Source organism: Euphorbia lathyris, chromosome 2 (assembly GCF_963576675.1).
Source record: "Euphorbia lathyris chromosome 2, ddEupLath1.1, whole genome shotgun sequence".
In the NCBI taxonomy this organism is placed as follows: Eukaryota; Viridiplantae; Streptophyta; class Magnoliopsida; order Malpighiales; family Euphorbiaceae; genus Euphorbia; species Euphorbia lathyris.
The window spans coordinates 71441469-71513557 of NC_088911.1; the positions used below are offsets into that span (position 1 = coordinate 71441469).

A 72089-nucleotide genomic window follows, 5' to 3' on the forward strand; every position below is an offset into this window, starting at 1 on the left:
GACCAAGCGGATTGTCCTTTCGGAATAACTCGTCTTTTGTCCTTTCGCGAGACGCATGAATTCGGGTTTTGACTCCCTTTGAGCACATCTCAGTTTTTAGACGTGGTACGAGTTATTCTTCTAGTCCAATCGTTCGTTATTGTCAATGATTCGTTCCCTTTTATTCGCGTGGGTTCGTGTCTCGATTTTTGGATTACAATGGGATCTTTTAGATCTATCGAGAGATGTAACCACGTGTTTATTTAGTGATGGAATCACTTTTGGATTTTATTTTAGGGAACGGACTCATCGCGTAACGCGTTTGTTCTTAGCGTCGAGGATCCGTTTGCTCATTTTGCTACGTGAAAAGACGGCGAGTCTTATTTTGAGCGCACGATAATCTTTCGGCTAATTACAACTCTTTGTTCCTCCCAATCCACGGGATATATCATCTCAGTGTGGTTATAGAAAATCAACGTTTCGTTGAATCGCATGTTTATTCGAGGTGAGGATATTACCGTTCTCTTTCCTTTAGGCACGAATTAAGCAAACACGTACATCGGGCCATATTTCTTACAGTTTTGGTAACGGTCGAAATGATCGAGTCGTTAGTCAAAACCCGCAGTCTCGTCCATATAGCGCAATTATATGGTTTGGCTTAATTCGGCTTCGAGATTTTAAACGGGGTATACACTCGTTCGAGGCACGTATTCAACGGCATTGGTTTATTTTCTTTAACTACTCTCGGGATTGATATATATCGTAGTCTCAGAATGATTTTGGTCGATTAGTTCATTTTTCTTTTCTTTTATTTTCTTAGTCACCTTTGCGGACACATCCATTTCTCTTAAGAACGACACGAGGCATAACGTAAAAGCTCATCTTTTATTCGGAAGGGACGGGCTACTTGTGCGAAACTTTTTACGTTACGACAGGGTCGTTCAAGACAGAAATGTTCTTCGTTTTCGTTTCATCGTGATCTCGTTTTATCCCAATTTATCTAAAGAATGTGAATAATGGCTACTGTTAATATAGTCTTTTGTATCGAAACGTAACTATCCTTAACACCGAACCGATTCATACTAATACGTGCTTACGTCATAACGTATTTCCTGAACACGTGCCTTCGTCGGGACACCGAAAGGGACAAGGCGGGTCGCACATGTTCATACATACGAGATAACTAAGTCGTCTTTAGTTCAAATCGTTTCGATGTTTTAGGGTAATTAGTATGTCGATTCATGAGTATATATTAACGCATCGTCTTATTTTCTTTACATACTTTAGGATTAGACACGTATCATGGCGGTTTGAAAACACGAACTGATTCATTTATCACATCAAAAATAGTAACGGGTGATCCTATGGAAACTTCTAAGGCTACTATATGCTGACACGACTGACCGTGGGACCTCACAGGACCGCACAGATTCGCCCCTAACGAATGGATGGGGACCCTCTGGCGCCTTACTGTAAGGGGAAACTTACGCTAGCCTCTTTCGAGCGACGAATGGACTCTCGTTAGAGGTTTCGCGGAAATTACCCAAAGGGTTTGCAATAATGCACATGAATGCATACGAAAAGAAGTAAAACGATCCGTCCACGTTAAGGGCTTAATACACGCCTTCCGAAATCAAATTTCTCGCTTCCCCAGCAGAGTCGCCACTTGTTAGACGAGGTGCCGCGGCCTAATCTCCCGGGCGGACCGGGGGGTGGACAACCTCATGGCGACGTAAGCGGTGATTGGCGTCGAAAGCAACCAATCGTGGAATCAAGCTGCTCGGTAGGACCGGAGCTCGGAGATATGGAAGAGTCGCCACCCACGAATGGGAAAATGAACACCGATCCCTTGCGGGAGACCGGTGTGGGTTCGGGAAACTTAGGTACGAGCCGAGAAGGCTAGCTCCTTTCCGGAGAAAGGCTACTAGGCACCCCGACATCGCCCGGTTATGAACCACCGGCCTCCTACTCAGCATGTTAGGCGATAACGGACTAATCGTATACTTCTTTAAGTTTAAAATTCATTTGAAACCCTTTTCTTTCTCTTTTTTTGAAACCGTTTTGAGCATATATTATTGAAAAGCCATATTAGTAAAGAATCACCCATTTATGTTATACATACACAGAGAGGGGGGAGAAAGAAGTGGTTTATTTACAACCGTATTTAAAAGTCATGTCGTGTGTTTATTCTACACTAACTTGTTCCCCCAAAACGAGTTTATTTACATGGTTCGCACCTTAATCGCCGTTGGAACGATTTAGGTGCGTTTTAAAAGCCCTGTTTGATGAAGTTTACCCGAATCGCCGTTGGAACGACTCGAGGGTTTGAAAACATTGAGATAAAAACCTTTGATGAGAAAACGTGGTTAAACATACAAGTCAATTTTATTTTGTACAAATCATTTAAGAAAACGATTCAAAACTCTATTATTTACAATGAAAACGATTTTAATTACAAGGCTCGCTTAATCCGTCGTTTGGAACGGACTAAGGTTTTAAAGCGTGATGTTTTAAGAAACGATTTGAAATGTCAAGAAAACACTATTTATTTACATTAAGAATCTCTAAAAAACCTTCTAGTTTAAATAATTAAATTGAAAACTCTTTTTGTGATTTATTTTCCCCCTTTTTCCTTAATGGATTCTCTACTTATTACAATTATAATAATAAACCCCTTTAAACTAATATTCACACTCAAATAATACTTATTTGGAACATGGACCCATGAATGGGCTAAAAGAATAAAGAAAATAATTTAGACATATATATATATACATTTAAATCAAAAAAGAAGATATGAAAGTAAGAGTTAACACAAAAGGAACTATATGTATATGAAAATAATAGGTACAACACATTTATACAAAAAAAAAATGTGAAAATAATAAGTAAATCTTATGAATAAGAAAATGACATTTACCCAAAAGTAATTTCATTCAATAATCAACAAAATAACCCAAATATCCCAACACTATATATATATACATAACTAATATAGTTTTAAATACCAAAAATAACATATACTAATGTCTATCAATTATTTCTCAAAATATCAAATAACTATCATTTAAAACATAGCCTAAATTAATAAAAAGGAAATATATATACATAATTATACTTATATTTAGAAAATAGTATAAAAAATGGTATACAAATATCATCAAATAATTATATATGCTAAAGGTCCAAAATAATTTGAAAAACATATATTACATAATTATACATATATATATTAAAGATTAAAAGCTTAAAAGTTAGAAAAAAGGGACTGAAATGGCATTTTTTACGTTTTGGCAGATTTACCGACGGAAAATCCGTCGGTAAACAGCCTTTAGTGACAGAATAGGTAAATTACAGCAGCACTCCTAAATGTTTCCAGATTTATTCAAAAGCTTTAAATTAAATCTAATTCAATCGTTTTGGATTTCCGAACTACCCAAGATGGATCATAGTCGAAAACGGAAGTTCCTAAACGACGTTTTTTATTTCGAAACATTATTTAGAAATTTCTTTTGAATTAAAAACTTATAATTACAACGTTTTCGATACCCGAACTACCTTTTTATCGGATCACGGTTCGTATTGGGATATCAAAACGAGGTTTTTTATTTTAAAACAAAACCGAATTTTATTCAACACGAGATGAAAATTAAATAAATACGCTAATTAAATAAAATGTGACAACATAAATAAATAACTAAATCAATAAAAACTATAACATAAAAATAAATAGGAGAGGAAGATAAATAAAATAAAATAAAAGAGAGTCTAGTCCTCGGATAATACCTTAAATTCGGTATCTTACAGTCGAAGACGATTGATTCCACGAACCACGATCTTCCGTTTTTAATGAAAATTTAGTAAAAATTGAACTTTAGGAAATTTGGAATTTTTGAGAAAAAAAAATATTTTTCTCAAAAAAATCACTCTCTCTCTAAAAATGTTTAGAGTGAGAAAGCTATCCAAAAAATCCCCTCCCCCTTTTTTTTTGCATGGGGATCCGTGCCTTTTATAGGCAAACGGGTCCCCGGACCAATGGGCGACGCCCAAAGGAAATTGGGCGTCGCCCATTGGGGTTGGGCGGCCGCCCAACCTTGTGTTGGGCTACCGCCCAACAAGAGTTGGGCTACCTCCCAACAATGTTGGGTGGCCGCCCAACATTTGTTGGGCGAGCGCCCAACACAAGGTTGGGCGCCCGCGCCCGACCTTCGTCGGGCGTTCGTCCGACGTGGTTGGGCGCCCGCCCGACGACCCTCGGGGCGTGCGCACCCCGCGGCCGCCGAGCGCGCATTCCGAGCCGCCGGACGCTCACACGTCGCGGCCGCCGAACGCGCGCTTCGCGCTACCGGACGCGTGCGCTCAGCGGCCCACGAGAGTGCGCACCGTGCCACCGGACCCGGGCATTGTTCGGACGTCGAGAGCGTGCCACTCGCGGTGCGTCCGACAGACGCCGAGCGCACGTCCCGTGCCGCCGATTTTCCTTCGCTTATTATCCTTTATATATTTTTTCAAAACTTCTGGAATCAATCGCTTCAACCGTCTTGTTTTCAGGTTTTCATCACAGGTCCTCCGACTCGGTGTCTACAGCAGACTCATCCGTCATGAAGCAGATGTTTGCTGACTTAGTGGCTTCAGCTCCTGATGAGGATGATTCATCGCTATCGCTCCAGGTAGCCACCATTGCCTTTCTACTGCTCTTCTTGTCCTTCCTCAGGGTAGGACAACTTGACTTCATATGGCCAGTTTGATGACATTCAAAGCATGTGATAGGCTTTGAGCTTTCCTTCTTGTATTTGCTGTCGCTTGACTCAGCTTTGTCTTTGTCATTTATCTTGAATGGCTTTCTGCTGTACTTGTCATTCTTGCGAAACAGCTTCTTCATCTTTCTTGTGAACATGGCCATCTCTTCATCATCAGATGAGTCACTGTCAGTAGAGTCAGCTTTCATGACAAGAGACTTTTGCTTCTTGTCCTCAGCTTTCTCTTTCACCTCAAAGTTCTTTATTGAGATCTCGTGGGTCAGCAGAGATCCAATGAGCTCATCATATTTGTAGGTGGTCAGGTCTTGGGCTTCCTCAATGGCTGTCTTCTTTGCTTGCCAGCTTTAGGGAAGACTCCTCAGTATTTTCTTCACTTGCTCTTCCTCAGTGAAGTTCTTGCCGAGCCTCTTGAGTTCATTGATAATGATGGAGCTTCGTGTTGGTCCCGTTTAACGTGACAGTATTAGTTCCAAGGGGGGTTAGGAACTATTTAAAAAATTTCACGTTAGGCTGACTGTTATTTTTAACTTAGACTTTCTCGAAGTCTTTTAGCACTGTGATACTGAGTAAGTTTTAGATACAAGCTTAATCAACATGTGACTAAGTCTGAATCTGTCCTTGAGTCAGGAGATAGCACTTGAGTCTATTCCTGAACTCAGCTTCTCAGTTCACTCAACTCAGCTTATGTTCTTTTTAGCGTTTTAGCTAGGCAGTATTATAGCAAGCAATAAGTTAAGGAGATAAGGGTTAGAAAGATATTAGTCAGCAGACGTATCCTGGTTCGGCCTCTCCGCCTACGTCCAGTCCCCGGAATTCCTTCCGAGCTTTTCAGAATCCTCTACTGAGCTCTTTAAAGGTAGAGCACAAACCTTTTACAATAGAAAGCTGAGTATACAAGAGTACCTTCCTCTATTCCTCTACTTACTCTTATTTCTACCGCGGAGTACTATGATCGAGTACTCAGCTTCTCCTTTCTATACTTCTAGAAATGATAAGTGTTTGTTTGTCCTAAACAACAATTGCTAAGGCACTTTAGATGAATAAGATCACTCTATACTTTTACACAAGATTGGAATTGGTGTAAGATTTGCTTTGCTTTTCTCACAGAACTTCGAATATCAATTTGGTCAGCATTTCGACTTGATTGAAGATCTGCATCGAATGAAGCGTTTGAGTGGCCTATTTATAGTGACACTTGATGCACCGGTAATTTCGAATTTCGAAATAACCGTTGGAGACAAACGGCTTCCTGTCGCTTTCACTCAGTACGTGCTCAGCGTCCTTGGCCAATCAAATTCTTGTATCTCCTGTCTTCGGCAGTGCTCAGTAGCTTTTTAGTCAAACTAGACAGAATGTTTCCACATTTATGGCAAAGTCTTCCAGACAGCTTCCTGTGTCTTCTGAACTTTTTCCAAAGTAGAAACACTTTGTCTTGAAGTTTATTCAGGTCAGCTGCTGACCTGACTTCTTTGTCACACAACTCAGTGGCTTCGTCTTGAAGCTTTTAGACGAAGGCTTCTCGATCCTTCTTCTTGCTGGGCATGCGTTTCATTCAGCTTGAGTTGCGTTTTGATCTGCTTGGGCTGTGTGGCTTTCATTCGTTGACTTGGTCTTGACTTTCTCTTGTAGGCCTTTGGGCCTTACAACTTAATATCTTGTAAATTAAATAACTTAACATTGAACAAACACATTAGTATAAATAAATCAAAGCATTTAAATTTGAGGAAATTGCACAGAATGTTAGGTTTCGTTTTAATATTACAATTAAATTAGTTAGTTTTTTTTTCTTTATCAAATAACCTATAAAATATTTTGAATTTGTCAAACGGTTATGACAATAAAACTCTAAATTAAATATTAGATACGGTTCCCACTTTTCCTTCCATCCTTTTGATTTTCTTCCTCTTTAAGCCTTTACTTATTGTTTTTATCAGTATCTTTTTATTTCTTCTTCTCTCTCTCAATTTCATTCTTCCCCAATTTTTTATTTCTTTCATGCTCTCATTTTTTTTCCATTCTTTTCTCTCCTTATTTTATTGGTTCCTAATTTCCACTTTTTCTCTCCTTCAAATTGTAAAAAATTACAAGTCAAATCCATTTGAACAACCCCAAACCTTCACAAATGGACAAGTGAAGAACACCATAATTTAATTTAGATCTGTTAATTTTGAAAACCATTTATATACTTCTGATGGTATAATATATTTAACAATTAAACTGATATTCATAAAAGTTGAAGATTAGGAATTTCTATTATAAATAAAATTCTCAAATCCATTTGAAGAAAATCTATGACAAGGTTTATGTATTAGTGAATGAATCTGAACCAAGAGATCATGTGGAGAAGAAGAGAAATGTTGCTGGAAGTGTTTTTGATATTTATCTAAAATTTATTAATTGATTTTTCTCATCCCTAATTCGTAGGAACATGATGTTGTATCCTTGACATTTTGAGTATTAAGTTAAGAGTATTTGACAAGACAATGATTAATTTTATTGGTATGAGATAAAGATATTTATTTAAAACTATTGTGAGTTATGTGTAACTAGCCCTTTAAATTTAATGTGTTAGAATATTTTTATCATGGAGATTTAATTCTTGTTTAAATAATTTTGTCAACTCAAAATCATGTGGAAAAGTGTTTCAACACTTCAAATATGAGAGGCGAGCATAGTGGGCTAAAACACTCGTTTTAAGTGAAAATAAACACACACACTATATTCATTCATTGTTTTGCTCACCAGCTACAATTAGTGGTAGTTGCTGGTGCAGATGTTAACCAAATGGTGGGTGATTTTTTTAGCTATCTATCTCTCATTGTGAATGTTGTTGGTTCTTCATGTAAAAAAAGAGAAATTCTCAATCAACTTCAACATGAGAAAGTAGTGCAGTTTGTAGAAAGTGGAGAACTTACTTCAGGAAAAGGCAAAAATCAAGAAACGAGTTTAGCTCGACCAGGTGATACGCGATGGGGTTCTCACTATACTAATGTTTCACGTTTCATTAGTATGTGGAGTTCAGTTAAACAAGTGCTTGAGGTTTTAAATGTTGATTCCACTGATTGTAAGATTAAAAACAGTGTGTGTGGTTTGCTTAGAAGAATGTATAGTTATGAAATTGCCTTCATTACTCATATGATGAAAGACATACTCGGAATGACAAATATTTTATCAAAATGTCTACAAATGAAGAATCAAAATATTGCTAATGCTTTACGAATGATCCATATGACAAAGGACAATTTGAAAGACTACTTAATGAATGGGTGGGATCAGTTATGCAAAGAAGTCAGTGATTTTTGTGTAAATATGGATGATATTATGAATGACCGGGCTAGAAGGTTACTTGATGGTGGACCAAGGACTTATTTTCGTCATTTTAACAAGGATATTTTTGTGGAGGTACTATGTTTTTCTTATTCTTTTTACATATAACATTATAACTTATAGCTATTATTAAATATTTTGTTGACTTTTCAATTTTTACTCAATGCAAGGTTATTGCTCGACTTATTATTGAATTCGATAGTTGCTTTTCTGAATCGAATACAGAACTACTTGTGTGCATATCCTGTCTTGATCCTACAAATTCATTTGAGAATTTTGATTTTCAACGAGTGCTTCGGCTTGCTGAGTTATATTCAACAGATTTTTCCTATTGTGATCTATCTCAGCTCAAAGATGAACTTAAACTGTTCATTATGAAATGAGATCGAATGAAATATTCTCTTGTATGAATGATGTTGGAGTACTTGCAAAGAAGATGGTTGAGCTAAAGTATCACTCTCTTTTTCCCTTCACATACCGGCTTATTGAGTTGATTTTGATCTTACCAGTTGCAACAGCTTCTGTTGAAAGATCTTTCTCTTCAATGAAACTTATTAAGACGTATTTGTGCAACAAGATGAGTGATGACTTTATCGAAGATTGTATGATGTATGTTGAAAAAAGGATTTTTGTTGGTATTGAGAATGAAGGATTGTGCGCAATTTCCAAGCTATGACATTTCGAATGAATAAATTGCCACCTTCTCAGCATTACTTATCTTCTTCGAGTCGGTTGAAGGTCAAGAAACATTAATTTTTTTTACTATAGGTAACGAGAACTATTTATTAGCAATTTATGAAAAATTTGTTTTTTTGAATTTTTTTGAATGTATTTGTTTTTTTTTTCTTGCACACAATTTAGCCCCCCGACTATTGGGTCCTGGCTCCGCCCCTGCATACTCATCTTTCACGCTTTCGTTTTTGGTGATTGAAAAGGCGTCGTTTTGCCGGATATAAGAGGAGAGCCACTTAGCCCGCATGTACTCTGCTCTTCTCCATGGAGGAAAGTGCATACCTTTCTTCTTCAAGCTTCGCTTTGCTCCCTCCGAGACAATTGTAACGATTTGACCTAGCCGGTCCGATTCGCCGATGAAGATGTACGACAGAGATTGCAGGATTGATTTGTATACCAGTCGATCGAGCTATTTCGAATTCCAATCGGAAATCAACTTCGATCAAAATTCTTTCCCCTTCTATGATTACATCCACATATTAAGAAAACCAGAATTTTGCTTTTCATTCTCAAATATTTGACCGGAAAACGAACAAAACTGAGAGATTTTGTATTGAGAAGAAAGAGGACCTACCAGCAGGGTGAGAAGCGGATTTATCCCATTTAGACTTGCAAATGGAAGAACCATAACCGAGAGATGATAATCCATTAGATATGATCTTTCTCAAACCTTCCTTTTGTTTCTGATTTTTGTTCTTCTCTACAACCATCGAAGTATCAGTTAAAATGTTTTGTTAATTCAATTGATTTCAGAGATAGAAATTAATAAATATGAGAGAGAAAAAAATAAAAACGAAAAGAGAGGAGAGAGATAGTGTAATTGTATTTTAATTTTAAGATTTATTTGTGATAATTAGACAATAGAAGGTGTTAATTTATAAAGTCAATAAATATAAGGACCAAATTAACTCTTTTTCCTTTGACTTTTAACACCGTTAGTCAATTTGGTGTGTGTTTGCTAACGGAATGAACCTCAAGGTACTATTTTGTAAACTTTTAAACCACATGGTGCCGATCGAAAACAGGTGTAACCATAAGGTTTATTTTTATACTTTTCCCTAAAAATTATACCATTAAAATGAAAATCTCGATCATTTTATTTGTAAAAAGAAAACCATTTTATTATTTGTAAGTTTCAATTTTCTTTTAAAACCTTGATGAATATAAAACCCTTTTCCTTTCATTTCTTACAAAACCAAAACCATTCATTTTTTTCCTTCTTTTTCATAAAGTGAATTACTATACCCAGCCACTAGTTCCCACCTCTAGCCTCGAGAATAGACCGAACTACCCTTTACCTAAAATTTGAAAAAACACAAAACCTCTTAAACACCCTACACACTCTTCGATCAAATCCAGACTAATTGCTCAACAAAAACATGGTTCGTGGAAGGGGAGGAAGAGACAAAGCACCTATGGTACGGAATCCGCAACTTTTCTGTCGATTTTTAACATCTGTTCGTGATTTGTGGAAAAACCGAATCGGGGGGTGGGGTGTGAGGCTATCACGCCCGCACCTATGGTGCGGCGTATGAACATCACGCCGCACCATAGGTGCGGACGTGATAGCCTCACGCCCGCACCTATGATGCGGCGTGATGTTCATACGCTGCATCATAGGTGCGGGCGTGATAGCCTCACGCCTTCACTAATGTGAGGGCTGATAGGCTCACGCCCGCCCCGATTTCGGGGTTTTTTTTAAAAAAAATATATTTTATTTTTTAAAAATTTTAATAAATGTTATTTGTTTAAATTAATTTGATTTTGTTTAATTTTAGGTAAGTTGTCGTATATTGTATTTTGTTTAATTTAATTTAGTTTAAGTTTTTATGTTGTATATTGTTAATTTTAGGTAATTTTAGTTGTTGTATATTTTAATTTGTTTAATTTAATTTAGTTTTAATTTTTATGTTGTATAATGTTAATTATAGTTAAATTTAGTTGTCGTATACGATCCCACTACTTGTGATGCGGCATACATAGACCGGTACATGCGATATTCACATCCTCATCTCTTTCATGCCCCACAGGATAGACCGGTCCAGCTTGCTCGCGCCAACAACAAATATGTAATTTTATTATTATTATTATTTATTATTATTAGTTTACATATGTTTGTTTTTTAATATTTTTTTTTTTTGCAGTGGGTTAGCTAGTTGTGGCGTATCATTCAGCGATCGGCCGCCGGACGACATGATGAGGAGGCTCTACTTATTAGGAGAGAGATGGATGAGTTTATGGACGCGTGGCGCCGGACGAACTGATATCTATTTTTATTTACTATAACTTATTGTATAGCCTCACATTTTAACACTTTTGAGATTATATGTAATATTTTATGTTTATTAATTAATTTTAGTGTTTATGTTGTTAATTTTTATTTCTAAAAGGTTAATCTGAGTAAAAGCTTATTTGTAAAAGGTTAATTCGAGTAATCCACAACTAACTGTTCGTTCCGTAAAACTTTTTTTCCCCACCCAGCCACGCGGGCATGAGGCTATCACGCTTCACCATGTGGTGAGGCGTGATATACACACGACTCACCACAAGGTGAGGCGTGATTACCTCACGCCCGCGTGCCGGGAGAGGAAAATAGGCTCCATTTCCCACCCCAAAAGCTCTAAGGGTATTTTCATCCTTTCACGAGATTAGGGGTGGGAAATTGAGGCTGTGTTTAACAACACCCTTTCATAAACTAAAGAAAACCAAATTATATCCAAAAGAAGCTAATTTCTATTGCAAGGCTTCCGATTTCCTTCAAGAACATACTGATGTTCCGAACATTAGTCTACGATTCCGAGGCAAAAGTCGTTTACTAACACATTGAATCGTGGCCCTACAAGAGCATGGTGTCCTCCTTCGAGCAGTGTCGTGAAAATTAGTTGTGATTGCGTGTAGGGCATGTTTAATTGTTAGAAATTAGGCTGGTGAGATTATGGCTTCGGTTGGGATCCCTATTGGTGCGTATTCGGCGATGGAGGAGTCGGAACTTCAAACAATTTTAGAGGGCCTTTTACTTGCTCATGACTGCAGCTTCAATGAGATTATAGTGGAGTCAGATGCTCAAATTGTAGTGAAAGCCCTTCCAACTAAAGAGTTTCTCCGGTCTTACCTTTTATTTCTTTATGAAGATGTGTACGCATGGAATTCTATTTTTCGCAGTTGCTCTTTTACTTTTGTGCATAGGGAGGGGAATAGGGTAGCTCACTCCCTAGTGTCTTGGGCACCAGACATGAATGAACCGATGGTCTTCATGAAGGACTGTCCTACCCCGGTTTGGCAACTAGTGTAACTAGGGGTGTTAACGAGCCGAGCCGAGACCGAACCCTGCCAGGCTCGGCTCGGCTCGATTAAATTTTTACTCAAGCTCGGCTCGGCTCGAAACTCGACGACCCTTGAAATTTCAGGCTCGGCTCGAGCTCGAGTCAGATTCGGCTCGAGCTCGAAAGCTCGCGAGCTTGAAATTTTTAGGCTCAAATCGAGCTTCACACATTACGGGTGGGTTTTTGGGTTGGGTTGGGTATTATGTATTTGGGCCCAAAAACTATTATTAGGTACTACTTAAAAAAAGGTTATTTATTACAATTTTTCATATTTATTAATAATAAAATATATAACATATTATAAATTAAATATTAATTAAAATATTCGAGCCGTCTCACGAGCTTTCGAGCCGAACTTCTCTAAGCTTGGTATTGGCTCGTTAATGTCTCGAGCCGGTCGCGAGCTCGAGTCGAGCCCTATCGAGTCGAGCTTTGACCGAGCTTTGACCGAGCCGAGCTCGAATAGTTCGCGAGCCACCCTAGCTCATTAACACCCCTATGTGTAACGATTTGAGAACTATTCTACATTAAATCAATTAAAAAAAACTGTCATTACTAAATCGTAAGAATTATAATTTAGTAATTTATCATGCATGGTCTACTATTCTCTTGAAGAGTATGGTAATTGTTTCACTTCACATCACATCACATCATTCTTTTAAATGGTAATTTGTTGTTTTAGAAACAAGTCAAGCCATGCATTTTGAAGATTGCATACAAACTTATTAAGCAAAGGTTAATGATTATAGACCTCTTTAAATTCCCAACTTACATATGTAAAAATGAAAAGTGTGTACCAGATATCTCATTTTGGCGACCAAGCCTAGAGAATAGATTTTGTCGACTACAAAGTCTTTTCCCTTATTTTGACAAAATCTGTTGCATCTATTGCTTTTGTTTTCCACTCCAGAGCCTTTTTCCCTTATTTTCTTTCAATTATATCCTTCAATCATTTCCTTAATAAGAATCTCTATCTCATCTCGCTTCGCATCAGAATTCACCTCCATATCATTCCCCCACTCTATTGACAATTAGTTTGTTGATCAGCCAAAAAAACAAAGGGCCGCAGATTATAGGCGCGCCATGAATTACTGCTTCCATAGTAGGATTCTATCCACAATGCGTTACGAAAACGCCAACTACTGGATGTGCAATCACTTTTTCTTGTTAAGAACTCTCTCTCACTGATCTCCTAAAAGAAATCCCTCAGGCAACATTGCTGAATCCCCTATTATGATATCCTTTATAATTGTCCATAAAATGGGTATTTGATATTTTCAAGGCCTTGCGCAAATTCTTTCAAATGTTCACTTGTCATAATATCTACACAACCATAATTCACATACACTACAGATCAGATTACCAAGATTTTTTTGATGCCTGAGGCAAAACCAGGTTATGAAGGGGCCTGATTGAAGTCCTTGTTGGCTAGATAAGCAGTAGCCTGTGCAGCAGCAATAGCTTCCTTGGCTGCTTCAGCAGCACATCAAGTGTTTTCGAACTGTATCACTCTTTCATTCGGTGATCTGGAGAGGAGTACAAAATGTGTCTCAAAATAACGAATAAGCAGGATAACTTCTGACTCCGTTACTCTCACAGAGAAGACAAATTAAGTAACTTATTTTATAGTTTATTTATTCATCTCAACTCAACACCACATCATTTGGAATTCGTTTCACGGGAAAACTTGAATAACTGACAAAATTATTTGGTCCCTCCCGATTAAAGTAAAAAAAGAAAGTATCTTTTGCAACTTCAGTTTGCATATAAAGTGAAGGGAAATGCATGCGTTTAACTCACACTTCGCTCCTTTGGAGCCTTGAGATTTTGAACAGCTCCTTTTCAGATTCTGTTGTATCCCAATTTTTTTTGCAATTTCCTTCATGACTTTCAACTTCATTTCACCAGATGGGGTTCTAACAGAAACCTTGTCAATTAACTGCAAACAAAGAAATGATTATCAATCCAACGAACATGAAATGCTTAAATTTGAAGCTTGATTTACACAAGCATTGAGTGTAGATCCCATATTTCTTCTCAAAATATCTTCACAAGTGCGGCTAATTCTGGAATTTCAGCACACCTAGGGGTTGCAATTATTAAACTAGAAATCCTTTCCTTAAGGTCTGTAGGGCATTCTCTAGGTATGTAATCAGGAGTGTAACCAAATCATTACAGAGAATGTGAATTATGAGATTTATGATAATCATCCAAGTCGCTCAACTTACAGAGGTTTTAAGAGAGCAATAACATGTACAACTTAACTTCAGACTTGAAATAAGTATAGTTTGAACATGACAAACAAGACCAAGAAGAAGCCTATTATGAGTTCAAGTTCAAAATTGGAAGTCGCATCAAATACATAAGTGCAGAACTTAGATTAACATATGTGCTGTAGCTTGAAATGTTAACAAAGTGGCACATCAAAACAACATGGAGGAAAGGGGACAAATTCTTATCAAAGCCGCAAATAACATTTCAATTGATAAAGTAAGTGATATAAGAAAGACTAGTTAAATTTGGGAGTTGAAAAATTAACTGTATCAATAAAAAATGGCGTATTGTCCAACAAAATATTGTTGGGGCTATGAAAGCCAAAAGGGAACCGCTACCGATTCTTGCCTACTGCATGAAAAACAGTGACACTAAAAATCATCCTCTAAATAAATAGCTATATAACACTCTGTCATTCAGAAACACAAAGCCCCAAACATGTACAACTAACAATGATGAAATTATAAATGAGACGAACAGTTTCTCAAAAAAAAAAAAAAACTGCTCCCATCTTCCTTTCCAATTTTCTCTTTTTCTACCATTCTTTTCTCATTTTGTGTCCAAATTTCATCTCTGTTAAGTTTCAAATTGTCCTCTTTTGAAGATCTACTTTAAGTAGGAAGAAGGAAGGAAGTTTGTCTTCCTTCTTCCTAGCACACGGGGTTAGATTTTATACGTTTTACTTTATTGTTTTTTTTCTTTTTAGTCAGTTTCCATATTTTATCGAATCTCTTCATCAATTTGAATTGTATCTGCTCTCTATTATTCTTTCATTTATATCATTTTCGAATTTAGCAAGTGCGGAAACGGTTTATCTTATACGTGGATCAATATATCTACGTGGTTGCATCAAAAGAAATGACTCAGATCCGAATGGCCTAAATGCTGAAGACTGGATTGCATCTACTTTTCTGCAGATTTTGATTTACTATAAATATATGTTTTGTTGTTGTTTTGTGTTTTTTTATGCCTTTATGGCCGTTTTTGCTCTCTGTAGCTATTTTAGTCTCTTTGTAGACAGAATTGATTTCTTACTGTTATTTTCTTGTTGTACTAGTTATAAACATTTTAATCAAAAAAAACAATGATGAAATTACAAAGCCATGTAGTTACCTGTTTGCTTGTTTTGATATTTCAATTCTGACCGGTTATGAAATCTGGAAGCACGGCTGGTTTAGTCCATTACTCGACACGGAAGCCCATTCCTGGTTCGTTGAAAATCAAAAAGAGAAGTAGATAATTAGCCAGGGTTCAGATGAAAGAGTTAAATCAAAACCAGCTTTATTTGAATCAAATTGACACCCCTATGATTTTTGTTGATTGCTCATCTCTACCTTTTGGAGTACAGGATGATTCCGGCTAAAACTTGGCTTCGCACACCTCGGCCACTGGTGGCGTGATTGTCAGACCGTCTTCTGGTTCCGACCGGATTCTCAGTGTCCATAAAAATTAGGGGAGAAGGTTGATCCAATTCGAAAGAGAAACAGAAGCTGTAACCGGTAGAAAGGGTAGACAGTCAAATTGAAATGAAGGGATGGGATTTATTGGGTTTTTTTATATCAACGTGCAGATACTTTGTTTTATGGAATTAATATATTTGGTTTCCCAACCTCAAAACTACGTAGTTTTGTGATAATGTATTAATGATACTAGACCTAATATCTTTTTCCTTTCGTCATACTGGGTTCTACTTTTGCCTCTTCACTCGAAGCACCGACTGCTGGAAATCGCTGCCTTCATCAGCTATTGTTTCTTCGGTAGCCATCAGTTTCTTGCCTCGCAGTTGCAACCTGTTTTCTCCACTCTCTACTATCCATCCCTATTGTCTTCCTCTTTCATCCATCACCTCTTACAGCTACATTATTATTTGAAGGTTAGTTGCTCTGTTTTCTTTTATTAGGGTTGTTGCTGATAAAAAATAACATCTTTAATGAACAATGTTTCCCTTCTTTTATTAGGATTGTTGCCGATAAAAAAAATAACATCTTTAATCATGTATTAACATTTGAAATTGGCCCCTAAAACAGTAAGCTATCAAAAATAAAATAAGTTAAGAAAATGCATCACTAGGGACATGTTTTCCCCAAAACAAAACCAAATCCTACGACCTTTTGTTAATTTTGTTTTGAAATTATTTTGTAGACTTATTATTGAATGGATTGCATCATGCAAATTGATTTGTTTGTGTCTCCTATTGGATCTATATTTATCTTTTGACATATAATTAATGTATCTTGTTATAATATTTATTTGGCCTAATAAATTAACAGTGTCTCACAGCTCTCTAAGCTTAGCTTATTTCCTATCTCAAACTATGAATTTTATAAGTGTCTTCCAATACTTCCGTAACAACTAAATACAAAACTTATTAAATCTAAATTCTAAAAATATATCTTCATCAATTTGAGAATAATTTTTTCTCTTCTCCTACCTTTCAACCTATTATAAGGGTTAGTGTTGCAGGTTTGAAAGATCGAATGGATGAGAATTCAGAGTTAGTATTATGTTTTTTATATTAAGTTGTTGCAGAATAAGCAATTTTAGAGAGTTGGTAAGATACTTGTAAAGTTTAGCTAATATATTTTTATGGATAATTTTAGGGAATTAATGATACAAAATAAGCAAGTTTAAGGAACTGACGAGACACGAACAAGTTCAGAGAGCCAATTTACTTTTATGGACAAACTCAGGAAGCAAACGATATATTAGGCCTATTTATTTTATATGAAGTGAAAAAAGTTACTATTAAGTATGTATGTATTGTGTTTGTAAAAATTTACAGATCTAATTTACCATTTTACAAACTTTTAAATCATATGGGTATTGATTGAAAACAAATGTATACACAAGGTTTATTTTTGTATTTTTTCCTTTATTTTTTATCAACAAAATTTATGCAGATATTTATCGGAGTATCCAAATTGAACGGGAACTGAATCTCCAAAATATAGACTTCTTTAAATCTTTAGGGCGATTAAATCTTGGAGATTTCGAATTGAACCGAGCCCTGCCTCTCAGGAAAGTTGAGCACAACTTAGTCCAAACTACAAGCAGAGATATGGCTCAATCCAAAGTGATATCCTCATCTTCCTCACTACCAATTCATGCTTCAAAAGGTGGCTGTATTTCTCTTCTATACTACTACTACTACTGCTCTTCCCTCCCGCTTTCATTTTCCTTGCTTTCTTCTGATTTATTTGTTATTTTTTTCCTATTCAAGATCTGTTTCTGCACAGTCTCAGAGTATCATCTGTGAGGAAGTCAAGAATTTCGTTCGACGAGGTATTTGGGTTTGAAAGATTAGAATGTATGATCTTTCTTTTTCCTTTGTTTTTAACCTTAACCCATTTTTGGTTGTTGGGTTTGTAGTTCGGGGCGAAGCAGAGTCAGCTAAAAGGTGGTGCATTTATGGGTAGTAATCACATTATTCGTCAATACTGTGAATCTAAAGGTTAGATTCTAGATCGATGTTTCAGTATTCAATATTTGTTTTTAATTGGCTGTTATCTTCCTACCATGATTTTATACTATTTTTTTATATTACTTTCCTTCTGTCTAACTCCATTGAATAGATGAGTATGTCTGGTTCTTCTACTTATCCTATTTTCCTTCTGTAGTTCAATACTTTAGTGCAATGTTTAATCGACTATGAATACTGAAACACCCATCTCTCCCCCCCCCCCCCCCCCCCCCTTTTTACAGCCATTCAAGCAGTTTTATCCAGCGATAGAGAAGTGGAAGTTTCTGAAGCTACAAAGAGTAAAGGATTGCGTGGCCAATTAAACAAGGTTGTTTTAGCCTATAGTGGTGGCTTGGACACCTCAGTAATTGTCCCATGGCTAAGGTATGGTAATATGTTAATGATCACTAGATTTTACTTTATCAAAAGAACAAGGACTCAATTTTCAGGTTTTGTGAACTGATCAATTAGATTGGATGATTTAGAATGTGGATGAAAAGCTACATTTTGATATTCCAGTTATCCCAATCTATCATATCAAATTATTTTAGCCGGCCTGTAGATATTTGAATTCTTTGGTGGCTTTTAGAATAGGTAAGAAAGGCCATCCACTATATATAAATGATGATATTTGATAGAGATATCATTCTATTCTAATTTGGCTGTGAAGTTTTCTTGCTTGGTAATGTCTATGTTATTTGGTGCAAGGTATTTTACTTCACACATTCCCTGTTTTCTAGTACCTATCAGCAGTGGTTTTTTCCATTTCATTTTACTTGCTGGACATCTTAAATAATGCTTTTTACATTTTAAGACATCAAAGTTCTAAACTACAAAACATGTAGATATTGCTCTATTAAATATCTGGAATCCCTTGTGATTGAAAATAGTCTGCATCTAGCATAATTTCTAGAGGAATAACTGATCCCATTTTTTCCATTTTTATAATCAAACCAAGTAGTTAGACCTTGCAGAATAAATCAAGAATTATAAAAGAAGAATATAATTTCCTCCTTTTCCTTCCATATGTAAGGTCTAGAACTTGTTACAGTTCATCTTGCTTGATTCTTTCTTGAGATCTGTGTGGAACTATTTACTTATCAAGTGTTTTCATTATTTTTCATTGTTTTCACAGAGAGAACTATGGTTGTGAGGTTGTTTGCTTCACTGCTGATGTTGGTCAGGTATTCTCATGGTTTTAAGTTTTAAGAAGGTTCTCAGCTTCTCATTTGCTTCTCCCCCTTGAACCTCCATCTCAATTGTTTTAATTTATCCCTTTACATGTGAACCTCAAAAGAAGCTCAAAATCTGCAGGGATTAAAAGAGTTGGATGGCTTGGAGGAAAAGGCCAAGGCCAGTGGAGCTTGTCAGTTGGTTGTGAAGGACTTGAAGGAAGAATTTGTGCGAGAGTACATTTTCCCTTGTTTGCGAGCTGGTGCAATCTATGAAAGAAAATACTTGCTGGGGACCTCAATGGCACGTCCCGTTATTGCAAAGGTTGGTGACGTAAAGGTTCTCTTTGACTTTTTTTCTATAACCATTAACATAATTATTAAGCAATCATAATCAGTAATAATATTATCTAAAGCTTCAATAGAATTGAAGTTCTCCTTCTCTGACCTTTCTCTCAGACCCCAATGTGTTTTGATGTTTTTGTTTTTTCTTTCGTCCCTCAGAAAATGGATATGGTTATACCCATTAGTTTTTTTTTCTCATGATGTAAAAAGTAAATAGTTGATGATCTCTGTACGTCTAGTTTTACGCAATATTTCAATCATGTCTTTTTAATTGCTTCACTGTGTAAGCTTTTATTTTCATCCTGTGATTATAGTTTTCAATGTTTATATTAATGTTATGACAGGCCATGGTGGATGTTGCCAAAGAAGTTGGAGCTGATGCAGTTGCACATGGATGCACAGGCAAAGGAAATGATCAGGCACGCTTTGCAGTTGTGGTTTAAATAACATGGGAATTGTTCTGTTTGCTTCTTTTGACACTATCTTGTTTGGCTTATCTATATCCATTCAGGTTCGCTTTGAACTTACTTTCTTTGCACTAAATCCTGAACTAAATGTTGTGGCTCCTTGGCGGGAATGGGACATCGAAGGCAGAGAAGATGCTATTGAATACGCCAAGAAACATAATATACCTGTTCCTGTGACCAAGAAATCCATATACAGTAGAGACAGGAATTTATGGCACTTGAGCCATGAGGTTAGCATCCAACTTCAAAACTGTCTCCTATTCAAAATCATGAATCTATAAATTTATTGTTAAATAAAACTGAATTTGCATGTTCATCACTTGTATAAATTGTCATTTAATATTTCTGTCAAACTATCAGAATTTTTTTTTTTTTTTGTTAAAATTATTATTTGGACAATGGACTATAAGCAACTGGAGATGATAGAAGGTATCAAATTCAACTTCAATCAGATAGCCAAAACTTTGCATACAAATTGAATTGATGGTTCTGATATATACTCAAACCTAACTTTTGAATACCAACATGTAATGAAGTCATATTCTGAATTGTGATTGTGCTTTTCAGTTGTGTGATGTTATACTAAAGTGACTTCTTTGATATGTGTTAAACTGCTGTATTCAATTTTATAATTGTTTTTGTTCTTCATCTCAAGGGTGACATCTTGGAAGATCCTGCCAATGAGCCAAAGAAAGATATGTACATGATGAGTGTGGATCCAGAGGATGCACCTAATCAGCCTGAGTAAGATTCCTATTCATACTTCCAGGTTGGCTAATCTATGTTATTATTTGGACACTAATCGGAATTATTTTGTTATACACGACATTTATAGATATGTAGAAATTGGGATAGAGTCAGGGCTCCCTGTTTCAGTAAATGGGAAGAAGCTTTCCCCAGCTTGTCTTCTCTCAGAGGTGAATGAAATTGGTGGGAGACATGGTATTGGTCGTATTGACATGGTTGAAAACAGACTTGTTGGTATGAAAAGCCGTGGAGTATATGAAACTCCTGGAGGGACAATTATTTTCAGTGCTGTTCGTGAGCTGGAATCCTTAACTCTTGACCGGGAAACAATGCAAGTGAAAGATTCACTTGCTCTCAAGTATGCTGAGCTAGTATATGCTGGCAGGTGGTTTGACCCATTACGGGAGTCGATGGACTCATTCATGGAGAAAATAACGGAGAAAACAAGCGGTTCAGTGACTATGAAGCTTTACAAAGGATCTGTGTCAGTAAGCAGTCGGACAAGCCCTTATAGTCTGTATAGGCAAGATATATCTTCCTTTGAGAGTGGAAAGATATATGATCAGGCAGATGCAGCTGGATTTATAAGGCTGTACGGACTTCCAATGAAGGTGAGGGCGATGCTTGAAAATGGAATATGAAGATTTTGTTTTATGGTTGGATTAGTTTATTTGACTTCTGCATAATAATATCCCCTTAGGATAATAGAGAAAGACAATGTGGTAAATTAATAATATTATGTAGTTGTTGAGCCTCAAAAAGAAATCTAATTTGTTAACGTTAATTCTAAATATCACCATCAAATCAAATGATTGTGTTTTATACTTCACTCACACTTCCATTTTTTTTTTTAATTAGACCATCTGCATGTGGGGTGAATTACTTCCCAAAAGTAATACTTCGTGTATCTTTCCATTGGACTAGAGAGCATTAAGTGAGGTGAGAGAAATTTTGTATCACTTTTGTGATACGGGAAGAGAAGAAATAAGTGATAAAAAGGTGGAGACCGAAAATGAAATTCACGCGTGTATGGGCGGTTGAGATTGCGCCTCAGTTGGCGTGTGTAATACACGCGCGCTGAGGCGCGTCTCAGCCGCAATTGTGGACTTATCCACATTATTATTTTTTTTTTTTTTTTAAAAAACAATTGTGGACTTATCCACATTATTATTATTTTTTTTTTTTAAAAAAACGAAAAGCGGTAGGTGGGTAAAAATACAGAAACTTTGAATATTGGTAATTGTTAACCAACGGATATATTGTGAGCAAAGCCAATTAAAACTCAATATTATATGTGATGAGAGCAACGGCTCTAATTCTGAAAAAAAAAATTTAATTAAATATATATATAACGATAGTATAAAACGGCTAGTTTTTGAAAATTTCAATATAAATACCCAATAAATTTACACAACCAAAAATATACCTACATACTATATCTTTGCATCCTTTACACAACAAATAAATTCACTTAAATCCTTTACTGGTATGGATAAACGTCAAGGCAAGAAAAAATCCTCGGAGAAAAATCGATATTCTGATTCGGAACACCCTAATTCTTTCCAAATGCCAAACCGAAATACTTTGAATATAAAAATATCTCCCATAGGAGATCTCCGCAACCCGGATTTCCTCAAAATTACGGTAATTTTGTGCCGAACCCTCAAAACTTCTACCATCCCGATGTCCATTACGCCAATATGACCCAATATAATGATAGTCAACCGATGAACTATCACCTCCAAAATTCGGGTTATACTGATCCGTATCTTTCATTCAACAGTTCAAGAAGTTCTTTTTCCGGATCACAGTCGCCAAATCTTGACTCGCCAAATCGGGATGATGTCGATCTTGACGATGAAGCCGACGACGAAGAAGAAGAGATTGACGAATCATTTCTCGGTGAACCTGTTGTCGAGCCAAAAAAGAAGCAAAAACAGTATAAATGGACGCATGAATTAGAAGATTTATTATGTAAATGTTTTTTTATCAATTTCTACAGACAATCTTGTTGGTTCGGCTCAGAAGGAAAGACAATTCTGGACTCGAATTAGCAATATGTTCAACGAAGGGAGGCCCAGAAATTCGGAAGCACTCACAGGCGGTAAGGGTAAAAATAAATTTTTACGAATCAGTAGAGAAACCAATAGATTTGTCGGTTCATTTATGAAAGTGCAGAATTTACAATTAAGTGGAAAAGGGGATAATGAACGCGTTGAACATGCTCGATCTCTATACCGAGCGAAGTGGAACACGACATTCAACTATATCCATGGTTGGCGGGTTTTATGCAATGAACCTAAATGGCGGAACTATATTATGTCGAATGGGGGAACCGTTGGAGGTGAAGAGGTTGCCGAAACAAAAGAAAAACGTGAACGACCACCGAGAATTAAGGCGGCGAAGGCGGCGGCTAAAGATAAAGGAAAACAAAAGGTAACATCGTCCGCCATCAGTGATGATCTATCTCGTGTTGAAAAAATGCATGAAGAAAAAATGCTAGCGGCGAAGGAAGTGTCACGGCAAAATGACGTTGTTGCGATGCAGCGAGATTTTGATTTTATCAATAAGGTTCGGACGGAATGAATGAAGAGCAGAAAAATAGATATAAATTATGTGCTCTTACGTCATGAAAAATTACCCAGATTTATTCCCTAAATCATGTTAGTTTGCATTGGATTATTTTTAAATTGTATTTTTTTAACTGTATTTTTTTAATTGTATTTTTAGTTTTGAATGGTAACATCTCTTTACATTGTATTATTAGTTTTTAATACACATTATTTCAATACAACAACACATAAACTAAAAAACACATTATTTCAATACAACAACACAAACTAAAAACCACATTATTTAATACAACAACACATAAACTAAAGTGGTCAATTTTACACAGAGAGTTGATGCATTAGGGATGATGGGATTCACACCCATTCAAAAATGCACCGCAACGTTACATATGCTAGCTTATGGAGAGGCCGCTGATCGTGAAGATGAGTACATCAGGATTGCTGAAACCACAACATTAGAATGTCTATCAAATTCTGTCGGGCCATTATTGAGGTTTTCGGACCAGTATATATGCGTAGGCCAAATGCTGATGACGTTAAACGCTTATTCTCTATGCACATAGATATCCATGGGTTTCCAGGTATGCTTGGGAGTCTTGATTGCATGCACAGGTCTTGGAAGAATTGTCCTGTTGGGTGGCAAAGACAATACACCCGAGGGGATCAAGGCGTGCCTACAATTATGCTTGAAGTTGTTGCTTCGCGGGATCTTTGGATATGGCATGCATTCTTTGGTGTTGCTGGGTCGAACAACGACCTTACTATCCTTAACAGATCACCTTTGTTTCAGGACAAGATAAAAGGTAAATCTCCACCAGAGGATTACATGGTTAATGGTAAGATGTACAACATGGGGTACTACCTCGTTGATGGCATATATCCAGAATGGGCTACATTTGTAAAAAACTTTCCCCATGCTATTAATCTGAAACAAATTCTATTCACGACAATGCATAACTCTGCTAGGAAGGATGTGGAACGGGCTTTCGGTGTCCTTCAGGCTCGTTTTAACATTGTTCATGGACCTGCCAGGCTGTGGGAAGAAAGAAAACTTCATGATATAATGGAAGCTTGCATTATACTACATAATATGATTGTTGAAGACGAGCGAAACACATATTGTAGGGATTATCCTCCTGAAAATTTTGAAGCCGGAGTCATTGAGGGCGTTGCACAAGGAAACCCTCCGATTGTTTTCGAAAACTTAGTTAAACAGGAGTTGGCAATTTCCAATAGAGCGACACATACCGTGCTAACTGATGATCTAGTTAAGCATATATGGCGACGTCATGGAACGAGAGATCTCAATCAAAGACCCATCGGTTCAGTTGCTTAATATGTTACGTCTTCTAATGTCATTGTTTTTTTTATCGTCCATTTTTTCGTGCTTTTAATGTAATTTCCTCGTTTTTAAATCTTGTATTTTATTATGTTTCGTATTCTCGTCTTTTATTTCAATAAAAAAATATCGTTTGTGATATTTTTTATTTTTGCAATTAATTATATTTTTTAATTAACTATTTCGATTCAAATAATTATAGATATAATTGATATTTATTTTTTTTAACCGATTTATAGATTAATGGAATTATTTAGATTGAATGATGAAATAATTAGATTAATGGTTTGGTGGAAAGAAATAATAATTTATTTGAAATATGTAAGAGTTTTATGACAAGTGGGTCCTACATAAAAAGTGATACAAATTGGTTTAATGGAGAGGTAGTTGATGTATTAAATTTTTTAAAAAAAAGTGGGTTCTTTTTGGATATAATACAAAAAAAATTGTATAACCCATTGTGGGTGGTCTTATAATAACATACCACAGTTTTTGAAGTTTCAAACCTAAAACCACAAGGCTTTTTGAAACTTATCACTATATATTTATTTATTTATTGTTAATTTTTCTTAAATTATGTTTAAACTTTCTCTTCGTTTTTGTGTTTTTCATTTTTATTTATGGTTTTGTTTGTATTTATTATTATTATTATTATTATTATTATTATTATTTTGTTTTCTCTTCCTCTTCCATTTCCCGTTTGTAAACTTGTTTTTATTAGAGGATGAGTTTCAAAGATATTTTATATGTAGACATACTTCTATGGAGATATTACATTTAGGGCTCGTTTGGTTCGCGGAATAGATGGGGAATAGAACAGCCTATTCCTAAAGAATAGCTATTCCCACCTTTGGTTGATTTTTTTTTTTTATGGAATAGCTATTCCATGGAATCCCTATTCCTTGATTTCATGGAATAACTATTCTTCAATTTAGATTAGGAATAACATATTCCTAATATTATATTTTTGTAATTTACAAAATTATCCTCCATTAAATCTTCAATCTTCTCTCTAATCACTTTCCCAAATCTTATAAATTTTGGTCAATCCATAATTTATATCATATAAAACGTGAAAAATGGAAAAATGACGAAAACGTTAAAAAATGTAAAAATACGAAAAATATGAAACACGAAAAATGTGAAAATGTTACAAACACGAGAATATGCAAAAAATAAAATACGCGAAAAACATGAAAACGAGAACAAATGCGAAAAAACACGAAGACAAAAAAAAAAGCAAACACACGAAAAACACAAAATAGGAATAGCGCGAAAAAGTGACAAAACATGAAATATTAAAAAACGTGAAAAATAAAAACACGAAAATGCGAAAAAATACGAAAAATGCTAAAACACAAAAACGTGACAATATGTGAAAAACATGAAAATGCGAAAAACGCAAACAAAACACGAAAACGTTAAAAACAAAAAAATATGAAAAAATACGAAAAACATGGAAAACGTGAATAACACGAAAAAGTAACAAAATACAAAAACGCGAAAAAAAAACAAAAAGGGGAAAAACCGAAAAACTAAAACGTGAAAAATCGAAAAAATGCAAAATAAAACACAATAACATGACAAAACGTGAAAAATACGAAAACGTGAACAAACGGAAAAAACAAGAAAACTTGGGAAACACGGAAAAACATAAAAAACGTTACAAACACATTTTTCGTGTTTTTAACACTTTTTCATGTTTTCGTGTTTTTTGATTTTTTCACGTTTTTCTTTTTTTTTCACATTTTCGTGTTTTCCACTTTTTTCATGTTTTTGTGTTTTTTACGGTTTGCACATTTTTTTGTGTTTTTTCATATTTTGCATGTGTGTGTTTTTTTTTTGTGTTAACACGTTTATATGTTTTCGCGTTTTCACCCTTTTCCACTTTTATCTCATTTTTTTCTTTTGTTTTTGTGTTTTTAATGTTTTTTTTTGCGCTTTTACATTTTGTTTTTTTACCTCTCTTTTTTCGTGTTTTTACAATTTTTCCGTTTTCATGTTCTTATTGTTTTTTCGTTTTTAATGTATTTTTCGTGTTTTTTTCGTCTTTCGTGTTTCCCATTTTTCTATTTTTTATATATTTTTTAAAATAATATATATTAAATATTTGAACAGTAAAAAATTAAAATTTTAAAAGAAATAAGAAATTACATTTGAGGATAATATTGTCTTTTTAATAAAAAAATTATCTATTTCATTCTACCTTATTCCACCAACCAAACATAGAAATAGTAATTCCTAAGAATTTCTATTCCATTCTTTGCTATTCTATTCCTTTGGAATAACCATTCTATTCCATTCCATTCTATTCCGCGAACCATATAGTGAGAAATTCTTGAATCGTATTGAGTGAAAGGCCCTTCTCAACTCAGTACTTAATTCTTGTCTACATTTCCAATGGAATAGGCCCACAACATATAGAAGTTGCTGATCGCAAAAAATTGCTTCCCGGAAAAGAAGAAAGCTCCATGCCAACCTCAATAATCATAGGAGTAATGTGATCGACGACTAAGAGAATTTGATTTTATTATAAAAAAATGGGTTTAATCCTCTCAAACTGCTCTCCTCGCCCATACAACACTTAAAACAACTTCAAGAAAGTTCCATGAGTTAGAGATTAGTTTACCAAATGGTAGTTTAAATGGATTCAAATTGTTTTAAATATACAATTTTAAACTCTTCTTCTTTGTCAGTCGACAACTCAATCCATTTATCTGAAATGCATATTTTAGAAAGTGAAATTTAATTTTGAAAAGTTATTATAAATGAATTCAGGAGGTAGAGAATCCATAAAGCATGAAAAGTTGAAAACGGCTTTTTGAATATACTATCTTCTTTTTGTTTAGTTTTCCTCTATTTTGTAAAAAATCATAAGATTAAACTTGTATTGAAATATTATTATTGATGGGTTGGAACTTAATTATCTACTCTTGTGATATGCCTCCATGAATGAAATTGTAATTAGCATATATATATATATATATATATATATATATATATATATATATATATATATATATATATATATATGTGGTGAGAAGTGTAAGGACAAAAATTAATTAAGCATAAGAGTGTGATAATTATACAGCGAAATGCAAATGCAAATGCATACAATTAATACTTGTAACCCTTAACAAACAAGCTTTGAGAGGCCAAGCCACCAGCTCCTCCTCCAGTATACTTTCCAAGAGTTGCATCCGAATTAGACTTGCACCTCTCTAAGAATGTTTGCTGAGCTTTTTCAATGTTGTCTTTCTTTCCTGACCATGTTTTGAGTGTGCTCTGTTGCAGAGCTCGCCCAAAAGAGAAGGATAATGTCCATGGTTTCACCACTTCAAGCTTGTTCATTGCATTCAGGTTCACCGTTGCTTCTTCCTCACTTTGTCCACCTGAAAGAAACACTATCCCTGGAACTGCCGGTGGAACTGTTCGCCTCAGTGCACTTACTGTGTACTCAGCTATCACTTCCGGTGTTACCTGTACCAACAAAAACAACTCAGATAGTGTAGTATAGTATTTGGAAAATGCAAGAAAACAATGTCTTGGTGTAGCTAATACCTTAGGGCTATCAGAACCAGGAGTAACCATGTTAGGCTTGAGGAGAGTGCCTTCAAGAAGAACATGGTGGTCATTGAGTGCCTTATAAACAGCTGCTAGAACTGTTTCAGTAGCAGCAGCACATTTTTTTATGTCATGAGGACCATCAGTTAGGATTTCAGGCTCCACAATTGGCACCAAACCGTTCTCCTGACAAATAATGGCATAACGAGCCAACCCCTGTGCGTTCTGCTGGATTGCCAATTCGGAAGGCTCATTAGGTCCAATCTTAAGGACAGCACGCCATTTGGCAAACCGAGCACCTGCCTTGTAGTACTGCTGGCAACGGACACCTAGGGAGTCGAACCCTTGGGTAGTAGTTTCAGCATTAGTGCCTGATAGTTCCACTGTGCCCTTGTCAACTTTGATTCCAGGAACAACATTGTGTTCCTCAAGGACTTCAACGAATGGTTTCCCATCTGATGTTTTCTGGTAAAGAGTTTCTTCGAATAGAATTACACCTGACAGGTAAGAAAGGGCATTGGGGCTGGTGAAAAGAAGCTCACGGAGGGCTTGGCGATTAGACTCTATATTCTCCACGTTTATACTGGCTAGTCGCTTGCCAATGGTGCCTGTGCTTTCATCTGCTGCCAAAATTCCCTTCCCTGGTGTTGCAATGTACTTGGCTGTCTTGATCAGCTCCTCTGGAGATCAACAATTAATTATTAACAAACACCATACAACTTTTTAACTCTGGGAGTGTCTTCTTCATTTTGTACGATGGCTAAAACTAATGTGTCTTAGCCAATATTAGTATAGTATTATGGGTTTCTAAGGACAGAAACATGGTAGTAGAAAAGTAATAGTTTCATTTGAAGTTGAACTTCAAAAAAAAAGGTTAATACTTTTGACGGGTCCATCACTGAAACTATATTTGAAAGCAAAGCATGTAATGTATGGACCAAAAAAGTAGGGAAGAGAGATTACCTGCGTATTTTCCAACAAAGGCAGACATGGTTTAAGCCAAGCTTGAATCAAGAAAATGCAAGAACAACAAAAATATATAAAGGATTTGATTCTGTGGAATATACCCCCCCAAAAATAAAATAAAATAAAATAATCATTAACACGTGTCAGCATATAACCCTAATCCTCAGATAAAATATTTGAGTGATCAGCAGTCTCTCAGCCAAGTGGCCCTCTATCTCTATCTCCAGTTTATCTCAACCCTATAAATAATGTGTGGAAAAGCCAATCCACCACATCCCTCATCCACATTATACAACAATCAATAATAGCCAAAGGACAACTTTTATATCTCTGTTTTTAACCATTCTAAACAGTCATCTTTAGTTCCCAAAAATTAGATACATTTTATCGCAGTCAAGAGATGAATTAAAACAAACAACTTGGAGATGAATGGTTAAACAAACCCAATGTAACAGAACAGAAAAGCTTCTTCAATAAACAAAATGATTATATGTTCATAAAGTCAAAATTTGGTGAAATAACGCAACTTCAGCTGATTTCAATTGATCAATTTCTTAGGGGTCACCACTGGTTGCTCATCATCATCTGTACCGAAATATCTATCTCCAAATTCTCCCATGCCAGGAACAACACGAAAATCTTCATTCAGACCAATTTCAATCTCAGATGTTACAATCTTTATTCTTGGGAATTTTTTGCAAACCACATGCACTCCTTGAGGTGCCTGATCCACACAAACAGATTAAATAATTAACAAAAATCATTCATTCTAGTTAACAAAAACCTTCAACATGCCATTACTTACAGATATAAGATTAAGAAATATAATGTTGCACTCTGGTACGCCCTTGCTAATTAGTAAAGAGATGGCTTGAACAGCTGAGTTGCCTGTATAAAATTACAAGCTACAATAATCAACATTCCATTAACTTAATTCAGTTTCTTACTACACATTTTATAACCACCACCTCCTATTGATATTCTAACTCGATCACTAGTATAAATAAATATATAAACAATTCCGATAATGACAACAATTAACACTGCAAAAACTATCGACTTCAAATTTCATTAGCTAATTCCAACATTTTGTTTCCATAACTTGAGGTACGTTATATTCTATATTTTATTATTTTGCATAATGTAACAAATCATTATAGTTTCATAACATAATGAACTATAATTTTGACTTCTGAAATTTATGCATGCTAAATAATCAATCTATGACTGCTAAATAAAACAAATACTTTCACTTATTATACTTTATAAAGTACCAAAACATTATGGAAACGTAATTCATTACTTATGAATACTCTAGTACATGTTTAAATGATCTATTTAAATCACAAGTATAGTAATAACAATACACAAGTAGAAATCTACATACAAAATGTCACAAGTATATATTATATTATACAAGGTTTCTGTTTTAACTCTAATAAGTTTTAGACCTGTTAAAATAACCTGTTAGAATATGATACCATTTAACATGGTAAAAAATAATTAATCTGACTACAATCTGTTATTAATGGATGCATAAGTACAATGTGCACTAGTGTCATGCAAAATAGACTGCAAACTTAGAAATAATACGCAACCAACGCATAGCACAAGTGAGCAGAAAAATAGTCTTATGAAGTGCGCGCATCAGGAACATCTCAAGATACGAGCAGCATTCGTGTAAGTTATTAAAGGATCAATCCATAATATGAAGTCCAAACTCTTTAAGACTGCGTTAATACCATTACACGTTCCAAAAAGAAGTGGAAATAACAAGATAACTTGCATTAAGATAATCCAATCTTTGAGATGGAAAGACTCACCAGCTAGTCAATAGTAGCACACCAGAATATCTAACACTAAGGGGTGCAGAAAGGAGGGGAAAAAGAGGGAGTGAGAAGGAGAGAAAGGAAGAAATAAACAGTTCTCATAACCAAAACACACCTGTCCCTAGAATGGGATCCAACAGCAGCACATGTCTCTTAGAGATATCTTGGGGCAACTTTTCATATATTAGCTGTCAAACCATTAAAGAACCAAGATAATGCCGAGAATGAGTTCCATGACACACAAGGGCACAACCCCAAAGACATTTGACAAATGTATGGAGAGAGAAGCTACTACTAACCTGCTTACCATTGTCTCCCTCCCTGTGAATAAGAATCTTCCCAATCTTGATACCTTTACAACAAGCTCGCAAAGCGTTCTCCATACTCTCACCACTGATATCAGATAAGGGCATAGTTATTAAAGGCACAAGGCTCAGGCTTAAGTGACACAAGGCGCACTAAAGAAAAATAATGTATAAAATTATAAACAACAACAATTAACATTTCTAAAATGCAACATTTAGTCAATACTAAATCATATTCAATTATCTATAACTTTTCATAAAATGCATGAAATAAATTTCAAAATAATGTCTAACTCTTCCATGATCATAATTCATAATAAAATTCTAAATCTAGAGAATAAATTTAATTGACTAATAGTATTAATAACTACTTTTCATCAAGACTAAGTCTCCATTTGCTTTATTTCTAAACTCTTCAAAATGAAGCAGCATTTTTTTTTGTTGTTCTTTGCCATGTTTTTGTTGTCCAAATCTTCTTTCCTTTTTCTTTTATTTCTTTCTATTCTAATTTAATTTCAGTTGCAGATCATATAGATAGGAAACGGCTGAGATTAAAACATACTATTTTTAACTTCGAACCCCAAAACAACAGTGTAGCTTAGCTTCTAAATTTGCACCTAGGCTGCCTCCAGCAAGGCGCTAGGGTTAAAAAGGCGGATTCAGGCGCACGCTTCTTGAACAAAGCCCGCCAGTGCCTTTTGAGCTTGAGGCTCGCTTTTCATAACTATGGATAAGGGGCATGTTAACTAGTTGTTTGACGAATTATTACAAAATCGGCAGTAAGAGACGCAGAGAATGTGTTAAATGAAGGTGTTGCATTCAGAAACACTGTCCTAATTTCTTTCTATAGCCGAACTTAAACGACAGATCAACCAAAAGGCTGTCATTTGTTACATTACCAATCATGCAGGCATTACAGAAAAGCTGTAGCCATTGGATTGTTCACATATATTTGTATGATGGCCCATATATGACAAGGCAACAATGCATCACTATCTTATATAAACCAAGATAAAACTGAATGAGTACGCAAAGAAATGGCCAGGGCTGATCTGCTATTTCAAGATGGGAGACCATGCATATACCTCCTGATAATAGAGACACCACATAACCTCTTACAGAAATCCACGCCAGTGTATACAGACCCTGCATTCCACCCAAAAAAAAAGCATAGAAAAAACAAAAAACAAATTTAGAGGTGAGAAAACTAAGTAATTACAGTATCAAAAACCAAGCAAAAAGCACCTAAAAGAGGTAGCAAAACATGAGTAAATATTATAATGTTCTTCAGCTAGAAAATTAAATTCACTAAATTACCAAGAAAAAGAAAACTCCAACTCATGTTCGAGAATCCAAATGAACATATAATAAGAAAAAAAAATATAAGGGTGTAGAAGCATCTTTCAAGAATACAACCTGTTCTAATACCAAAAAAAGAGTTATTTTCAAGTGTAAAAAAAACTAAAGCATAATTTATGCCTTTCATACTGCAACAGTAAAAGGTCCAAGGAGAAGTTCTGCGACCTGGGTAACAACACGAGCATCATTGATGCAGAAGCAGAACAAGAAATAATAATAGTAATAGTAGTAGTAGTAGTAATAATAATAATAACAACAATAATAGCAATAATAATAAGAGGTACAAAGAAACTTTTAACATCCAACTCTGAGTTGATTAAAAGAACATACGAGCGTCACGACTATTAGTGGTTTGAAAGGGAATTAGTTAATCAAGTTCTAAGTATTAGTTTTTATAATTCTGTTTGCTTCCTTCTAGTTATTTCGGTTATTTCCTTAAAGGTTCCTATGAGCTAAAATAGCTAGTTGTTATGAGTTTGTTAGGATTTTGGATTGTAGTGCCAGCTGTCTTATAAGCTGTACCAACTGTTGTGGCCTTCTCTTCTATAAGAGGTCATGCATTGTACTAACAATTCACCCAAGAATTAATGAAGTCACTTTTATCTTTTCTCTCCTAAATTCTTCTCTTCTCTATTCTTCCTAATCTGTGTTCCTTCCTTCTTTCTATTCTGAAATTCTCTCATCAGAACTCAGGTTCTGACAGAGATTGTTTTCCTCCGGCCATTGAAGATTTTGAGCAGAAGTTTGATGAACAATGGGAACTGCTTCGGAAGAAGCAACAAGAAAATTATGAACAAATCTGCAAATCCTTATCAAAATTGACTCAATCAATTCGAGAATATCAAGGAGTTTCAAATCATTCTTCAGTTGCATCCCAAGTGTTTGATGAAAAGCCTGAGTAGAAATTAGAGCTGGCCGAAACATATTTGCCGTGCAAGGCAGAGATGAGCGTAGAGGATCAAGAAACCAGTAGGAGATGTGATAACTCCTGACATGGAGGATCATGCTCCACATTCACTAGCTTCAGGAGATATAAATGGAGAACCTCTAAAGGAGGCTGTTATGCAAGAACAGGATTACAGAGATATCAATTGGAAGACTCAAGAGGAGGAGACTATAGAAAAGGTACACCAAAACATTACGGTTTCTACTGATTCTTATTTCATTAAGGAATGGAACACTGAAATTCAATCTGATTCAAGATCACATCAACTCATATATCCTTATAAACAAGATCTGTTTCAGAACATCCATCTCAAGGATGTGATCGAGGATCCTAAGCCCAATCCTACATTTAGATCTTCCCTGGCTCGACAACAATGGCCCCAAACTAACCATTCCTACACTGAAGCCACTACAGAAGTCAACTCAACACCTGTAACTACTAAAAAACCTAGCCCAGCCTTCAGATCTCCATTAACCCCTGCACCTTGTAACCAGAACAACCCAATCAACCTGCAACTTCTTCTTGAAACCAATCTTCCATAGTTATTAAAGGCGCATGGCGCACTAAGGCGCAAGGGGTCCTGGAGCCATGGCGCATGGCGCGCGCCATAGCGAGACAAGGCGCACTTAAAAAAATAAAAAATGTAAAAATATAAAACTAACATAAAACTAAATCATGAAAATATCTTAAGCATAAATAAATTTTAAAATGCAAAATAAACCCCATATTAGAAAACTTTAAAGTTGAATACTAATTCCTAAGTTCTACTCCTAATCAAAACTCTCCAAATCCATCACTCCTCATTATCACTATCACACTCCTCATCTAAGGCATCATCAAACTATTGATCATCAAACTGTTGAAGTTGAATTCCCTTTGGCTTCTTTGTTTCTGTTGTTTGAATCCGTTTGATGTGTTTTCTTTCTACTAAACTTCTTCCTCTTTTAATGACTCTGTCTCTTACTCTTCAAATGACTCTGTCTCTTCGTCTTCTACTTAGTTTAAAACCTATAATCTCTCTCCTTTTTAATACTTTTTGTTAATATAACATGTATTCCATTCCAGATATATAAAGTAACTACCAAAAAACTGCCCATAACTGCCTCTAACTGCCAAGGCGCGCCTTGGTGCGCCTTTGGCAACTGCCTTTGGCGCAAAATGGCGCACCAGGCGCGCCTCGCCATGGGGCTGCCATGGCGCTAAGGCTTGCGCCTGGTGCGCCATAGGCGCGCCTTTAATAACTATGCAATCTTCTACCTGGAGTCAACCAGAAATCTCCTAATGTGATGCTATATCCTCCAATAGATTGGTTAATGCAATGCTCTATGTTCTCAAATTTCAGTGCAAGCATAATTCAATCAGTAATGAACCAGCTTCCTACAAACAATGTCCGAATCCTTGGAAAGTCAAATAAATTTGTAGGGAAAACTGACATGGTTGAACCATGGTATGGTGCTGCATACAGCTTTGAAAAAATTAGCAGCTCCAAGTTCCAAGAATGGATACCATCTACCCCTAATATTTTCATAGCTTCTAAAGTCATGGACACCTTGAAACTGGAATACAAGGATGGACCAATTGTCTCCTTACACATTGGGAAAACTGGTGTATCAAAGGGAAGCTCACAAAATTTATGAGGCACATCCACTATCAACCATGCGTTGCAGAATTGGTTTTTACTTGGAGGGCCATTTCCCTAGAGTGGACTTGTTTTTTGAATATGTAGTTAATACCTGCTTCTGTTTAATAGGGAACTGTTGCAACTGATCGCACGAAGAGTTGGAATGATTTTCAGCAGGAGATAATTAGAAGATTCCAGAGACAACCAAGTTATGAGGCCATATGGAAATTCGGTAACAAGCTTACAGGTGTTGGTATACAAGCTACTATTGGGTCCAGACATTAAAACTCAGAGAACAACATATAGGCCTTGTCAATTTTCCCAATAGTTTGGTTGTAAAGCATGCTAAGAAAATTCCTCCTTCACATCCACCATTTATTGAGAAACCTGCTTGTGGAGTTAATATAACATTGCACAGCAATCACATCGAGGGACTCAATCAGTGGGTTCCTCAAAATGTGAAGGTGGCTCTTAGAGTGGACAATCAATGGGTCAATGAAGGACAAGTTGGGATTAGCATTGATAGATGGCGTGAAATTGGGAAATTTGCTTATGCTTACTTGCTAGCTGGAAACACCTGCTGTTATTGGGAAGGATCTTGTCGTTGGCTCTGCAGTCCTTGTGTCCTCTGCAATGTTCGGTGCCTTTGTTAGTCGTGCGTCAATTTCAGCAATAGATATGTTCACACCAAAAGTTTTCATTGATTTGATTGTGGGTGCCAAAGGATTCTCTCCATCTTTTGGCCGCTTTAACTGGCATGAATTTGTCAATAAATGGAAGTATTGATGAAAATTCTCTTCCACGGGCATATGACAGATTTGGGCCTTTTGCTAGAGTGAAGATGAAGTGGTCCAAGATAGAAAAAAGGAGATAGCAGCAGAGATATTGTGCAATTTCTGCATTCAATAACAGGCTGCGACAAATGAAATGCAAGGAGAGGTTGTGTATGAAAATGAGTTACTTGTTGCCATTGGAAAGGCAGGAGACCTAAATACCATGAATGCTGGTATGGCTATTAAGGTCCACACTGAGGGTATTGTTGGTGCAGAAATGATTACAGCTATCGATTTTCATGTGCACTTCATAAGTCAAGTGAGGAATTTCAATGGGGACATCATGAGGCCTCAGCAAGCAATTGGATACTGGATCCAATTGGGATGAAAGTTTTGCATCATCACTCTTGAGGGAGTTCAAGGGCGACAAAACTAAGAGTCTTGAGCTTTTAGGAATTGTTGGTCATATTGTTGAGTTCAGTGGAGGGCGAGCCTTGGCGCAACGGTAAATGTTGTTGTCGTGTGACTGAGAGGTCACGGGTTCGAGTCTTAGGAGCGGCCTCTTGCCAAAAATTGGCAAGGGAAGGCTTGCTCCCAGTACATCCTTGTGGTGGGACCCCTCCCCGGACCCTCACTTAAGCGGGGACGCGTAATGCACCGGGCCGCCCTTTATTGTTGAGTTCAGTGGCAGTAGAATCATTCAACAACAACTCTACACAGCCATAATGGCTAAGAAAACCCTAGATTATTTGGAATTTATGCCCTAGCCTCTTTTGATGACTGAAGAGTTTGATACTCATGCAATTCAGCAGTTCTTTGCACATGAACTTTACCAGCGAAGAGAAATAGAGGGCAAGCTAGCTCTTCAATATATGGATGTCGAAGAGATACAGAAGGCCATTCAGGTTGTCGGTTCCAACCTAAAGTAGCTAGTTGTTATGAGTTTGTTAGGATTTTGGATTGCAATGCCAGCTGTCTTATATCACGTTCTGGCCTTCTCTTATATAAGAGGTCAGGCATTGTACTAACAATTCACCCAAGAATTAATGAAGTCACTTTTATCTTTTCTCTCCTAAATTCTTCTCTTCTCTATTCTTCCTAATTTCTGTTCCTTCCTTCATCCTCTAATTCTCTACTTCTTTCCTTCTTTCTATTCTGAAATTCTCTCATTAGAACTCAGGTTCTGACAATGAGTTTATTAAGGGAAAGTGATACTAGATATAACACAGAAATCCTATACCAAGTAGGAAAGAATTTTCTGCCACCTGCATGGAAACTACAGCTCTGCCTTGCAACCAATTATCCGCTATTATCAAATAAAGCGAAAGCACAAAAGCACACTTTCAAGAGAGTTTTTAAAGGAATTGGGTTTTGTACTGATGAGCCACACCTGTTATTACCTGTGTATCAACTGACGTAAACCCAATTGATCAACAAAGCACTTTTTCATGAAAAACACATACATGTGATAATAAACATCAATTACCACTATTTCCTCATCATACACTCAGAAAATCAATAACATGGGAATTACAACAGAATCATGTTTTGGATATTGCATAAGACACATTATGTAGGTGAGAACATCAACTACAGCTTACCAGTGGGGGTGGTCACCTGCTTTTCGGTAAACGGTAGATGTCCAAGGCCATGCTCAACAACCTAGAAACAATAAAAGAAAATTGGTGCACGACAATAACAAACAAAAGAGAGAACTTGTTCAAGGATATCAAGTGGGAAAATATCATTCAAAGAAAATTAATTAATTAATTAAATATACCAAGCGAATCAACCGATCAGCATAGAAAACAAAGTCATGTTTTGTTGTTTGAGAATCACGTATAAGGGTATGCATACCACGTATCTGCAGAAGACAAATCACAGCTATTGGACATCAGGAAGACAACATATTACAACCAAAGAAACATTTCATATGTTTTCTCATTAAAGCTAATAGGCTCCATATAAATAACAGTAATTTTCAGATATAGAAAAGGTAAAAGCGATACCTGAAAAGTTGATTGAATGACATACAAATTGGGGTATATTTTACACAGATCATGCTGACCAAGCTTTGTACGAATATGCTGTACAATCAAATCTACAGCTACATGATTATCTCCTCCACGAGGAATGATGATATCTGCATACTTCTTCGTTGGAAGTATGAAGTCATCAAAAGCTGGCTTCACAAACTTTGAGTACTGCATAAAAGTAATTATCTCAGTTTCTATTCTGATCATATAATATAAGTATCATACCATAACAGAAGAACTACATTTTAAACAAGTAACAGAAAATCTAGTCCCATATATTTACAGTTTTACACCTTCCCATTAATTTTTCAAAGTGCATCCAGAAATAAACATCAGTGTCAGAATCGTTAACATATGAAGAGGAGACAGATATGAGCAACATTTCTCATTAATTTCACAACACTATCCCTAAACTATGGAGAAAGAGAGAGAGAGAGAGAGTTGCTTCAAAAGTGAAGTCACAAAAAGAAAGGTGCAAGACTATATTATCTTTTACTTTCAGACTTGAGTACATTTTTATACTCAGTTATTAAGAGAGAGAGAGAGAGAGATTTGTGGTCAAACAGGTAGTAAAGGAAGTGAAGGCAACAGGAACGAAAATCCTCTCTCCTCATTGAGAGAGATTATGTCTCCTCACATGTTCACAGTGTAGGACACGGAGAAAGAAAGTTTTTATATAGTTTTCTTTGTCTCTCTCCTGATATAAGGAACTGACAATAAAAATGCATGAAAAAAATACAAATCTGAAAGAAATCCAGAAATTATAGTTCCTTGCAACTGCAAGCTGAACAGAGAGACAGTTTAAGAGAGCAGTTCCAACCAACTCTTTTTCAGAAAATAACTTAAAATGATGGAAAAATTAGGTAACCACAAACCCACTAATATTTCACATGGACACTGATGACCAAAATTTGGTCATTCACCATTAGATCTTAGGCTGATTAAAATCCTAGGGTGGAGATTCCAAGCATCCTAAGGCTTAGATTTAATCAGCCTAGATCTAACAGTGAATGACCAAATTCAGTTTGGTCATTAGGGTCCATGTGAACATTTCTGACCAGAAACCATACAGGAAGAATTGCAAACCTGATCAAGAACCGTGCTGATATCTCTACTCTTCTCAACAGTATCACGCCTTATTCTTCTTGCCAGGCGAACATCAGCATCTGCACTGAAACAACAATGTGAAGTGACAGCCCAACTTAGCAACCAAAGCAAGTGAAGTAAATTGCACATATAATATGTAAATTATTTGACTGGGGAGACCAGTTAATGTTCAAACAAAATGGTGGAACCAAATCAATAAATAAATACTTTATGCTTTCCTTATTGGAAAGTTGCAGGAAGTCGATCCAAATTTTTTCAAAGATGCCAATAAATATTCTCTTACAATATTGAAGAAGCTAAGTGTCTCAGATAAAACAAATAAAATGACGGAGGGATGTGAAAGGAAAATACTTCATTCACAAGTTCTGTCACTTCATTGAAACTGGCCCAATATGAAACAGACATTGACCTTACATGAGCAATACCATCTTGCATGCATCATTTCTTACCATATTCACATATAGAGAATAAAGAGGTTGCACTAAAGTATGTCTAGTGGTGATTCAAGTAACACACAAATAGTTTTTTCATTAACAACATCTTGATCTATTTAAATGACCAACAAAGACGTGCATAAGTTAATTTATATTTCAAGGCTATGAAACTTGGTTAATCATTGTACATTTCTACACCCACAAAAGAAACAATAGTATGCAATATGATTAAACTTCACTTCTTTTCCATAAAGCGAAGAAAAAAAAAACAGATTTTAGGGAAAAAATATCAAACGATAAAAAAGTACATGTAGTACAGAAGAACAAAATAAACAACCTGTATCAACAAATATCTTCATGTTCATCAAATCTCGAACACGAGGATCATGGAAAACAAGTATGCCTTCCAATATGATAACATCTGAAGGATTAACCTGCAAAATGTTATACAAATAAAAGTTTACAACAGCCGATGTGGAGTGGTAAAATATAATTGAAATTTCATACATTGGCCCTCTTCAATATGACAAGGTTCAATACAACAACAACAAAGCCTTAGTCCCGAAATGATTCGGGGTCGGCTAACATGAACCATCATATAAAACCGTGAAATCAAGTCGTGTCAGCGACATAAATTCTCTCCCTCCACTCCGTCCTATCCACTACCATATTTTCCTCAATCCCCAATAAACTCATATCACTCTCGATCACCCTCTTCCAAGTTTGCTTAGGTCTTCCCATACCCCTCACCATTACATCCCTTTGCCACTCTTCAGTCCTCCTAACCGGCGCATCAAGCGCTATTCGTCTTACATGGCCAAAGCACCTTACTCACCCGATCCTTTCTCGTATGCCCAGACATCCATCTCAACATACGCATCTCCACCACCGACATCTTATGAATGTGACAGTGTTTCACTGCCCAACACTCCGTACCATATAACAATGCAGGTCTAATTGCCGTGCGGTAGAATTTTCCCTTAAATCTATTAGGCATGCCGGGTAACCCGCGGAAGATGATGATAAAGAATCTGGTGTTTTCAGAGTCTTTCTAGCTATAGATATCCCCAATAGTGTTCAGTACAAACTAAGCAAAAGTTCATATCATATCAAGACTATAAGGAAACTGTACCCTTCTTGGAGGAAAAACATCATTTTTGTAACTCTTGAAGTCATAGTTTGGAACATCTACTGCTTGTCCATGCCTCAACTTCTCCATTGCACTTAATAGTTGTTCAGTATCAAATGCATCTGACATTTTAGAATAAAATAGGCTGAAGATGTGGACAAACATATCATTTGCCAAAAAGAATAATGAAAAATTGAACCAGCACGTTTTTCTTGCTAATGCTTATTTAGGAGCCTTATTAACAAATATGTTAGGACTCGCCAAAGCTACAGAAAGTAACTAGAAACAAATTTACTCACCAGGATGGTCGAAGTTGTATTCATAAACTCGAGTAAGTTCTTCTTTAGTCAGATTGTGATAAAAGGAATCCTGCCACACCATACATACCAAAAATTTATTTATACAAAGTAAGCCAGTTTAAGTGATGTAAGAGACCATAAGGATAGAACAAAATATGTAGAAAATAGCGCCAGACCATGACAAACATAAATGGAATAAAGAATACGAAGTCTGGGGGGGAAGTCACACACTATGACAGAAATAAGTGGAATAAAGAATCTGAAGCCAGTATTATCACGTTTATTCAGAAACTTGGGTACAAATCCTTCCTTGAACTAATGCTTGTAACATAGATAAGAAAGAGATTCCACCCATGAAGAAGTATAAAAAGAGAGATCAAAATTGTGAAGCCAACGCAGCAGTCCGAGTTTACCAATTCTATTTTATCTCAATTATTTCTTCATCCTTATCCTAACAAATTATAGTTTTAAAATAAACAAAATCTCAACCAGGCTTGCAAGGATGTATTTGGAACTGGAAACTATCACCTGATTGACAAGTACTACACGCTGGTCATGGAGTTGCTGAATGATCATATCACAAACTGTAGTCTTGCCAGAGGCTGCTCCTCCAGCGACTCCTGTTCCCAAAAACAAATACTTCTCAAATCAAAAATTCCAAATAAACAGATGTTACTTCGATGTCATGATAAAATCAGAACAACCAATGCACCCAACCATAAAACATACAATTCAAAGCAAAGATAAATGCTCTTCACAAGCTTTCCTATCTGTTTTTTTTGCTATTGTATATCCATGCTTGGATAGTTGGATTAATAGCCAAGAAGCCCCATGATAAATGAAATTGTTTGAACTTTGAACACATAAAATGACATTCCTCAAATGCTCATTTTAGATTACTGGGTGAATTTAAAAAATAAATCTAAAACTATCATTCCAGGGTATAATATTTTTCAAAATTTATACTGATAGCTACGAACTAAAATAGCAACTCATCTCAGAGATTCACATGGCTTGCTTATTTGGGAAAAGCTTAGAAACAAGACGACTTACCAATTACAAAAGGTTGTTTATACATGCTCTCAGTTGAAGAGGTTGTTGGTTGTCCTGTCTCTATATTTCTCGATTCCAAACCATCCATGTGAAACCCAGAAAAATGGACTCCTGAGGAAGCCTCTATCATATCTACCACTGACTTAGAATCCATGAGAAGAGTCCCTACAAAAGCTCAAGTAAATAAATAAACATGAAATGGAAGTGCATATTTATACAAACTATAAATATCCATAAAGAGGGATTCCTCTATATGGGTTATCCTCCATGGAATAAAATTACTACAAAAACAATCACCAAGCATTTTCTGATTCGACGATAGTTTTGTGGTTCCGAAAGATAAGGCAAAACCCCAAATCACTGGAAACAAAAACAATCATTCTCGTAAAAGAAAATGATTCGGGCAGTTCAAGTGTTGTGATGCCAAATAGATAGCATTCCTCGTACCACCGAAAGATCAGTTTTCTAAGATTACGTTGAGCTCCACCAAATCAGACCAAACTGAAAAAGAACCAGTTGGTACTGATCTAAAAAATAAAAGCAAGTAAAAGAAAACAGTGAAGCAATCAAAGACAGCCACATTATATCCAGAAAAAAGCAACATCATCTATAAGCGTAGAAATAAAGCGAAACAAATGAATCAGCAATTGATGGAGAGATCAGTGAATAAGGTGCAAAAAGAGATCAATTAATAAAAGATAATGAGCAAAATACAAAATTTCAGATTCAGTAAACAGTGAATAGCGTGATCCCAGAATGAGAGGAAAAATAATTTGGAAAAGTATAAAAAATTGAAGTAACATGAATAAAAAAAAAATGTGGATTCTCTGAATATACCTGCTGTAAACTGGAGGAAAAGAGATCAATGGAATTGAGAGTGAGGGGGAGATATTTGTTTTTATTGAATTTTATTATTGTTTAAATATATATATATATAGAATAAAATAAGGAATAGAAGGAAAGGGGAGAGGTTAGAATGGCAACTGATTTGAATATTTATAGAGAGGGATGGAGGGAGCAAAAGAAACCCTCCTCCGTACTTTTATGCTTTACTCCATTACATTTAAATTAATTTACTACACTTTTTTTCTAATCTGAAGAAAAACAATTCTCAATTATATTATATAAATTAATTTTAGCTGAAAAAATCAATTAACAGAGAATTCAACTCCTAATAATATCGCTTTTCTTTCTTTAATATTTTAAAATAATATATGTATGGTGGAATCTAGAAAATACAAGTTGGACTACTTAATAATGACGTCACACCAACATGATTTTGAGTTAGATATTTTCTTAAATACAAAAACATACATGAGTGAAGCTGGAAAAGGGTGGATGGATAGGCATACGGTTGTGGCGGCAAGTCATCAAAAAATTACAATTAGGGTAACACGTAAGCGTCCAATCAGATACTGGGGTCCATTTTCAAAAAAATACACTCTACTAATTTCTAGATATTTAACGAAATCACAAGTATTAAATAAAAAATTGATTTATATTAAATTAATAAAAAATTGATATTAAAATAATGTTTATATCTCTTTATTAATGATTCACATTTTATTAATAAGTTTTTTTTATTGTTTTGATTTATGATGTCATTAAGGAATATCGAAACTATATATATATCAATTTGAGTCTGAAAGAAAAGGAAAATAAAAATATTCTGAATATGTGGATTTAAGATGTGTCTGGTTGGTAGATTTCTTTCTGATAAATCTGTGGATTTTCAACCAATGCGAGATACTTTGGTTTTTTTTGTGGAAACCAAAAAAATGAGTATACATATGATTCATTAACCCTAATTTATTTCTCTTTCAATTTTTTCATGAGATTGATGTGAGAAGAGTGTATGATAGTGGTCCATAGATGTTTGACAACAAAGCTAAAATTCCACTTTTTCACATAGATGTTTGGGTTCATATTTACAATCTTCCTCATGGATTCATGTCTGAAAGGGTGGCTGTGATTATTGGAAATCATGTAAGAAAATTTATTATCTTTGATCCTAATAACTCTCAAGGTATTTGGAGAGAGCATATGAGAGTTCGTATCTCTATAAATGTCTAAAAATCGCTTATGAGGAGAATAAGATGACCAGCTAGAGATGAGTTCTGGGCAGAATTTCACTACGAGAGAATCAAAAAAAATTCGTTTTGTGTGTGGTTGTTTAGATCATACAGATTTCTCATGTCCAAAAGTTTATGATTCAATTGATAGAGAAGTTGAAAAGCTCTATGGCTATCATATGTTTGTTCAGACCGGAAGGAAGCAATCCAACAAAGGTGCAAAATGGCTGGTTATTGAGGTCCAGTCAGACATCAGCGGCGATGACCAAGGAGTGGTGGTGGAGCGTGGTGGTAAGATCCAAAAGAAAACTCTCATATTTAGTGGCATTAATGATGGGACTAATGACAACATTAGTAGAATAATTAATATGACAGTTGATTATGAGTGAGGAGTAAATCATGGATCAGTTACTATGGAAAATGTTAAACAAACTCCCATATTTAGTGTCATTAATTGTGAGACTAATGGCAACATTAATGGAACAATTAATAGGGCAGTTAATTATGAAGGAAGCGTAATTCATTGATAAGTTACTGTGGAAAAGACCAAAACGGTAATTCAAGCTCCATATTGCTAACCAGATATTATTATTCATCATAACAGACCTTTGAGGGACAAGCTGATCCGCAATTCTTCTGTACCCCGAACGAACGCTGTATCGACCCTTAGGATCAAAGTGCCATCTTAGACAGTCCGGGGATCGTGGCTGCCCCCCAGGTAGGTTCAGAATTGCCTGTTTATCTGCATCATTGGACAAACTATTAATGATATTTAGGTCCCAAAAGGCCTCCCCCTCCACCCATAACTCATTTACTCGCATTTCTTCTATTCCCGTGGGGGGCACGGACTCAACACAGAAATTATCCCGGTCCAGCCAAGGGTCTTTCCAAATCCGCACAGAGTTACCATCCTCGATGCACCACCGGTAGCCATTGGATAAACTAGAAGCTGTTGTCCATATGCCACGCCAGGTTTGACTGGGATTATGACCCAATCGAGCCGTGAACAGATCCTCATGTGGGTAGTATTTAGCTTTGATAAGTTGACAAACTAAGGCATCTGGATTTTGGATGAGGTTCCAAACGTGCTTACCCAATAGTGCAAGGTTGAAGGATTGAAGATGGAGGAATCCCAGGCCACCCTCTTGTTTTCTCTGACAAAGTCTCTCCCAAGAAGCCCAGTGGATGCGACGTTGGCCATTAGGATTAGATCCCCACCAGAAAGCATTCATGATTTTCTGAACTTCATCACATGGACCGATTGGGACTAGAAAGGCACTCATATAATAGGAAGGGATGGCTTGGATTACAGATTTAATTAGAATCTCCTTGCCTGCATGTGATAAGAACCGGTTGTGCCAGCTCTGCACCTTTTGCCAGACCCTGTCGCAAATGTAGCTTAGCACCGACTTCTTACTTCTTCCAATTAGAGATGGCAAACCAAGGTATCGGCCAGTATTTAGAGGGTTGATGACACCCAAGATGCTACGGATTTCCAATTGAGTCGTTGGGCTGATGTTTGCACTAACCATGAGACCCGACTTCTACAGATTAACACTTTGGCCCGAATCCTGTTCATACTTGTGTAGCAATTGGATGATCTGACTGCACTCGGAAGTATTTGCCTTGAAAAACAGCAGGCTGTCGTCAGCAAATAGGAGATGGGAGATAGTGGGAGCTCCATTGCACACTCTGACACCATGGAGGAGGCCCTGTGATTCAGATTGCTTCAGTAATTGTGATAGGCCTTCAGCACAAAGGATGAAAATGTAGGGGGATAGGGGGCAACCTTGCCTGATTCCCCTCGAGGGTGTGATCGGCCCCACGGGCGTTCCATTGAAAAGGACTGAGTACTGAGGGGATGTAACACACTGCATGATCCAGCCAATCCATACATCAGGGAATCCCATTTTAAGCATAACCGCCTTTAGGTAGGGCCAACGGATACGGTCATAAGCCTTGTGGATGTCTATTTTAAGAGCTACACTTCCCATTTGGCCCCGGCTCTTACATTTCATGTGGTCGATGGTTTCAAAAGCAATTAGCACATTATCCAGAATAAACCGACCATGAACAAAGGCCGACTGTTCAGGTCCGATTAGAGATGGGAGACATTGCTTGAGTCTAGAAGCAAGTACCTTGGCCATAATTTTGTATAGCACGTTGTAGAGCGATATATGCCAGAAGTCTTTGATTGAGGATGGCTGGCTAACCTTTGGGATAAGTGTAATTAGCGTTTCACTGACTTTTGGTGGGAAAAAGCCTTGTCTGAACCATTGTGTGCAGGCTGACATAACCTCCTCGCCAATGACGTGCCAAAATTTCTGAAAATAGAAGGGGTTAAGTCCATCGCTTCCGGGAGCCGTGTCGAGTTTTATGTCGAAAACTGCTTTTTTGAACTCAGCAGCCGTGAAAGGCCTGATTAGTTTGTGTTTCTCTTGATCCGAGATAAGTGTTCTGATGCAGTCAACCCCTGGCTCAATATCTTGGCTCGTGTCCTCAAAGAGGTCAGCAAAGTAGTTTCTGATATGATCATTCATGGCCAGCGGTTCCTCTAACCACTCACCCGATTCTCCCTGAATCTTCGCAATTCTGTTCCGTCGTTTTCTAGAGGTCGCAGCTGTTGGGGTTTAGTGTCCTATAGACAATTGTTCTAGGATATAAACTTAATGTAAATGAAGTGTTCTTTACATCATTTGTTTTAAATAGATATGGTTTCATAAACTATATAAAGGCAACCTCTTTTAAGAACTAAATAAGTCTAATAAAAGGAAATCCCTAAGTTTGTTTAAAGTGATTATAAGTGTTCATACAAGTATGAAGTGAGACGAAACTTTATAATAAACTAATAAACTTAAAACCACCCCCAAGTCAAGTAATATGTTTAGAAATAGGATTGACATATCACTGTTGAGACTTGCATGTAACAATGTCTTCTGTCGAGACAGAGAGCTGATCTCACAAGCTTCAGATATGCAGATATCTGGATAGTTACATGGATCCAATGAAAGGGAGTTCATTAGGATTGGGGACCCGACTTGAGATAACAGGATGGGTAGATTTATACTTGTCACCTGTTCATCTCATTGGTATTAATAGGTATAAGTAATCCTCAGACTCAAAGGAATGTTAATTAGTGATTCTGGATTATGGGATGTGATGCTTTGATCCTGTTGTAACACGATCCATAACAGAGATGACTCTGGGGTGTGAACGGCAGACATTGGGTATCACAAGAAGTAATTGCAGGATAGTTATACATTGGATTGAGCATTTGTCACTCCCGATAAATGGGAGATACGTCCAAGGATCGCTTGTGGAAGACTTGACTCTAAATCCTTGCAAGGTGATAGCTTAAGACTTGAAATGCAGATTTCACTTAACCTATCTAATTGGAGTTAACTCGGCCTATACAAGTAAAACGAACGTCTAGCTATATATGACTTGACATTATCCATAGTCATAAGATTCAGTTCAAGGATGTAGTTGATAAAGGATCGAATTATACTGTAACTAATACGGAAAGGTCAACGACAGAATCAACCTGTCTTCTTATAGCTCTGGGGGAATGTTTCGGATTTGCTAATCACATTTCGCGTACTCATTCCGTTATGCAAAGATTAAATATAATTCTGAGAAAATTAATTTAATAGTTGCATACGGCTAGAAGCAATAAGTACCTAATGGGTCACACATAAGACTTGGAGCCCAAAAGAGAAACAGATGTTAATTGATTGACGGAAGCCCAACTGAGTCCACTAAGGCCTAGTACTTAAGGGAGGCGATTTTATGTATGTAAAATACATAAAGAAATTAATTTGATTTTAAAGCAATCCTAATTAGATTATGATTGTAAATTAAATTAATTAAAGGATAAATAAGTTAGGAGGTTTAATGAGATTAAATTGCTCCTATTATTATCCTAAAAGGTTATTATTATTAGCTTTATATTAAGATATAATTATAGATAATAAATAAGAATTATATTCCGAATTAAATTCTTATTCAGTAACCTAATTCGATCTAACTAGGGTTTAGATACAAGAGAGTATATATACCCCCTTATATGTAAATTTCGGCAAAGCCATTGTCTACCGAAGAGAGAGAATTTCGACCCCCTGTTGAGGATGAGATTATTCACCGCTTCCTTCCGTTTCAATTGATTATTAATCTCTTTCTCTATTTCTTGATCTTGTGTTGATTAATTAGAGGCAATCTATTCTTGATTGCTTTCATACGGTTGAATTCTAACTTGGTTTTGAATTGTGTTTTTGTCTTGTGCTCGGAAACTCGAAGTAAGAGTTGTGGGCACTTCGATTGCAACGGTAGATAGAACATCAAAAGGTATTTCCTTCTATCCCTCTTTATATGAAATAACGATTAACAGATCTTGGGTTAATGGAAAAGGTTAAAATTTTTATATTTCCGCTGCCAAACGTTTGCCTATTTTCCTTTAGTGGTATCAGAGCCTGCGTTAAATCCGTTATTTCATATATGAAAATTAAAAGGTTTTTCAATCAGATTGAATAAATATTTATAGTTAGGTTAATTAACGAAACCGTTTTGATTAATTAATTCTAAAGATAAATAAGTTTTAATTAATTGTTAATTAAAATAGATTATGCATATGTTCCTAATTATTTTGGTTGATAATCATTATAACAAAAACTATTAGTTTTATAGTTAGATTGATAAAAGTTAGTTTTATTAATCCTAAAGATAAAACAGAAAATCTTTGAAAGGTTATCCTATTTTCTGAAAATCGTTTTAAAACCGTTTTAATACTGATATATATATTTATATATATATATATATATATTTATATTTATAAAAAAACGGAACAGTAGTCCGGGTTGCGCCGCGAGGCAGCAACCCGAACTACTGTTCACGGTTGCTGCCTCGCGGCAGCAACTGTTCAGCGACTGGACATCGTTGCCGTAAGGCAGCGGCGGCCAGCAGCGTGTTTTAGGTCTCGGGCCCCCTTTGCGGGCCCGACACGAGAAAATTCCCCACTGCTGCCTCCCGTAGGAGTCTGGGCCGTGTCTCAGTCCCAGTGTGGCTGATCATCCTCTCGGACCAGCTACTGATCATCGGTCGTTTACCAATGTCAGTAGTTGACGATTATACGATTCGAACAATTTTCAATTCAACTAAAAAAAAGTATAAACCACTTTGATTGATTAAAAAGTACAATTATTAAATTAAAAAAACGAAAATTATGTTTTGATCTAAAGTATGGAAGGGGGTTTCTTGGTCAATCCAAATTAAGTTTCGATGCAATTTTCATTAATCAAATAAATAGTTAAAAGCCTATTTTGTTTAAAACCATTTTAAAATAAAATAGTTTTAAATATATTTATATATATAAGTTTCAGAAATTAACAGTTTTCTGTTTTGATTATCGAATGAAAAATTTATTTAAAAGTTTGTTTTACCTATTTGTAAATCAAAAGTATTAAATGAATTAAAATCAAAATAATTGGGATATGCATAAGTAAAGTTTTGTATAGTTGTATTAATCTAATAGGTTAATATAGAAGATACGAAACTGATAGAATTAAAATTGGATGAAAGTTAATTTGATGAGTTAATGTGATTAACCTAAATATTACATAAGTATTTTATGTAATCAACCAATTAAATTTATTTAATTGAATCTATGTATGTTTGGAGTTATGGACATATTTGGACCCTCTATTTAGTCTTTTGGTATTTTTGAAATAGGGCATGCGAGTCCTGCCTATCTACTATCTATTGTAATTTCTCCTCTCATCTAATTCCCTTCAAGTTAATTGAAGTTTTCTTTAGTAGTATAGAAATTAATATGTAATTTCAAGGCGCCATGGAGAAGACGGAGGACCTAAAGAGAAATATGTAATAGTTAGTATTTCCCTAGGTTTGGCCTTTTATTCCGTCTCTGGCTCGACGGAATAATTTAGATAATATGTCCATAACACCAATGTATGTGTCTGATGTATGCTAAAGCAAATCAAGACTAAGTTAGATTATGAGACTTAAAATAAAAATTCCTCACTAATTAAAAGTTAAGCAAATAAGCAAGTTATTAAAATCGGTTGCCCCTCCCTAATATTATAATTCAGCCGGAAGTACTGGGGGCCTTTGGGTTGTTGAGCAAACTCAAGCTCGGGGTCTTATGGTAACACCTGAATTATCGAAAATCGTTCTTTCATGAATATGGGGTAATACTTAAATTAGATTATGATAATTGGATGAGCAAACTCATGTTATCATAAACTAATGGGCAATATGGTTGGGATTAATATGAATAGCATATTAGTTACTAATGTGGTTAGTAACCCAATAACCTAGGAATCACATTAAAGACGTGATTGATTACATGAATCTACCTAACAAATGAGACTAGCTTGTTGAGCAAACTCAAGGTGAAATCTCAGGAGTTAGGATCCTAGCTCACTAATGGATTTGTGAAATTCTTCGAATTAATATGGAGGGCTATTAATTTGGCAAAATAGTTGGAGCAATTTAAAATGAACTAAAAGACCTATAATTTTAGATTGATGTACTTTAAAGCAAATGAATAACATATGTTTACTCTTTCTCACTCTCAGGTTAAATTAAAACACTCTTAAAATCATGACTAAAACCAATCTGCAAAATATACTTACCGATAACAAGTTGAACGGTTCAAACTTCACTGACTGGTTTCGTAACCTCAAAATCGTTTTGAAGTTCGATAAGATAGGGTATGTACTTGATACATCGATACCCCCTATCCCAGCTGATGATGCTCCCATCGAAGAGATCGATCCTTACCAGAAGCATAAGGCTGATGACGATCATGCGAGATGCATCATACTTGCATCGATGACACCGGAATTGCAGAGGCAACATGAGGAAATGGATGCCTATTCCATCATCGTGAACCTGAAAGAGTTGTTTGGGAAACAAACTCGGTGCGAACGCTACGAGATATCAAAATTGCTATATCGTTGCAGGATGCAAGAGGGCACATCTATAATGACACATTGTGTCAAGATGATTGGCTATATTACCAAGCTTTCTAGTATTGGATTCGCGATGGATAACGAACTAAGTGTAGACTTAATTCTTCAATCCCTCCTAGAGAGTTATTCGCAGTTCATCATGAACTACCAAATGAATGACTTGCAAACCTCTCTTGAAGAGCTTGCAAACATGCTCAAGACAGTTGAGCCCAATATGAAGAAAGACAAGGCAATACCGGCTCTTGTCATAGAGGGATCAAAGAAGAGGAAGGGGAATTTTCCCAATCCTAAACATCCCAAGAAAGGCAAGAGGGCCATGCCCACTAGAGCTAAGGGAAAGGAAGTGAAGAAGCCCAAAGGAGAGTGCCACTTATGTGGTAAAGACGGGCATTGGAGAAGGAACTGCAAGGAGTACCTAGCCTCCCTCAAGAAGGGAAAAGACGGTGCTTCAACATCTGGTATGTTTTATATTGAAATAAATACAATTTCACAGTCTGAATCTTGGGTACTTGATACCGGATGTGGATCTCATATTTGTACAAATATGCAGGAACTAAATCGGACTAAGGAATTGAAGAAAGGAAGCATAAACTTACGAGTAAGAAATGGAGCAAGAGTTGTCGCCCTCGCTGTTGGAGATTATGTTTTGAGTTTGGCCTCTGGGCTTGTAATAGAATTAGGGAACTGTTTGTATGTTCCAGAAATGTCCAGAAACATTATTTCTATTAGGAGTCTTGTTGACGACGGTTTTCATATTTCAATAAAAGACAAACATTGCGAGTTTTATAGAGATGAGATTTTCTATTTTTCAGGAATATCACAAAATGGGATTTATGTGCTAGATGACAAAATTTATGTATTCGCAATTGATACCAAAAGACATAAGCTAGATAATTCGACTTACTTGTGGCATTGTCGCTTAGGCCATATAAACAAAAGACGCATGCTTAAGCTACATCAAGATGGGCTTATAGATTCAATTGATTCTGAATCATTGGAAACATGCGAAGCATGTTTAAAAGGTAAAATGACAAAGACACCCTTTAGCAATAAAGGTGAGCGTGTATCAGACACTCTAGGATTAATACATTAAGATGTATGCGGTCCTATGTCAGTCCAAGCAAGAGGAGGATTCAGATACTTCATAAGCTTCATAGACGACCATACCAGATATGGTTATATTTACTTGATGAAGCACAAGTCCGAAGCTTTTGAGAAATTCAAATGCTTCAAGAATGAAGTAGAAAATCAATTAGGAAAGAAAATAAAGATACTTCGATCCGATCGAGGTGGCGAATATCTTTCAGATGATTTTCTGAATTATCTAACTGAATGTGGGATATGCTCACAATGGACACCTCCCTATACACCACAACACAATGGTGTATCCGAAAGGAGGAACCATACCTTACTAGATATGGTACGATCTATGATGAGCATAGCATTACTTCCAAAGACATTCTGGGGCTATGCCTTAGAAACTGCCCTCTTCACCCTAAATCGAGTACCAACTAAATCCGCTAGTTCCACACCATATGAATTGTTCGTTGGTAGGAAACCCACATTCTCATTCATGAGAGTATGGGGTTGTTCAGCATTTGTCAAACGCGTAGCGTCAGACAAGCTAGATTCTAAATCTGATAAATGTTTCTTCATTGGATATCCTAAGGAAACTAAAGGGTATTACTTCTATCATCAAGATGATCAGAAAGTAATAGTATCCAAGCACGCAACCTTCTTGGAGAAAGAGTTTCTCGAAGAAACAGAAAAGGGAAGCATGATTGAACTTGATGAAGTTCAAGAAGAAGAAACACCGACTGAAACAATAGAGGCGGTTGAGGAACCCGAAGAAGTCCCATTGGATGAGACTCAAGTGCCACCCATTTATAGGTCACAAAGAGTTTGTGAACTCCCAATTAGATATGGTTTTCTAGTGGGAGATGATGATGAGGTTCCCGTGTTAGACGACGAACCGGAAAACTATGAAGAGGCTCTTACCAGTCCAGATTCTAAAGCATGGCTCGAGGCCATGGATTCTGAAATGGATTCCATGTACACCAACCAAGTGTGGACTCTAGGCATAGCAGAATAATAAAATTTTTATCTATTTTATCTATTTCCCTTTTCCAAGATCTGTTAATTGTTATTTCATATAAAGAGGGATAGAAAGTAATACCTTTACTGATGAACTATCTACCGTTGCAAACGAAGTGCCCACAACTTGTTATTATCAACTCGTGAACCATGAACGTTTGATTCAACACAAAACAAAAGATAATCAGTGATCAACCTTCAATGAATAGCAATCGCAATGGTTGCCTCTAACAGAAATCGATACGAGATCAAAGAGAGAGTAAGAAATTAAAGTAATTAGCCGAGACGATGACGGAACGATTCCTTGCTCTCCTGAATAGGGTTGGTCGAAATCTGGGGTTAGGGGGTCTATTTATAGACTCCTCAAAACCCTAATCCCAGTTGTGTTAGGAATTTAATTAATTGGAATCTTATTCTAAATAGGATTCCTAATTAGATAATTAAATAAACACTTTAATATTATCTAAACAATAACTAATTATATTTAGATAATTATTATTAATCAAATTAATAATCAATTAATATTAGGGATAATTAATTAGAGTTCCAATCACATAAAAACTTCTAATTAATATTATCTGATAATCTTTTTAGTTTAATCCATAATTATAATCAAATTATAATTATTAATCAAATTAATTTATCCCCTAATATATATATATATAAATTTCGGCCCATATAGTGTGTCTTTACTAATTACATTTTCGTCCTCCGATTCCAAGTCCCATATGCGACCCATTAGGTTCTTTATTGCCACTAGCTGTATATATCCTTTGAAATTATTCATCACGATTGATTCCAATATGTATATAACGGAATACCGTCGCGAGCTGTTACTAGCAGAACCTATGATATTCCCCCAGAGCAATTAAGAAGTCAGGTTGATAACTGACGTTAACCTTTCTGTATTAGGTACAGTATAATACGATCCTTCATCAACTATATCCTGTCGGTCAATTCCTTATAACCATGGAATGTGTCAAGGTTACATATAACGAAGAGTCCAGTTTTACTTGTACATGTTGAATATACTCTAAAAAGATAAGTTAAGTGAAATGTTCATTTCTACTCTTAACTGTATCACCTTGCAAGGATTTTAGTCAATTCACCACAAGCGGCCATTTGGATATATCTTCCACTTATCGGGAGTGACGAATGCTCAATCTGACATTAACCATTCTGCAATCACTTTGCGTGATACCCAACCCTGCTCTCACACACCCTAGGCTCTCACCTATTGGATCGTGCTCGCACAGAATCAAAGTACCAGACTCCATAATCCAGAATTACTAATTAACGAATGTTTGAGTCTGAGGATTAGTTATACCTACTAACACCAATGAGATGAACAGTTGACACATTAGATAAATCAATCCATTCCGTTATCTTAAGTCGGGTCCCAATCCTAATGAACTCCTTTACCAGATCCATGTAATTGTCTAGATATCCAAATATCTAAAGCTTGTGAGATTAGCTTTCTATCTCGATAGAAAACATTGTTAGATGCAAGTCTCAACAGTAATATGCCAACCCTTATAACACATTACTTGACTTGGGTTTACTTTAAGTTTATTGGTCTATTATAAAGTACAGTCTCACTTCATGCTTGTATGAACACTTTATAACTACTTAAATAAACTTAGGGTTACTTTCTTTATGAAAGATTATTGCCGTTATATATAGTTACATTTAATGCTATATATCTGATTAAACAAATGATCAAATAAACAATTTATTCATTAATATTAATATCCCAAAACAATTGTCTTTAGGACACTAAACTCCAACATTCTCCCACTTGGACTAAAGCCAATTGTTTCTGAAACTAATACCAGAAGAACTAAGATGTCTATCGTGAGCTCTTTATGGTAATGGTTTGGTCAACGGATCTGCAACGTTGTCCTCAGTGGGCACCTTTTCTATTCTCACATCTCCTCTGGCTATGATCTCCCTAATGAGATGATATCGCTTGAGATAATGTTTGGATGCATTATGAGACCGTGGTTCCTTTGCTTGTGCAATGGCTCCATTGTTATCATAGTACAGAGTAATGGGATTCACAATGTCAGGCACCACTCCTAGTTCTGTTATGAACTTCCTAATCCAAACAGCCTCCTTTGCCGCTTCTGCAGCTGCGATGTACTTTGATTCTGTTGACGAGAAAGCAATGCTTCCTTGCTTGGAACTCTTCCAACTAACTGAACCTCCATTCAGGATGAACTGGTATCCTGATTGGGATCTATAATCATTTTCATCAGTCAGATGACTAGCATCTGAATATCCTTCAATTTTCAATTCTCCTTGTCCATATATGAGGAACATGTCTTTAGTTCTTCTAAGATACTTAAGAATGTTCTTGACAGCAATCCAGTGATCGAATCCTAGATTCCCTTGATATCGGCTCGTCATACTCAATGCGAACGCCACATCATGTCTAGTGCAAAGCATAGCATACATGATCGAACCAACCGCGCTGGAGTAAGGTATTACAGCCATGCGATTCTTGTCACTGTCCGTTTTAGGACATTGACCATTAGATAACTTGACACCATGGACCATTGGTAAGTTACCTCTTTTCGATTCATGCATGTCGAAACGCTTTAGGACTTTGTCAATATATGTAGACTGGGATAGTCCGAGCAGTCTCTTTGATCTATCCCGATAGATCTTAATCACTAAGATGTAGGCTGCTTCTCCCAAGTCTTTCATGGAGAAATTACTCGATAACCAAACTTTTACTGTTTGCAACATTGCAACATCATTTCCCATAAGTATTATATCATCAATATATAGTACTAAGAAAACGATTGAGCTCCCACTTGTCTTCTTGTAAACACAAGCCTCTTCTGAGTTTTGTTCGAAACCAAATTGTTTTATGGTTTCATCAAAACGTTTGTTCCAGCTTCTAGATGCTTGCTTGAGTCCATAAATGGACCTTTGAAGTTTGCAAACCTTGGTTGCATTCTTCGACGTGAAACCTTCAGGTTGCATCATGTATACATCCTCAAGTAGGTTTCCATTTAGGAAAGCTGTTTTCACATCCATTTGCCAAATCTCATAATCAAAATGAGCGGCAATTGCAAGCAATATTCTGATGGATTTGAACATGGCTACTGGAGAGAAAGTCTCGTCATAGTCAATACCTTGCCTTTGACGATATCCTTTCGCTACTAACCTAGCTTTGTAGGTACTAACCTTTCCATCCATGCCTGTCTTCTTCTTGAAGATCCATCTGCACCCAATGGGTTTTATCCCTTCGGGTGGATCAACCAAGGTCCACACTTGGTTAGTATACATGGTGTCCATTTCAGAATTCATGGCTTCAAGCCATGCTTTAGATTCTAGACTAGTAAGAGCTTCTTCGTAGGTTTCGGGTTCATCGTCTAACACGGGAACCAGTTCGTCATCTCCCACTAGAAAACCATATCTAACTGGGAGTTCACGAATTATTTGAGACCTACGAGTGGGACATGACACTTGTGTTTCATCTAGTGAAACGAGTTCGGGTTCAACTTCTTCCGTGTTTTCAACATGTGATTCCTCTTGAACTTCCTCAAGTTCAATCACGCTTCCATTCTGTGTTTCTTCCAGAAACTCTTTCTCTAGAAACACTGCGTGTTTGGATACTATTACCTTTTGGTCATCTGGATGATAAAAGTAATATCCCATAGTTTCCTTTGGGTATCCAATGAAGAAACACTTGTTAGATTTGGGATCTAATTTATTTGACACAATACGTTTGACGTATGCTGAACATCCCCATATTCTCATGAAAGAGAAGATGGGTTTTCTATCAACGAACAGTTCGAATGGTGTGGAACTGGCGGATTTGGTTGGAACTCAGTTTAAGGTAAATAAGGCAGTTTCTAAGGCATAACCCCAGAATGATTTTGGAAGAGAAGTGGTGCTCATCATGGATCGTACCATATCTAGTAAGGTGCGATTTCTCCTTTCTGATACACCATTGTGTTGTGGTGTATAAGGAGGTATCCATTGTGAGCATATTCCACATTCATTTAGATAACTCATAAATTCTTCAGAAAGATATTCTCCACCTCGATCAGATCGAAGTATTTTGATAGTCTTTCCTGTTTGATTCTCAACTTCATTCTTGAAGCATTTGAATTTCTCAAAAGCTTCTGACTTGTGCTTCATCAAATAGATGTAACCATATCTGGTATGATCATCTATGAAGCTAATGAAGTATCTGAATCCTCCTCTTGCTTGGACTGACATAGGACCACATACATCTGAATGTATTAATCCTAGAGTGTCTGATACACGCTGACCTTTATTGCTAAAGGGTGTCTTTGTCATTTTTCCTTTTAAACATGACTCACACGTTCCCATCGATTCACAATCAATTGAGTCTATAAGCCCATCTTGATGTAGCTTAAGCATGCGTCTCTGGTTTATATGGCCTAAACGACAATGCCACAAGTAAGTTGAGTTATCTAATCTAAGTCTTTTGGTATCAATTGTGAAAGCAGAAACTTTATCATTCAAAACATAAATCCCATTCAATGATATTCCTGAAAAATAGAAAACTTTGTTTCTATAAAATTCGCAATTATTGTTCTTAATTGAAACATGAAAGCCATCTTCTACTAGACAGCTAATAGAAATAATGTTACGAGACATATCCAGAACATACAAACAGTTCCTTAACACCACTACAAGTCCTGATGGTAGATGTAGATCATAGTTTCCAATTGCGAGTGCGGCAACCCTTGCACCATTTCCAACTCGCAAGTTTATGTCTCCTTTCTTCAATTCTCTAGTCTGTTTTAGTTCCTGCATATTCATACAAATATGAGATCCACATCCGGTATCTAATACCCAAGATTCAGACTGTGAAATTGAGTTAATTTCAATATAGAACATACCAGAAGTTGCATCACCGTCCATTCCCTTCTTGAGAGAAGCTAGGTACTCCTTGCAATTTCTCCTCCAATGCCCATCTTCACCACAGAAGTAGCATTCCCCTTTGGGCTTCTTGACTTGCATCCCCTTTGTTTCGGTGGGCATGGCCCCCTCGCCATTATTGGGATAGTTAGGATTGGGAGGATTCCCTTTCCTCTTCTTTGATCCCTCAATAGCAAGGGCCAGTATTTCCTTGTTTTCTTTTATATTGGGCTCGACCGTCTCGAGCATATTCACAAGCTCTTCAAGAGAGGTTTGCAAGCCACTCACTTGGTAGTTCATGATGAACTGTGAATAACTCTCGGGGAGGGATTGAAGAAGTAAGTCTACACTTAGTTCATGATCCATCGCATCTCCAATACTAGAAAACTTGGTAATAAGGCCAATCATCCTGACACAATATGTCATAACAGACTTGCCCTCCTGCATCTTGCATCTATATAGCTGCTTCGTTATTTCGTAGCGCTCGCACCGAATTTGATTCCTAAACAATTCTTTTAGGTACGAGACCATGGAATAGGCATCCATCTCATCATGTTGCCTTTTCAATTCCAGTGGCATAGATGCAAGTACAATGCTTCTTGCGTGATTATCATCAGCCTTATGCTTCAAGTAAGCTTTGATCTTTTCGATGGGTGCATTAAAAGTCAGGATAGAGGGTATCGGTGTATCAAGTACATACCCTACCTTATCGAACTTCAAAACGATTTTGAGGTTGCGATACCAGTCGGTGAAGTTTGAACCATTCAACTTGTTATCGGTAAGGATATTTCTTAGATCGGTTTTCGACATGATTGTTTTCAGAGTAAAATTAACTTAAAAGTGAGAAAAGTGACGGATGTTATTCATTTGTTTAATTCATTTACAATTTAAATACGCTGGACTTTTATGTTTTAAATTGCTCCCACTATTTTACCAAATTAATAACCCTCTATATTAATTCGAAGGATATTCACAATTCCTTTAGTGAGCTAGAATCCTAACTCATGAAATTTCACCTTGAGTTTACTCAACAAGCTAGTTTCATTCATTAGGTAGATTCATGTAATCAATCACATCAAACATGTGATTTCTAGGTTGTTGGGTTACTAACTACATTAGTAACTGATATGTGTCGTCTATCAATCCCAACCATATTGCCCATTAGGTTAGAACAACATGAGTTTACCCATCCAATTATTCTATCCTAATTTAAGCATTACCCCATATTCGTGAAAAGCGATTTTTCAATAATTCAGGTGTTACCATAAGACCCCGAGCTTGAGTTTACTCAACAACCCAAAGGCCCCCAGTACTGCCGGCTGAATTATAATATTAGGGAGGGGCAACCGATTTTAATAACTTGCTTATTTACTTAACTTTTGATTAGTGAGAGATTTTATTTAAGTCTCATAATCTAACTTAGTCTTGATTTGCTTTAGCACATATCAAACATTCATACATTCAACATTGACAATTATGGACATATCTCTAAGTTTATTCTGTTAAGCCAGAAACGGAATAAAGGGCCACCCTAGGGAAATACTAACTATTACATATTTCTCTTTGGGTCCTCCGTCTTCTCCTTGGCGCCTTAAATTACAACAATATTCAATTTCAAAGAAACTTCAATTTACTTGAAGGGATTTGGATGAGAAGAGAAATACAATAGAGAGTAAGAGAAGGCAGGACACACAGGTCCTATTTAAATACCAAAAGACTAAATAACTATTAAAGAGGGTCTAATATGTCCATAATGTCAAACATGCATAGACTCAATTAAATTAAATTTAATTGGTTGATTACACAAACTATTTATGTAATATTTAAGTTAATCAAATTAACAACTTAAATTAATTTTCATCCAATTTCAATTATGCATATCCTAATTAATTCAAATAATTCATTTAATACTTTGAATTACTTATATCAAATATTTAGGTAAAACAAACTTTTAAATAAATTGATTTTGATAATCAAAACAAATTATTATATTCTTAAACATATATATATATATATATATATTTAAAACCCGGGCCTGCTTTTAAAAAACAATTTTTAAAACGGTACCCTTCGGGCCGGGCCGATTTAATCGGCCCGCCCTCCGTTACAGCTGCTGCCTCACGGCAGCAACAAGTCGCAGGGGAACCGCTGCTGTTACAGCAGCGGCGCCCCCACTGTTGGTTGCTGCGCAAGGCAGCAACCAACCCCGACAGCCGCTCGGGGTTGCTGCCTCGCGGCAGCGAATCCGAACGGCTGTTCGTATTTATTTATTTATTTTTATTTTAAATATAAATATATATGTATAATTGTTCGAAAACAGTTTCAAAACAATTTTCAGAATATTAAAACAGTTTTATCTTTTAGATTTAATAAAACAAAACGTTTTAATTATCTAACTATAAAACTTTTAGGTTTTTGTTTAAAAACGATTATCAACCGAAATAATTAGGAACTATGCATAATCAAATTTAATTAACAAGTAATCAAAACTTATTTATCGTTAGGTTAATTGAACTAATCGATTAATTAATTTAACCTAACAATAAATCTATTCAATTTGATTGAAAAACTCTTTTATTTACATATATCAAATAACAGATTAACATAGGCTCTGATACCAATGTAGGAAAATAGACAAGCCTAGGCATAGCGGAATAATAAAATTTTATCTATTTCCCTTTTCCAAGACCTGTTAATTGTTATTTTATATAAAGAGGGATAGAAAGCAATACCTTTACTGATGAACTATCTAACGTTGCAAACGAAGTGCCCACAACTTGTTATTATCAACTCGTGAACCACGAACGTTTGATTCAACACAAAACAAAAGATAATCAGTGATCAACCTTCAATGAATAGCAATCGCAATGATTGCCTCTAACAGAAATCGATACGAGATCAAAGAGAGAGTAAGAAATTAAAGTAATTAGCCGAGACGACGACGGAACGATTCCTTGCTCTCCTGAATAGGGTTGGCCGAAATCTAGGGTTAGAGGGTCTATTTATAGACTCCTCAAAACCCTAATCCCAGTTGTGTTAGGAATTTAATTAATTGGAATCTTATTCTAAATAGGATTCCTAATTAGATAATTAAATAAACACTTTAATATTATCTAAACAATAACTAATTATATTTAGATAATTATTATTAATCAAATTAATAATCAATTAATGTTAGGGATAATTAATTAGAGTTCCAATTACATAAAAACTTCTAATTAATATTATAAAATAATCTTTTTAGTTTAATCCATAATTATAATCAAATTATAATTATTAATCAAATTAATTTATCCCCTTATATATATATAAATTTCGGCCCATATAGTGTGTCTTTACTAATTACATTTTCGTCCTCCGATTCCAAGTCCCATATGCGACCCATTAGGTTCTTTATTGCCACTAGCCGTATATATCCTTTGAAATTATTCATCACGATTAATTCCAACATGTATATAACGGAATACCATCGCGAGCTGTTACTAGCAGAACCTATGATATTCCCCCAGAGCAATTAAGAAGTCAGGTTGATAACTGACGTTAACCTTTCTGTATTAGGTACAGTATAATACGATCCTTCATCAACTATATCCTGTCGGTCAATTCCTTATAACCATGGAATGTGTCAAGGTTACATATAACGAAGAGTCCGGTTTTACTTGTACATGTTGAATATACTCTAAAAAGATAAGTTAAGTGAAATGTTCATTTCTACTCTTAACTGTATCACCTTGCAAGGATTTTAGTCAATTCACCACAAGCGGCCATTTGGATATATCTTCCACTTATCGGGAGTGACGAATGCTCAATCTGACATTAACCATTCTGCAATCACTTTGCGTGATACCCAACCCTGCTCTCACACACCCTAGTCTCTCAACTATTGGATCGTGCTCGCACAGAATCAAAGTACCAGACTCCATAATCCAGAATTACTAATTAACGAATGTTTGAGTCTGAGGATTAGTTATACCTACTAACACCAATAAGATGAACAGTTGACACATTAGATAAATCAATCCATTCTGTTATCTCAAGTCGGGTCCCAATCCTAATTAACTCCTTCACCGGATCCATATAACTGTCTAGATATCCGAATATCTAAAACTTGTGAGATCAGCTTTCTGTCTCGACAGAAAACACTGTTACATGCAAGTCTCAACAGTAATATGCCAACCCTTATAACACATTACTTGACTTGGGTTTACTTTAAGTTTATTGGTCTATTATAAAGTACAGTCTCACTTCATGCTTGTATGAACACTTTATAACTACTTAAATAAACTTAGGGTTACTTTCTTTATGAAAGATTATTGCCGTTATATGTAGTTACATTTTAATGCTATATATCTGATTAAACAAATGATCAAATAAATAATTTATTCATTAAGATTAATATCCCAAAACAATTATCTTTAGGACACTAAACTCCAACCTCTTTTAAGAACTAAATAAGTCTAATAAAAGGAAATCCCTAAGTTTGTTTAAAGTGATTATAAAGTGTTCATACAAGTATGAAGTGAGACGAAACTTTATAATAAACTAATAAACTTAAAACCACCCCAAGTCAAGTAATATGTTTAGAAATAGGATTGACATATCACTGTTGAGACTTGCATGTAACAATGTCTTCTGTCGAGACAGAGAGCTGATCTCACAAGCTTCAGATATGCAGATATCTGGACAGTTACATGGATCCAATGAAAGGGAGTTCATTAGGATTGAGGACCCGACTTGAGATAACAGGATGGGTAGATTTATCCTTGTCACATGTTCATCTCATTGGTATTAATAGGTATAAGTAATCCTCAGACTCAAAGGAATGTTAATTAGTGATTCTGGATTATGGAATGTGATGCTTTGATCCTGTTGTAACACGATCCATAACAGAGATGACTCTGGGGTGTGAACGACAGACATTGGGTATCACATGAAGTAATTGCAGGATAGTTATACATTGGATTGAGCATTTGTCACTCCCGATAAATGGGAGATACGTCCAAGGATCGCTTGTGGAAGACTTAACTCTAAATCCTTACAAGGTGATAGCTTAAGACTTGAAATGCAGATTTCACTTAACCTATCTAATTGGAGTTAACTCGGCCTGTACAAGTAAAACGAACGTCTCGCTATATGTGACTTGACATTATCCATAGTCATAAGATTCAGTTCAAGGATGTAGTTGATAAAGGATCGAATTATACTGTAACTAATACGGAAAGGTCAACGACAGAATCAACCTGTCTTCTTATAGCTCTGGGGGAATGTTTCGAATTTGCTAATCACATTTCGCGTACTCATTCCATTATGCAAAGATTAAATATAATTCTGAGAAAATTAATTTAATAGTTGCATACGGCTAGAAGCAATAAGAACCTAATGGGTCACACATAAGACTTGGAGCCTAAAAGAGAAACAGATGTTAATTGATTGACGGAAGCCCAACTGAGTCCACTAAGGCCCAGTACTTAAGGGAGGCGATTTTATGTATGTAAAATACATAAAGAAATTAATTTGATTTTAAAGTAATCCTAATTAGATTATGATTGTGAATTAAATTAATTAAAGGATAAATAAGTTAGGAGGTTTAATGAGATTAAATTGCTCCTATTATTATCCTAAAAGGTTATTATTATTATCTTTATATTAAGATATAATTATAGATAATAAATAAGAATTATATTCCGAATTAAATTCTTATTCAGTAACCTAATTCGATCTAACTAGGGTTTAGATACAAGAGAGTATATATACCCCCTTATATGTAAATTTCGGCCAAGCCATTGTCTACCGAAGAGAGAGAATTTCGACCCCCTGTTGAGGACGAGATTATTCACCGCTTCCTTCCGTTTCAATTGATTATTAATCTCTTTCTCTATTCCTTGATCTTGTGTTGATTAATTAGAGGCAATCTATTCTTGATTGCTTTCATACGATTGAATTCTAACTTGGTTTTGAATTGTGTTTTTGTCTTGTGCTCGGGAACTCGAAGTAAGAGTTGTGGGCACTTCGATTGCAACGGTAGATAGAACATCAAAAGGTATTTCTTTCTATCCCTCTTTATATGAAATAACGATTAACGGATATTGGGTTAATGGAAAAGGTTAAAATTTTTATATTTCCGCTGCCAAACGTTTGCCTATTTTCCTTCAGCAGCAGCATGGAAAAAGCGAGTGTTTTTGTCACCCCCTCGGAGCCATTGCACCTTAGAACGCTGCTGCCAATATGTTTCTTCTTGGTTGAGTAGGACATCAAGTCTGGCTCGGCATTCACTAACCCAATCAGTTCCCCTAGTACTTGCCTCCTGAACCGCATCAGTAATTTCTCGCTTGCATGTAGGGAGGCCGCATCAGCCTGGATTTTACCTGTTAAAGGTTAATCTGATAGCCCAATCCAATGTTGGGTGATTAATTCCATAAATCCTTCCTCAGCCACCCACGCATTTTCAAATCTGAATTTCCACCCTTTGTAATCATGTATCAGCAATGAAGTCGAGAATCTTAGAGGGTTGTGATCGGATGTGGATAGGGAGGCCGGTGATGGTTGCCTCAGGAAAGACAGCTAACTAGTCAGCAGTTACCATGCATCTATCCAATCGTTCCTCAACAAACTGACCGGTCCCTCTGCCGCGCTCCCAAGTGAACCCGTGCCCCTCCAGGGCGATGTCTGTAAGTGCACAGTCGCTAATTGCCTCTCTGAAACCCCAGAGCAGCCATTCCGGATGCAGATGATGACCCTGTTTTTCATTGGGACTAAGAAGGTCGTTGAAATCGCCAATGACACACCATGGGAGATTAGAAGCACCTTTAAGGGAGCGAAGGAGGTTCCAAGTCACATGGCGGTCTTGGCAGTCAGGGGCACCATAGTAGCCCGTACATCTCTATTGAGGAAAGTCGGAACCAGACAGCGCAACATCAATGTGGTGCTTTGAGTAGCCAAGGATATCCACCTGCAATGGAGATTTCCACAAAAAAGTCAAACCACCACTCCTACCAGAACAATCAATAGTAAAACAGCCATCGTAACCAACATTACATTTTATTTCATTTATTCTACTAGAATGAACAAGCGTTTCAATGAGAAAAATAAAATCTGGCCTATAGCTCTTAATTAGATCCTTAAGAGCTAACATTGTCCGTGGGTTGCCAAGGCGACAACAGTTCCAGCTTAGGCCAATCATAGCATCCGGCGGGGCACCCCTTGGGTCCCGACCGATATCTTTTGTGTTGAAGTTGAAGTGTCTTGGGGAGTTTCAATACCACTAACTGTAGCATCTTCCGTATTTCCCATAGTCACCTTATCTTGGTCAAGTCTCTTCCTCTTCCTTTCCTCAACTAACTCAAGCGTCTCCTCATTTTCACTGGGGATATCCATTGGTTGACTTCCAGTAGCAGGGGAGAAAGGGATCACTTTCGTGTTACAGACACTCATCACAGTATTAACTGATGCATTAGTCAGATTTGGCTCTCCAATTGTTGATTCCCCCCTATCCCCCTCCAAGTTTGTCCGGCCTCCTTGTTTTGCCGAGACACCTACATCGTGGGGGTTTTTAAGCCAACGCTCAGCCCCGCTATCCCCTGTCTGTCTCATGGGCGCACGTAGCCAGGGTCCCATTCCTTTGTAGGAGATACTTTCTCCTGAGCTGTGAACTTTTTGCAAAAGTGTTCTGTGTGGTCCAGACATGCACAAAGGACACAAAAGAGAGAAATCCTCTCGTACTTGTACACTACTACACTTGTCGTACCCGTGTGGACTTTGATTTTCTTCCATCTCTTGAGGGGGGGACTGACGTTGATCCTTATACGAATCCTCATATACTCATTCCAGACCCCAGAGTTATTTGATGCATCATACTCCACAAATTCACCTGCAAAATTCCCCAACAGCTTGCCTACCGCTTCCGCCATGAAGCCCGCAGGGATGTCATATATGAGTACCCAAATCAATACATGAGAGAGGGGAGCTGAGGCAGGTACCATGCCCGCAGTGATCCGCTGGAGGACCAATAACTTGCTGTCAAAAGACCAAGGACCTGTATCATATACTCGTATTAGGTCAGCTTCACAGAAGAATTGGAAAATAAACTTCTGGCCTGCGATTTCCTTGATGCAGACGCCTTGCGCCGGGTGCCAAAGGGTAACCAGTCTCTTCTTCATAACCAGGCTGTTGATTGGGTTCTCAGTCAGAAATCGACCGACGAGGCTCAATTCTACCTGAGCCGATCGGGGGTCCTGGACCAATTCGTCGAGGAGAAACTCCTCCTCTTCGTCATCGTGGAGGGAGAGTTTGGATATTATGGAGTCCATGGGAACACAGTAGAGAGATCAAGGATTGGGAGGTGAAGATCGCGGCTGATCGCTCAACAAGGAGCAGAGAACCCTAATCGCTCAACAAAGGAGCATCTTCAACATATTTTTGTTGTTCTTATTTACATTATTGAATTTTTTTAATCTAACATCTAACAATTAGTTATTTTTAATATTTTAATTATTGAACATATGAAACATGGAAAACAAATTTGGTGTTAGCATTTTGTATGTAATTGTTTACTAAGATAATTATTTTGAATGTATTATTGATTATATAAATTCAATAGTACATAAATTACAAATATCGTATAGAATAAATATTATATAAAAAATATATTCATTTTTTTTTAATTTGAGTTTATTAGTAATATATTAGGTAAATTACACTCATGGCCACTCAATTTTACTTATTTTAATATTATAGTCACTGAATTTCAATTCTTAACGGTATGATTACTGAATTTTACACTTTTTAATACCGGTGACCACTCAATTTTAACTAACTCCTCAAAATGACCGTTAACGACATCAAAATGAAAATATTCAAGAATTAAAATTGTTCAGAACGACATTTACCATGAGACCACATTTTTTATTTTTCAAAATCACATTTTTTTTGGAGTTCCCTCTTTAAAAATTCATTATCTCTCTCATAATAAAACAACGCCTAAATGACCTCAAAACGAAAATTTTAAGAATTAAAGTTCCTTAAAAAATCATTACGCTTTGGATTTTTTATTTTGAGGCCGTCAACGGTCGTTTTGAGGCATTGAGTGGCCACCGGTGTTAAAAAGTGTAAAATTCAGTGGCCATAAGAATTGAAATTCAGTGGCCATAATGTTAAATAGGTAAAGTTTAGTGGTCATAGATGTAATTTACCCGTAATATATGCATTATTATTATTATTCAAATTAAAATAATATATATGATTACTTATTTTTAGTTAAAAATATACTAAATAATAATATAATTATTTATATAAAATTATCTATAATTTATTTTTGAAAAGCGAAATAGCAATCTATATCTATATATATATATATTAAAACAGTAACGATGTAGTTGAGGTGTTGCTCTCTCATTTTTTTACCGATTATCTTTTTTTTTTCGTTTTTGTTATTATCTTTTTCAAAATTTCTTAGCTGAAATTCTACTTCCTATTATTTCTCACAGATTTAACATTAAAAAAAAAAATTAAAACTAAGCAATAAACCTGCGAAAGTGGTGGGGTGGTTCGTGGTTTTCAATTAAAATTGATATTTTTTCCAACTTAAATATTATTTAACATGTAGTTAATAAAACCTGCCAAGTGGTGGTTATCCTTTTCAATTAAAATTCATATATATTTTTTCCAATTTAAATATTATTTTAAATAAAAGAAACATGTAGTTGATAAATATTGTTTTTTTGTTTCTATTTTACTTTTCATATATAACGGAAATCATAATGCGAAAATATATCTATATATCTATATAAATCTATTTATATATTTATATATCTATATAAAATTAATTAATTTGTTGATTTATTATTCTTAATTGATTGAACTTACCCTTTTACGTTTTGTTTCTTATCTTTTTGAACTATAAGAGTTTGTTTTTTTACGTATCTCAAATTCCGATCTTCCTCAATATTAAGATAAGCTTAATCTACTCATTCTATGAATTTATTTGCCTATTAGGCCATTTTCTTTTTTTTTTCTTCTTTGTCCATGGTTTAAATTGGTGTTTTTTTTCCTGTTTATATACTTTCTACACATAAATGCTTCTTATTCTCCTATTGTGTTGGCAGAGGTAATCATTGAAGCTTTTCAAAATCAAATATGAAAGAGGTACTTTGGAAGAATTCTCTATGGTCAGTTGTGGACCCTCTCTTTAACTTTTCAATATATACATCCTTCCGTTCCTTTCTATGTTGTTTTAAATTTTATATATATTAGCGGCATAATGCATCGGCCATTCAATCTAAGCAAGCTGCTTCTCCTCCTATTTGCTTTTTATGGTTCATGATTATAGAATGGTTTCTCAAGGATTCGCCTGGAGTTCAGGTCCGCCATCATCTAAACGTTTCCATGATTTTTTATTTCTGCTTTTTTCCTCTATTGTTTGACTTACATTAGGTTTCCGATCTTTCACAGTTCTAAAAACGAGTTGATTTTTTTTTTATGGAACCTATTTAATTATATTGTTTTCTGATGCTGAAAAAGTAAATGTATAAATGCAGGTTATGAAAATACATTGATGGCATGTTGTGAGTATTGTGGAGCACCATTCAACTATAATAGGAATATAACATGTGGGGGTAAAGGGGGATAATGTGTGTGAGGATTGATCAAAATGTATTTTTACTAGGATAAATAATTTATTAGTCCCCTCCTTTTTACCTAACACACTGTTTAGTCCTCCTATTTTGAAAAACATATTATAAGATCTCTCTCTTTTATTAATATTAATCCGTTGGTCTTTCTGTCTATTTTTTCTAGATTTTTAACTCTTATAGACAAAAAAATAGGTTAAAAATCTAAGATATGTTCGTTTAAAAATCTAAAAAAATTAAACAGAATGACTAAATGGTTAATATCCACAAAGATAGGGATCTTATCATGTGTTTTTCAAAATAGGGAGACTAAACAACGTGTTCGGTCACAAGATTTTTGAATTATTTTTTCTTAATTAAAATTATACTTTGACATGTTAATACGATAATGAGAATTTTTTATTTTATTTTATGTAATTGATGCAATTAAATGAATAGATTAACATATTTAAAAAGAGAGGTTAGAATGCAATTTTTGTACGGTTAAGTTAAGTGCTATATTTTTTTTAGTGGATTTCTAGCAATTTTTTCTTTGTCTTATTATTAATAGATGGAGGGATATGGGGATAGTACCTTTAAAATTATTGGATAACTCATTTTCATTTTTCATATTAACTTTAATTAAAATTAAAAAAAATTAAAAAAACTTTGTAACTAATTGATTTATTTTCGTATTTAATTTGAATTCAACTATCATCAAATCATTTCTTAAAAAAAAAACTATTATCAAATCATGGTTTTCTTCTATTTTATATTATTTGATATTTTATTTTTAATATATAAAATTTGATATTATCTATATAATTTTATTATCAAATATGATCTTGAGTTCACTTATTATTTCATTAAAACGTTGTAATACAGAAAACAAGGTTTTCATTCATAGATTTACTTTAACTCCTTCTAATATCAGATTGCAATTTAAATTTTAAAGAAGACTGTTTAGTTTGTGACGGCAATAAATAAAAATTAAGGACGACTACTTTCACATATTGGTTTATTATATCTCCCCCATCCAGTTTTTCAGTAATGTCGAGATGTATGTTGGAGTATCTAAAATGAAAAGTAAAAGTGGATTGAAGATTTTTATTTAAGACGATGAAGATAGAACATGTAGTCATACTCAAAATATAGTATTCAAATAGATTTTTAATTATTTATAGTGAATTATTATGCTAAAATCTATATTCTATATATAATATAAAACAGTAACGATGGAGCTGAGGTGTCACTTCATTATTTTTTACTGATAAAAAAAGATAATATAATATATAATATATTAATTTTAATTATATCATTATATTTATCTATAAAAAGATTATTTAAATTAAATGTGAAAATAAAATAATAATATTTAATTTATATACTATATCTAAGAGTTCTACATAATTTAAATTAATCCCTAAAATCTCTCTAATTCTCTTCATATCTATATCTAAAAGTTCTACAGAATCTAAATTAATCCCTGAAATCTCTCTAATTCTCTAATTCTCTGCATATCTATATATTATATAATATAAAATAGTAACGATTGAGATGATGTGTCACTTCCTCCTTTTTTACTGATAAAAAATATAATATAATATATTAACTTTAGTTATACCGTATTATTATATTTATTTATAAAAAGATTATTTTATCCGTACTATATCTAAGAGTTCTACAAAATTTAAATTAATCCTTAAAATCTCTCTAATTCTCTGCATATTTATATCTAAAAGTTCTACATAATTTAAATTAATCCCTAAAATCTCGCTAATTCTTTTAATATCTATATCTATATATAATATAAAACAGCAACGATGAAACTAAGGTGTCACTTCATTATTTTTTACTGATAAAAAATATAATATAATATATTAATTTTAATAATATTATTATATTTATCTTTAATTATATCATTAATTGTAATTATTAAATTATATTTTTGTTAATATTTATATATTAAGATGAATCCGTGCATCGCACGGGTCAAAAACTAGTTAGCATAATATATAGAAACACAAAGATTAATTATTTTTCTTTCCCACCCTTGATAAATTTTGATTGAGAAATCTTATGTTTATTAAAAATAAAATCTAAAATTACCAAAAGTTTTTTTAAAAAAAGAAAAGTTTATCGGTAATTTAAATGGCTTTAAATACGGTTACCGTTATATGCGAACCAATTAGCATCAGCATCATGATCATGATCATGATCAGGCTAACAATCCCCTTGGCGTTTGATATAAAAGGAAAGAAGACAGACAGGACGGACGGACATAGTTGAACTTGAAATGGAGGAGAAATGGGTTAAGCACTATTCTTCAAATCATCAAATACTATTAGTTGGGGAAGGCGATTTCTCTTTTTCATCTACCTTGGCTTTCTACTTTGGCTCTGCTTCTAACATCGTTGCAACCTCTCTTGATACTTATGGTAACCTAATCTCTTTCATACTTTCAATTTCGCTTTTTCATTCATTTTAATTGTTCTTGTTGTCAATTAGATATTGTGGTTGGGAAATACAAGAAAGCAAAATGGAATCTGGAAATGTTATTGAATTTAGGAGCATCTACATTACATGGAGTTGATGCCACCAAAATGAGACTTCACTCAGATTTCAAGATGCAAAAGTTCGACAGGATTATCTTCAATTTTCCTCATGCTGGCTTTCACGGAAAGGAAGATGACATCCGTCTCATAGAGTAAGCTTCTTTTTTTTTTTTATGATTAACACATTAGTATGAAACAGAACTCCAAGTGAACTCCAATTTGGTTTATGTAGGAGACATAAGAAACTTGTGCTAGGTTTCTTCGCAAATGCAAGTGGAATGTTACGAGGCGATGGAGAAATACATGTAACCCACAAAACATCATTTCCGTTTAGCCTCTGGAACATTGAGGAACTTGCTTGGAGGAACTGTTTAGGATTAGTTGAGTGTGCTGATTTTAGGATACAAGACTATCCAGGTTATAACAACAAAAGAGGAGATAGCAGAAGATGCCCTTGGGAGAATGCACTAATTTCAAATTCAAATTATTTCCTGTTGGAAATGTAGTCAGGAACTTGAATCAGACGCCTATAAGAAGTGATTCCTATGATTATGAGAGGTCCTTGGTTGAAGCATTTGGAAGACCTCAGCCTAATCCAACTGAATATCAGTATCTGCGAAAACTTGTTCAGATGTATGGATGAAAAAGCTCCTTTTCTAGCCTTAGATTAGATGTATATATTTAGTTGAATTCTCTTCTCTCAATTCAGTACTTCTTCTACTAAACACCTGCTCTGCTCTTGTGCTATGATTCTATATTTATCCCCTTTGTATCACACTTCTAACTGATTTTGAATTATGATGAATGGGTGTTGTTTTAGTCAAAAAAGTTGAAATTTATTTCAAATTTTTAATTGCCTTTTAAGCTTCAAGTACTAAATGCCAATAGCGGGTTGGGATGAATTGAATACTACGTTTTAAACAAAACAAGATTAAGGGATGTTTGGTGATATTA

At 35.6% G+C, this 72089-nt stretch overlaps 4 protein-coding genes and 1 long non-coding RNA gene across 8 annotated transcripts; 2 read left to right on the top strand and 3 right to left on the bottom strand.

Annotated features, from left to right (window-relative positions):
• Nucleotides 1-12797: 12797 nt before the first annotated feature.
• LOC136218571 (uncharacterized) lies at nt 12798-15940 on the bottom strand. 2 transcript variants are annotated; one of them, XR_010683842.1, is made up of 4 exons: nt 15730-15940; nt 15509-15600; nt 13922-14060; nt 12798-13647 (listed from the first exon to the last, which is right to left on the bottom strand). It is a non-coding gene; the product is annotated as an uncharacterized lncRNA (long non-coding RNA). The 2 variants fall into 2 exon arrangements; XR_010683841.1 differs by lacking the exon at nt 12798-13647 and having other exon boundaries at nt 13722-14060.
• Nucleotides 15941-16027: 87 nt separating this feature from the next.
• LOC136218570 (argininosuccinate synthase, chloroplastic-like) lies at nt 16028-21415 on the top strand. 3 transcript variants are annotated; one of them, XM_066005535.1, is made up of 11 exons: nt 16028-16268; nt 17296-17511; nt 17616-17677; nt 17765-17846; nt 18098-18239; nt 18991-19039; nt 19170-19352; nt 19717-19791; nt 19884-20069; nt 20495-20583; nt 20675-21415. In XM_066005535.1, the coding sequence occupies exons 2-11, from the start codon at nt 17454-17456 to the stop codon at nt 21225-21227; spliced, it is 1479 nt and encodes a 492-aa protein (XP_065861607.1). In that variant the 5' UTR covers nt 16028-16268; nt 17296-17453; the 3' UTR covers nt 21228-21415. The 3 variants fall into 3 exon arrangements, with proteins under 3 accessions (XP_065861607.1, XP_065861608.1, XP_065861609.1); XM_066005536.1 differs by having other exon boundaries at nt 17347-17511; XM_066005537.1 differs by having other exon boundaries at nt 17414-17511.
• A 6129-nt stretch (nt 21416-27544) lies between these two features.
• LOC136218573 (fructose-bisphosphate aldolase, cytoplasmic isozyme 1) lies at nt 27545-29173 on the bottom strand. The gene is made up of 3 exons (XM_066005539.1): nt 29026-29173; nt 28060-28742; nt 27545-27978 (listed from the first exon to the last, which is right to left on the bottom strand). The coding sequence occupies exons 1-3, from the start codon at nt 29051-29053 to the stop codon at nt 27616-27618; spliced, it is 1074 nt and encodes a 357-aa protein (XP_065861611.1). The 5' UTR covers nt 29054-29173; the 3' UTR covers nt 27545-27615.
• Nucleotides 29174-29330: 157 nt separating this feature from the next.
• Nucleotides 29331-42688, bottom strand: LOC136218572 (uridine kinase-like protein 3). The gene is made up of 15 exons (XM_066005538.1): nt 42217-42688; nt 41920-42084; nt 41395-41486; nt 40867-40936; nt 40571-40689; nt 39776-39872; nt 38984-39063; nt 37871-38065; nt 37642-37725; nt 37463-37523; nt 32248-32308; nt 31157-31250; nt 30973-31045; nt 29834-29916; nt 29331-29752 (listed from the first exon to the last, which is right to left on the bottom strand). Exons 1-15 carry the CDS (start codon nt 42221-42223, stop codon nt 29567-29569), a joined length of 1467 nt encoding a protein of 488 aa, XP_065861610.1. The 5' UTR covers nt 42224-42688; the 3' UTR covers nt 29331-29566.
• Nucleotides 42689-70870: 28182 nt separating this feature from the next.
• LOC136220893 (heavy metal-associated isoprenylated plant protein 41-like) lies at nt 70871-71914 on the top strand. Its single transcript, XM_066008724.1, has 3 exons — nt 70871-71018; nt 71089-71287; nt 71368-71914. The coding sequence occupies exons 1-3, from the start codon at nt 70877-70879 to the stop codon at nt 71639-71641; spliced, it is 615 nt and encodes a 204-aa protein (XP_065864796.1). The 5' UTR covers nt 70871-70876; the 3' UTR covers nt 71642-71914.
• Nucleotides 71915-72089: the final 175 nt, after the last annotated feature.

What these genes read in the sequence shown, in the direction of transcription:
- LOC136218570 (XM_066005535.1), top strand. Translation starts at nt 17,454, where the DNA reads ATGGCTCAATCCAAAGTGATATCCTCATCTTCCTCACTACCAATTCAT. An exon ending in CAAGAATTTCGTTCGACGAG is followed by an intron (nt 17,678 to 17,764) that starts GTATTTGGGTTT and finishes TTGGGTTTGTAG; the next exon opens with TTCGGGGCGAAGCAGAGTCA. An exon ending in TATGGCACTTGAGCCATGAG is followed by an intron (nt 20,070 to 20,494) that starts GTTAGCATCCAA and finishes CTTCATCTCAAG; the next exon opens with GGTGACATCTTGGAAGATCC.
- LOC136218573 (XM_066005539.1), bottom strand. Translation starts at nt 29,053, where the DNA reads ATGTCTGCCTTTGTTGGAAAATACGCAG. An exon ending in CTTTGTTGGAAAATACGCAG is followed by an intron (nt 28,743 to 29,025) that starts GTAATCTCTCTT and finishes GTTGATCTCCAG; the next exon opens with AGGAGCTGATCAAGACAGCC. An exon ending in CTGGTTCTGATAGCCCTAAG is followed by an intron (nt 27,979 to 28,059) that starts GTATTAGCTACA and finishes TTGTTGGTACAG; the next exon opens with GTAACACCGGAAGTGATAGC.
- LOC136218572 (XM_066005538.1), bottom strand. An exon ending in TCAGCACGGTTCTTGATCAG is followed by an intron (nt 38,066 to 38,983) that starts GTTTGCAATTCT and finishes ACTTTTATGCAG; the next exon opens with TACTCAAAGTTTGTGAAGCC. An exon ending in GGATCCCATTCTAGGGACAG is followed by an intron (nt 29,917 to 30,972) that starts GTGTGTTTTGGT and finishes AATTTTATACAG; the next exon opens with GCAACTCAGCTGTTCAAGCC.
- LOC136220893 (XM_066008724.1), top strand. Translation starts at nt 70,877, where the DNA reads ATGGAGGAGAAATGGGTTAAGCACTATTCTTCAAATCATCAAATACTA. An exon ending in AACCTCTCTTGATACTTATG is followed by an intron (nt 71,019 to 71,088) that starts GTAACCTAATCT and finishes GTTGTCAATTAG; the next exon opens with ATATTGTGGTTGGGAAATAC. An exon ending in GATGACATCCGTCTCATAGA is followed by an intron (nt 71,288 to 71,367) that starts GTAAGCTTCTTT and finishes TGGTTTATGTAG; the next exon opens with GAGACATAAGAAACTTGTGC.